At 49.9% G+C, this 57,022-nt stretch overlaps 12 protein-coding genes across 12 annotated transcripts; 5 read left to right on the top strand and 7 right to left on the bottom strand.

Moving 5' to 3' along the window:
- Positions 1 to 4,653: 4,653 nt before the first annotated feature.
- Positions 4,654 to 9,878, top strand: BROUX77_001160 (uncharacterized protein; the record flags this gene model as incomplete). The annotated part of the gene is made up of 2 exons (XM_073745559.1): positions 4,654 to 7,856; positions 7,916 to 9,878. 2 exons carry the CDS (start codon positions 4,654 to 4,656, stop codon positions 9,876 to 9,878), a joined length of 5,166 nt encoding a protein of 1,721 aa, XP_073609395.1.
- A 1,377-nt stretch (positions 9,879 to 11,255) lies between these two features.
- Positions 11,256 to 13,010, bottom strand: BROUX77_001159 (uncharacterized protein; the record flags this gene model as incomplete). The annotated part of the gene is made up of 1 exon (XM_073745557.1): positions 11,256 to 13,010. The coding sequence occupies one exon, from the start codon at positions 13,008 to 13,010 to the stop codon at positions 11,256 to 11,258; it is 1,755 nt and encodes a 584-aa protein (XP_073609394.1).
- Positions 13,011 to 14,031: 1,021 nt separating this feature from the next.
- On the top strand, positions 14,032 to 16,466 carry BROUX77_001158 (uncharacterized protein; the record flags this gene model as incomplete). Its single annotated transcript, XM_073745556.1, has 2 exons — positions 14,032 to 14,269; positions 14,341 to 16,466. 2 exons carry the CDS (start codon positions 14,032 to 14,034, stop codon positions 16,464 to 16,466), a joined length of 2,364 nt encoding a protein of 787 aa, XP_073609393.1.
- A 116-nt stretch (positions 16,467 to 16,582) lies between these two features.
- On the bottom strand, positions 16,583 to 19,377 carry BROUX77_001157 (uncharacterized protein; the record flags this gene model as incomplete). The annotated part of the gene is made up of 6 exons (XM_073745555.1): positions 16,583 to 17,470; positions 17,534 to 17,653; positions 17,736 to 18,983; positions 19,041 to 19,050; positions 19,133 to 19,145; positions 19,290 to 19,377. The coding sequence occupies 6 exons, from the start codon at positions 19,375 to 19,377 to the stop codon at positions 16,583 to 16,585; spliced, it is 2,367 nt and encodes a 788-aa protein (XP_073609392.1).
- A 3,640-nt stretch (positions 19,378 to 23,017) lies between these two features.
- BROUX77_001156 (uncharacterized protein) lies at positions 23,018 to 23,637 on the bottom strand (the record flags this gene model as incomplete). The annotated part of the gene is made up of 2 exons (XM_073745554.1): positions 23,018 to 23,528; positions 23,603 to 23,637. The coding sequence occupies 2 exons, from the start codon at positions 23,635 to 23,637 to the stop codon at positions 23,018 to 23,020; spliced, it is 546 nt and encodes a 181-aa protein (XP_073609391.1).
- Positions 23,638 to 24,892: 1,255 nt separating this feature from the next.
- On the bottom strand, positions 24,893 to 25,486 carry BROUX77_001155 (uncharacterized protein; the record flags this gene model as incomplete). Its single annotated transcript, XM_073745553.1, has 1 exon — positions 24,893 to 25,486. One exon carries the CDS (start codon positions 25,484 to 25,486, stop codon positions 24,893 to 24,895), a length of 594 nt encoding a protein of 197 aa, XP_073609390.1.
- A 368-nt stretch (positions 25,487 to 25,854) lies between these two features.
- Positions 25,855 to 26,631, bottom strand: BROUX77_001154 (uncharacterized protein; the record flags this gene model as incomplete). The annotated part of the gene is made up of 1 exon (XM_073745552.1): positions 25,855 to 26,631. One exon carries the CDS (start codon positions 26,629 to 26,631, stop codon positions 25,855 to 25,857), a length of 777 nt encoding a protein of 258 aa, XP_073609389.1.
- Positions 26,632 to 27,877: 1,246 nt separating this feature from the next.
- BROUX77_001153 (uncharacterized protein) lies at positions 27,878 to 30,281 on the top strand (the record flags this gene model as incomplete). Its single annotated transcript, XM_073745551.1, has 3 exons — positions 27,878 to 27,927; positions 27,990 to 28,025; positions 28,094 to 30,281. 3 exons carry the CDS (start codon positions 27,878 to 27,880, stop codon positions 30,279 to 30,281), a joined length of 2,274 nt encoding a protein of 757 aa, XP_073609388.1.
- A 5,700-nt stretch (positions 30,282 to 35,981) lies between these two features.
- BROUX77_001152 (uncharacterized protein) lies at positions 35,982 to 37,703 on the top strand (the record flags this gene model as incomplete). The annotated part of the gene is made up of 2 exons (XM_073745550.1): positions 35,982 to 36,849; positions 36,904 to 37,703. The coding sequence occupies 2 exons, from the start codon at positions 35,982 to 35,984 to the stop codon at positions 37,701 to 37,703; spliced, it is 1,668 nt and encodes a 555-aa protein (XP_073609387.1).
- A 628-nt stretch (positions 37,704 to 38,331) lies between these two features.
- Positions 38,332 to 40,667, bottom strand: BROUX77_001151 (uncharacterized protein; the record flags this gene model as incomplete). The annotated part of the gene is made up of 2 exons (XM_073745549.1): positions 38,332 to 40,391; positions 40,463 to 40,667. The coding sequence occupies 2 exons, from the start codon at positions 40,665 to 40,667 to the stop codon at positions 38,332 to 38,334; spliced, it is 2,265 nt and encodes a 754-aa protein (XP_073609386.1).
- A 2,361-nt stretch (positions 40,668 to 43,028) lies between these two features.
- BROUX77_001150 (uncharacterized protein) lies at positions 43,029 to 43,547 on the top strand (the record flags this gene model as incomplete). The annotated part of the gene is made up of 1 exon (XM_073745548.1): positions 43,029 to 43,547. The coding sequence occupies one exon, from the start codon at positions 43,029 to 43,031 to the stop codon at positions 43,545 to 43,547; it is 519 nt and encodes a 172-aa protein (XP_073609385.1).
- A 1,859-nt stretch (positions 43,548 to 45,406) lies between these two features.
- On the bottom strand, positions 45,407 to 46,616 carry BROUX77_001149 (uncharacterized protein; the record flags this gene model as incomplete). Its single annotated transcript, XM_073745546.1, has 2 exons — positions 45,407 to 45,644; positions 45,703 to 46,616. 2 exons carry the CDS (start codon positions 46,614 to 46,616, stop codon positions 45,407 to 45,409), a joined length of 1,152 nt encoding a protein of 383 aa, XP_073609384.1.
- Between the last annotated feature and the right edge of the window lie 10,406 nt (positions 46,617 to 57,022).

The following is a 57,022-nucleotide window of genomic DNA, read 5'->3' as shown; positions in this document are numbered from 1 at the left end:
TTATTATTTGTGAGAACCATGATTCTGACAGCCTAAGCTCTTCGGTTTAAGGACTTGGGACGACTTGAATATGCAGTGCGATCATGTAGCTAACTAACCAATCTGAGTTGGACTTCAGGTTCAACATTTAAAGCTTCGACTAAATACATTGTCAATAGAGCTACATTCGACAAACCGAGTAGAACAGGAAAAACTTGACCAAAACAAAGACTCGGATACACCCCCATCATGAAAAAGAAAGAGGATCAAGAAAAGAAAATGCAAAAAAAAGAGACCAAAGAATGGCCAAAGGAAGATGCACGTGCAGAGGGAAACGGGCTACATGCGCTGGCAAACAGGCTTCTGATTCGTCGGCTATTATTTGTGCCGTATTAAAAGGAGAGACGCCATGGGAAGAGAACAAGACGCAGAGGACATTGGATCAGTAGATGATCTGTTGGTCTGAATTCTGTCTCAGCGGGCTTTGCCCCAGCTAAAGCTGAGCCTATAGGCAAATTCTTCTTGGCCCTCGCCCTTCATCCTGGGATATGACGCGAGGGGGCTCACACTCACACCAGCGAGGCACTTGAAGGCGATAGCCGGGAAGTCCAGAGCAAAAGAGCTTCTAAAAGGGCTGGCATACATGCACATGATATCAGGGGGACCTGGGGCGATTTTGGACGTGGGTTTACGGAGCTGACTGGGCATGCTTGCGGGAGTAGATCAGACATTCAAGGCTTGATATGGCGTTGATTCGCAGCGTAGATTGATGCTGAGTTGAGATTTGTTGAGACCTGATGCCCAAACAGACGAAATCAAATAAACTGCAATACATAGCATTGATCACCCAGAGACAGGCTATGGGCCTTTGTTTCTCTCCAAGCTGACGGATCCTTCCGGAGCTTCTGGCCTGCGTGTGTGCGTCTGGGAGGGATGACAGAGAGATAGGAGTTTGACTATTTACAGTATGCATGGAGAGCGGGCTCGGGGCAGAAGTCTCTCACAGTACGGGCACTAGAGTGCTACATGCGGAGCTCTAGAGATGCATAGCTAACTAGGTATGATATTATATGCATGTGTCGTTACATGGTTAACTACATGTGGTTGTACTTGTGTACAATCACAAGAAGGGCATTGGACAAGACGACTGCCTTTATTCTCGAAACGTCTTGATTTAAGCCACCAAGCGAGAAACACGCATTCTTCAAAGGCAAATACTGGAACGCCAACAGTCCAGAGACACCAGCCCCTCGCCGTGTTTACTTTGGTGTTTCGTTTGGCAGTAACTAACTAACTAGTTAACTGTATACGTGTACAAGTATTCATTCTTCCCCAACAATACCCTCACATGAATGGTGCCTTGAACAGAGTGCTGAGGGGAGAGCAAGGCCGAACAAGACACCGAGTAGAGGAAGATGATCCGTGCTATTCATACAGATCTATTGAGCTGGAGGCGGGTTTGGGGGAAACATCGTGGCCCTGGCATGACCCTACAGTGAGGAGAGGGGGACCATCACATGAGCTTGAGGGAGGGCCCCGGTAGACTCTATTTCTTGTAGCCGACTGATTGTGAGGACAGGGCCTTGCCACATGGTGCACTGGTTCTCACACTAGAAGCTATAAATGCGTGTAAATATACTCAACGATACACTGGTCATTACTAAACAGATGTGTGTGTGTCCCTACGCACATGAGGCACGGAAACAAACACGCTCTGCGATTCCTGGGCGCGAATAATGACAGATTGACGCTATGAACAGCCCGAGACTTTAACTGTGTCTTGAGTTACATGTGATTTCGTTTTTGGAGATGCTGAGACAATAGCTGAGAGAAATAATCAAAAACAGCGCATCAGAAGCCGTCTGCAAAGTGAGGCCCAGCCTGTATATAGTTTGAACGATACGAAGGGTTGCGGACGGCGTGATCAGTCGAGCTGCTGCTGCTTGTGTGTGCGTATGGGAAATGATGCTATGTATTTACTTGCATGTTATAGTGCGGCCCGTAGCACACTCCGTGAGCCCGGCGCTGGTACATATGTACATTGCATTGTGGCACTCGGATGACGTCGTTGATGCGGTGTTTAGGCCAGCTGTAAAAGGTAATGTAGTATGTACACACAACAAAGAATAGCAGCCTGCTCACAGCCGTTAGTGCAGGGTCTGCGCTGTAATAGGCCTTGATGGTGGCCTCAAACGGCTGGAGCAGGGCTTAGCAGCCGGGTGTGACAGGGCTTTAGGGGCTAGCAGGGCTATGAGTGATTACCAGAGGGCTAAGTCTGGCCCAACAGGGCTTAACTCAGCAAGGTAGATAGGCATGTAAGACGTGCAGATATTAACTAGTTATAATAGGGCTTCAGCAAATACCGACGACCAGTCGTACAAAGTTGACTATACAGTGGAGCCTTCCTATTTCCCATCCCCTTAATGCATGTGTAGTATACCTCGTTCGTGAGCAACGGGCTTAACTTTGCGTCAGCCACAGGTAAAGACCGAGAGGCAGGGAAGCTTTGGTCAAGAGGGCGCTCTACCCCGCCATTCAGGTCGGCAGCGGATGTCTATGGGGAAAACAGTGGGCAATTCTGGGATTCCGCAAGACGTCGATAGACTGCCATCAGGGTCGGCTCTAGATTCACAGTGTACAGGAATAGGCGAGTATAAAACTATAACTAACTAGTTACATGTGGGCTGTTGGGTCTGTGCCCATGAGACTTGGAATATTACTACGTGCAGTGGCGGCCTGTTGTCAAAGAATGAGACGGATGCAACGAGTAACAGTGATGGCGTGTTTAACTTGTCCTAGATACAGTCCATTGTGTCTTGCGCATATCGACACATACCCGGGGCTATGCCGGGAAAGTCCCAGAGTCCCAGGAAGGAAGACCTATCCGAGGCGTGTTAGTATTAGCCCACTTAGCACAATGGTACGAGTGGCCAGGCAATACCACGCTGCCAAGAAACGTTTTGGCGTCGTGGTAATCTCGAAGTAAAAGGTGCAGTTGTATAATGGTGCTCCAAGTAGCATATAGTTGAATGTGCCGTTGCCAGTGGTGCGGAAGCATCACCTCGCACGAAAGCACATCATGCGTGTATGTGTTCCCATATCGCAAGAACGGCCGTGAGACATGTGTAGCATGGGATGGGTCCAAGCCAAACACAGGCACAGCAGCAGTTTGATGGCAGGGGGGGAGCCGATAGGACAGCCCACGGCAGATAAGTGAGCCACTTCGTGTCGATGAAAGGACGACGCCGGATGTGGAAGCCCGACTTTGGGCCGCCCAGCCAATGGGACACAGCCGAGGGTTTCGACTAGGTGGCTGATACCTGGGCCATTAGTATTGAATAGCGGGGGAAGTTAGCTACCAGGGACAGTAATCCCAAGGCCAGTACCACAAAATAACTACACGATAGCATGATAGGGCCTGGCGTCTAGCGCCTAGACCAGGGGCCCAGTAATCGTGGATGTATGTATGTATGTACATACACATGTATTCACATGTGTCCAGAGATGAGGATTTGTAGTGGGCAGGGCAGGACTCGTTGCCTATTGGCTGGTCGCCGGCCTTGTGCTAGTTGATGCATGTATGTACTTGCAGTTGCTTTTTTCATCAGGTGTCCACTTTTCGGCTGTCTTCTGGCCTTCCTCCTGCCTGCTTCACCGTTCTTTGTGCTTTGTGTGTAGTGAATGTGCTGTCAAAAAAGACATTGGGCTAGCAAGGTAGGTGCCATGTGCAAGTCCACAAAAACACACTTAGTTTTTCTCGCAGGGCCAGCTGGTGTTTATCTTTTTGTCCTCCTACATATTTTTTTCTCTCTTCAACTGACGCAACAAGGTCTCCTTATCCACTCTTCAGGGCTCTAGAAACTCACTGCACATTGCACCATCATCACTGACCCAACCCAGCCCACCATATAATCCGAGAACACTAACAGCAGCCTCGTGTTGTCTTGCCTGTTTCTCTTCCCTTCTCCCGCCTTCCACTCACCCACTCACTGTTAAACCGCCGTCCCTGTTTATCCCCACCGTGGCTGAATGAATGAGCAAGAATAGACAAGGAGCCTAGATGGATCTTGCACACACTCACATTCAAGACAAGACAAGACAAGACTCAAGATCACCACCCCCATCGCAGGCGCTCCCTAGATAATCTGGGGGTAATAGCAAATACGCAGAAACAAGCAACTGCCGCACTTGGACAGCCGTTGTTGTGTTGTGGGCCTAGGGAAATAGAGACAATTGAAGCAATTACCTCGTCGCGATACTAGATACTAGTGCTTATCGACGTTATCTCTTTCTGCCAGCTGATTCCTAACATTGTCTCGCTGTCCTCTACTGACTCCAGCGCACTTCATTATATTTCTGGCTGCAAAACCCTCGCATTGTTTTTTGCCTTTTTTATTTTATATCTGCCCAACAGAGCGGCTAATTCTGCTCTCAATTCCCTTCCATTATTGCTCCTCGTTTGCCGGATTTCCCCCTTCGTCCCCTCCCTTTGCTGTGGCTTTATTGACGCCCGTCCGCCACGATTTACACCAGAATCTCCATCTATAGCCTCAGATTTTCGGGAAACAAAGCTGAACTAGGGACTGTGCGCAACAGTGCAAAATACAGGACAAGAGAGATCAACCAATTGTATCCCGCCCTCAGCAACCAATAGACCAGCTGGTGCGCGTGTCCATGGAGAGAAAGTGTGAAGCCATCGTCAGTGATGATGCCGCCGCCCATGTTTCTCATAGATCAACATTGGAAAACAAGTCCCCGCATTGGTTAAATTTACTGCCTCACGCTCCCATCGTTGCACCGCTCGCCTTGGAGTCCTCCGCGCCAAATCCTGTAACGCCACTGTCTATGCCACAGAAGGACGAGCAAGATTTCAACAGCCTCCATCATCACAACCTGCCCCTCGCACAATCGCCGATACGCGTTGCAGACACTGGTGCCAAAGCTACAGAGACCCCAACCCCCGCCGACACCATGAACACAGACCTGCGCAGAGATAGCGCCAGGTCTGATGTGTCCGTCTTCACATCTGTGCCTGTGCCTGCGCCCACCATCTCATCGCTGACTCCCGCAGTCTCCTCGCCCGTGTCTGCATCTGTAAACCAGCCTACAACAACCCACCAGCGCCAAAAGCCCGACAGCCTTTCTTCAGCCCACGTTTTCTTGCCGGTCGTTGCTGACTCTACCTGTGGTCCTGGCTCTGGTCCTGGCTGTGGTCCTGGCGTCAATCCTGGCTTTAATCCTGGCTCTGGGACTGATACTAGCGACCCTGTCTCTACCAGTACAGGCCCTCTTTCTGGCCTTGATGCAACTACGTCTACTCCCGCGCAGCAATCTTCTGCCACTCCCTCCACCTTCTCGGCCTCATCCTCAACTTCGTCATCCATTGTTTCCTCCTTGCTCGCATCTTCTTCGTCCACGAAAAACCTGCTTTCCACCACCACCGTGGGATTATCCTCCCAACAGGCCCTGCCGTCCAGCCCACAACCGCCTGCCAAGGGCTCCTCATTCCTCTCGCTCTCCTCGACATTACTGTCTTTGGAAACAAAGCTGCCATCTTTGGCAAACCACCAGAACCTCGAAAACCAAGACGACTGCACGACGCCGACCCAGACCCAAAAATCTTTACACAACCCAGACCCTTCGATCCATCCCCAGAAACAACACCAACACGATATCCTAGGCTCTCTCCCATCATATTCCCCGACTCTTCTACCCTCTACAAGTACACACGTCCCCGTGGTCAGCAACCCCACCAATCACCACGTCGCAACTACATACACCACCGCCCAGAGCTCGACTGCTGTCCCTACCTCCTCTACCAGCGTAAATCCTCCTCTCAACGCTCAAGCCGTCTCTAGTAGTCACAGTACTGCCATTAAATCTGACTCTCCCCTGGCCATGACAATGCAGCGCCAGTCTGGTCCCTCCCTGCTTTCACAAGCCCTTGCTTCGGCTCGCAGTCTTCCAATTCCGTCGTCCCAGCAGAATTCCACCGCTGTCTCTTCTTCGTCCTCTACCGCTGTACACCATAGTTCACACCCCACCTCTTCTTTCTTCTCCTCGTCTAGCGCTGTCGGCCCTTCTATTACGAATATTACTTCCCCTCCCGACCTTGTCTCTGGTTCCAAAACACAACCTTCATCTTCTTTACCATTGCGCCCATCGGATACAATCCCGCCGTCCGAAACCATTCCAGCTTCTGCTACTTCTTCCATTGCATCCTCTGTATCGCAAAGTAATGCTTGTGCAGATCAAGCCGACGACGGGCTTCTGACTCCTCGTGCTTCTCCCCGGACAAAGCCTGTTGACTCTGCGCCAACTAAGATGATGACCTCTGCCGCTCCGATATCTAGCAAGGCAGTGCTATTTCGTTCTTCGACCGAGCCTACCGAATTATGCCGTATCACACCCAGCGTTCTAGATATATCAGAAGGCAACAGTCGTTCTGTTCACAGCGAGCCTCATCATACTGTAGGCTCCTTTGTTGACCAAAGCCACTTTCCGAGAGATTCTACTAAGGCTTTAGACTCACGCGCCGAATACAGCTCCCTTACTCCAGAGAACCATCAGCCAAACTCCGTATCAAGTTCGAACCATTCACATCAGTCAACGCAAGGTACATCCTGTTTGTCTCGTCACATCGATAGGATTGATACCGATATTTCAATGCCTCCACGGAGACGCATGACCGAGCAACAACACCCTCTTTCGAAACGTCCCGAAAAGATATGGTCAATTGGCAGTGAGGATGGATCCGGTCGCGATGGCCAGGTTGAAAAATATATTACCGATACGTTGAATGGTGGTGATAAGAATTCGCGAAGCCGCAAAGCTAGCCATCACATGCGTGTATTCCGTGAGGGCCTTCCCATCCCGGAATCAAAAAAGTCTGACCGGAGCAGGCACGGTCGAGAGCGGGAAAAGGATAAGGAACGGGAAAGGCTTGCGCCTATTTCAGGATCCCCCTCCGAGCGCCATGAAACTTCCATGCCCACAGATAGCTGCGACCAGATCGATGTTCTGTCGAAGACTCCCAAGAACGCTAGCGATATCGCTCCAACTACGCTTCTAGCATCTGGCCACAAACCCAATTATGCAAGAAAGGCAGCATCCGAATGTCTTGATAGCGAACCCAAGACTCCTCAACAGAAGCCTGAGCATGATAGTGACTTGACTGTGTTATCGCCCTTTAGTATAGTGGAATCATTAACAACCACTTCTAGTCCTAATGAACGCGAACGGCGGCCATCCAGCGATAGCATGGGAAACAGTTCCCAAGGTGAAGAGGGTGACGACTCTAGTGAAGAAAAGATTTCTTCGGCCCTCTTTGTACCTCATCACCAGATCGACAATTCTGTATCCGAAAAGGAAGCTGTCTGCAATACGACCATGGAAGACGAACCTACCCCCAACGCATCTGAAGATGAAAACTTCAACGAATGGTTGGTCAAAGCCGATGAAAATGGCCAGCCTCTTTCACCTTCGGATGAGAGAGGGGAGTGTGCGTCTGAGAAAGGTTGGCAACCTGGTTCTAATCCTGAGCAAAAGCAAAAGCGTGAGACTGTCTTGCAGGCACGCCTGCAAGAGCCTGTACCACTGGAACAGACTATTCCCAGGAGTTTCACCAACCAGCCACGGGATGTAGAGACAACCCCTCTCGTACCTGAGGAGCCCAAAGATCTTCTGGCACCTGCACCTGCGGAGCCTGTTCCCTGCCAAGCCATTGAGCTGATACCATACAAGCACCAAGTTGGTGGGCACACTACACTATGGCGTTTTTCAAAGCGCGCTGTTTGCAAGCAACTCAACAACCGTGAAAACGAGTTCTATGAAGAGGTTGAGCGGTATCATCGCGATCTTCTGGCGTTTCTTCCTAGGTAAGTCTATCTGCCATGTAACTACTTCTTTCCTTATGCAAATACTTATAGACATGTAGGTACATTGGCGTCCTCAACGTCACTTTCCAAAAGCAACCTCGTCGGAAATCTACTTACAAACGAGATGATGATGGCAAAAAGTCCGCCTCTGAATCCAAAGTTCCATCTACTTCGGCTCCTCGCATGATTAGCCAGTCTCTTTCTGGACCAACATCAATCCCCACCGTTACATTTGATGACAACCGTCATATCATTCCTCGCAGCTTTCTTCAACCCCCTCCATCGTCGCCTTTGATCCGAGAAATTATACGTTCTCGTAGCTGCTCTGCTGCTGCTGCTACTGTCACCAATGACAATTCATCAAGCAATGACAATCCTTCATCTAGAGCATCAGCGCCCCAATCACCACAATCGAGCGCAGTCCGTCCTAGGATGGAAGAACGGCCTAACAGCTGGGGTGCCACCTTGATCAATAAGCGCCTTCGCAATGAAGTCTTCAACGATGCTTTCTTGAAACAGCCTATTCCAGTTCAAAAGCACCGCAAACCTCATGAAAAATCCGTTCCCCGTCCTAAACCGAGCCATAAACATATGAACTCGGCTAGTGAACCTCTACTATCGACACCTGAGACTGTGCGGCCCATGCCAACCCCCGAAAGTCTTCCCTTGAAACCGAAGATGATCTCTGTGTTCAAGGCTACGCCTACTGTAGCCGGCCCGAGCCCCTCACATGAGCTTGCTGACTCCAGCATAGCAGATATCAAGGATGTTACAGGTACCAGCGCACCTGAGCCTGAGCGTTTGATCAGTCGTCTTAATGATGAACCGATATTGCCTAAGAGGAAGCGCCGGTACTCTGGAAGTGGTCTTCGTCGCAAGCCGGTGACTGTTAGCGATCCTCGTGGTAACCTACAATACTACGAAGAAGCCGACGAGGTAGACTATAAGAACGAACATGGCAATAATACCTCGGACAATGCTGAAGATGAGACATCGGCTGTTCCTTCTTCTCACGACTCTGGATCTGTCATGACAGATAACCCCCTTGACATTGACATGGAGCTAGAGGGTGAAGCTATTGTACCTGCCCTTGAACGCGCAGCCGAAGTAGAGGCCCTCCAGTCGAGCCCTCTCCATGTATCTCATCTCACACCTCAAGAAGCCGAGGCCCTCGTGGAAACTGGCAAAATTCCACGACCCATCAACCCCAAGGAGGCTCAGATTCACCCCGACTCTCGTGTTGACTACTTCCTTTTGATTGAGGACCTTACTGCCGGCATGAAACGGCCCTGTATCATGGATCTCAAAATGGGCACCCGTCAGTACGGTGTAGAAGCGACGCCAAAGAAGCAACAGTCTCAAAAGGGCAAGTGTGCCAAGACCACATCTCGTGAGCTTGGAGTTCGTGTCTGCGGTCTTCAAGTATGGGATGTTGGTACACAGAGCTACGTGTTTCAAGACAAGTACTATGGTCGGCAACTAAAAGCTGGTCAAGAATTTCAGGACGCGCTCATGCGTTTCTTATATGATGGTGTCGATTACCACAGCGTTCTGCGTCACATCCCAAAGATCCTGCAAAAGCTCGACCGACTGGAAAAGATTGTGCGTCGTATCAAGGGCTACCGCTTTTATGCATCTAGCCTTCTCATGTTCTATGATGGCGACACATCAGCCGAATCTCAGGACAATGAAACAGCATTTGAAGATTCAATGACAGACGCCACCGACGCAGAGGACATGCCTCGCCCACGCCGACGCAATCGAAGAGACATTGATTTCAAAATAGCTGACTTTGCTAACTCCGTCACGTCTGCCGACAGCAGCGACAAGCCGTGCCCCCCACAACATCCCAACGCGCCTGACATGGGCTTCATGAAAGGACTGGCCTCGCTCAAATTGTACTTTACACGCATACAAATGGATGTCCGAAGCAGGCTAGGCTTGGACCCGCATGGTATCAGCGGACGACGCATAGATTACAGCGAATGGGACAACATTGATGATGGCGAGTGCAGTGAATAAAAGCCCTCATATCCTACAGTGATATTACATCACGCTACCCTGTTTTCTTTCTTTTATTCGGTTTCTTTTTCGCCTCTTATGGCTCCCTAACGGCCTTGTTTTACTCTACAAAGTACACGCCCTGGGCCGACAGATAACTGCTTCTAAGCAGGCCATGTTTTTCCAACATACACCATCAATCGGCCTCAAAGTCTGGTTTCTATACCTGTGTGGATATACACCCTTGCTTTATTTCATTGCTTAGAGCTTCTCCCATGTCGCCCATAATGATCATTCCTATTACGCATATCTTCCATCGTTCACAGCCAGTCTCTCCATCAGCCTGATCTGATAAAGACTGTCGTCCACCAGTGAGGTCGACTCTCGTTAGTCTAGTTTCCATTTTCTCATTTATTCTGACGTCTCATGCTGCACCTAATATGTTCCCTTACGCTTCTTACCTTTTAATCGATTCCCTTCTCTCGGCTCTGCCTTTTCCTTTCAACCTCACGGATGGTAGAGTCACATCCTGTGTCTTTTTTTTGAGTTCTTTTCTCGCCATGGCTACTTTAGTCTGTTTTGTTGGTTGATTTGGTTGTTCACCGTGGTTTCTCTTCAGAGTTTCTCTTACTAGGCTTTACTTTGTCTTTTTTTGCTCATGTTCTTCTGTTCGTTTTCTTTGCTTTTGTTCTTTCAGAATAGCCTGTCATGGGAATAGATTGGAGGGGGTTTTAGATAGAGGGAAAAGGATGATAGTTGAACGCATAGTTGATTCTTTTCTTTAAAAAATCGTGCTGGTATCATGGCCTCTATTAGTCAATGTGCTCTATTTCGTGTTATAGAATGTTTTGTTTAGTGGTGCTTGGCGTTTCATCTGATAACTCTAACTACATTGCGAAGGCTAGCCCTTCATTACAGAATTGGTGAGTGCATGTATGCGATTAGCAAATTATTGGCACAAGAAAAGACATGGAATAAACAAAAAAAAGTCAAGGTATCGAAAAGGATACATGAGTTGGTCGAAAAAAAAGGATGCTGTTTAAAAGGAAAAAAAAAAGTAAAAACTCCAAAGATCGTGAAACCGCAGGAAAGCAAAAGTAGTACCAAAAACAAAAGCACACACAAGCCCGAACAAGAATCAACGCGCTTCCACCAAGAATGGATGGGAAAGAAAGACAAAAAAGAATGATGAAAACTCCACCCGGAAGTAAAATAAAGAATATCATAAGATGCGCAAAAGAAAAAAGAAAAAAGACTTCTGTCACAGCAGAGTTCTCCCGAAAGAAAAAGGCCAACAGGAAGAGAAAGAAAAGGGAAAACCCCGTGTCCCCGTCTCCGCAATCCCAAAAGATACTACATCAGCATGTTTCTAGCGAGTATCCGCAACCGTCAGCCTCATCAGTTGTACACAATGTGCGACAAAGCAGCAGGTTCCTTGCCCTTTGTCGAAGGCCTCTTGGCGGTATCGTCGCGCAGGCTCTGCGCGTCAACAAACGCCCTCTCCTCCTCCATCGGGCTAGCAAGCGGGCTGCTGACAGCCAAGCTGCCGCCGCCGCCAGTCGGGGCGCTGGTGACGCCGTCGGCAATGCTCTGTAGGTGCAGGCCGCCGCTGCGCATGCTGCGGAGACTTGCGGTTTCGCCGCGGGCTGTGCCGGGGACGGGGCCGAGGCCGGGGCTGGCGGATGCGTAGATGCTGTTGCGATCCGAGAGGGCGCCCGAGTGGCTGGTGGTGGGTGGGATGGAGACGGCAGGGCCGATGGGCGCGAAGCTGGTGGGCCCAATGGGGGTGCCGGAGGCGGTGGTGGCGCTGCCGGGAGCAGCCGACTCAAGGTTGGCGCTGAGGACGCTGAGGGGCAGGCTTTCGCGCGAGCCGCCCCATAGCGACGACGGAGCGAGCGCGCGTACACTGGCGTCGGTGTCAAAGGAGCGGCGGCGGCGGTGCTTGCTGGAGGATGCCAGTGTGAGGATCGACGCGTTGTCGGTCAGGAGATTGTTGGCGGTGGCGGTGGCATAGGTGGTGGGGTGGCCGGGAGTAGAGGGGGCTAGATGTGGCGGCAGAGCGCTGGCGGGCGAGGGATTTGGAAAGGGCTGGTTAAAGGTGATGGTGGTGTGATTCGTAGGCCCGGTATTCATGTGGTGCATTCCATGATGATTGGCTGTGGGGTGTGCGGCGGAGATGGCTAGCGACTGAATGGTGGTAAGCGTTGTTGCAAGAGAGCGTACACTGGGGGCTGGGGAAGAAAAGGTACTATCACCGCCGCTTCCGCGCATAGCACTGCTTCTATCGGTCGCCGCCCCGACAGTGAGCGAAGTTGTGGCTGTGATGGTCGAGCGGGCTGTTTCATGGTCGGTCATGACGGTTGCCGCAATTGAGCGCGAACCGCCGATTGTAGGAGGATGTCTGAGACTACCATTGCTGCTAATTATACTAGCATTAACGCTAGCAGTATCGCCGCAGCCACTACCACTACCATATCCTCCGCCGCTAGCGTTGGTGATTGTGCTTGTTCCGTGGCTCTGTGAGGGCAGCAGTAGGCCGCCATTGCTTGTGTCGATTTCAATAAATGAGGACTCGAGCGATGTGTTGCTACGCGCTGTTGAGGGGGCAACTGAGAAGAAGGAAGGGAGGCTGCTGTGTGGCCCTGTGCTCCTAGGACGATGGCGCATCAGCTCAACCAGCCGCGCCGACTGTGGATACGGGTTGTTGTTCTTGGACGGCTTCCGCATTTTCATGTGGTAGGCAAGCTTTGGTCGGGTGCGGGATGACGAGGCCGGGGCCGCAGCTGCGGGCGCTGTGGTGTGGCCGACATGCTGGTCGGACTGGATCACGGCAGCAGGCGAGGCGGATTCAGAGTCAGATCCGTTGCGTTGACGCAGGCGGTCCTGATGCGGCGTGGAAAGCCGATAGCGCGGTGAGCCCGAGGAGGAGGAGGCGTTCGGGGCGTCGCTCGGGTGGGCATCGTTGCAAGAAGCGCTGCTTGTGTCGCTAGTGTTGGCGTTGGCCGGTGAGGGCGACGAGGACAGGCTCAGGGTTTTATTGAAGTTGGTCAGTCTGCGCACCCATGTTGAGAAGGGCCGGCGGCGGCTGCCACCAGAGCGTTGTTGTTGCTGCTGTTGCTGCGAGTGTGGGGTGTGTATCCGAGAGTCTGCCATGGTCAAGAGCGGTGCGAAACACGCAGAGATATTGTTAGAGCCGGGACAAAGACAGAGTGCGGGGAGCCAAGGTTGGGCTGTGATGTGATGTGGTGGACAGGACTGGGGGAGGGCGGGCCTGTTGCAGCCAAGGAGATGGATGGATGGATGGCCATAATATAAGCAAGCATACCATGAGACTGGAGGGGCCCCTGTGTAGTCGCCATAGCCTTTGACAAGTACGGCGCTGCGACCGGGTCTGAGACTGTGACTGTGATGGGCAGCCTGTTCTGGTCTGTTCTGTTCTTCTGTGGTTGTCACTGGCTTGCTTTGAGCCTGCCGCCAAAACAATCAAGGCCAGGCGAGCGGCAACGGCGGTGGTGCAGCAAAGCAGCCGTCAGTCAAGGTTTGGCGGACAACGCCAGATCAAGGCGCGGATGGGATGGAATGGGATCGGCTGCGAAGTCGAAGTCGACGGTGGTGTTGATGTTGCACTATAGTGATGTGATAGTGATGGTGGTGGGTGCGAAATTCAAGCGCAGGCTGTGTGTGTACAGGTCGTGGTATTTGTAGTTATTTGGAGTGGTAAAGTAAATACGGCTGGGCCAGGCTTGCAATGACGTGAAGACAATAAATAGAATCCAAAAAAAAGCGTGACAGCGTCAATTAAAGAGCGAGAAAAAAAAAAGAGACAAAAGAAAGAGATGAAGAACCAGCTTTAATCCTGTATTTAATCGACGTTCATTTAATTGTGATACTACAGAGCCCGCTTTCCTCTGATCAGCCCCAAACAAGCGCTTTATTAATAAATTCATCGGCACTAGGGTTAGATGATTTCGGCTCGCCGATCATGCCACCAGCTGCTGTCAGCTGTCATCATCAGCCTGTGCCGCGTCCACGTCCGCGACCTCCCTCGCACCTCCCGTCTTTCCGGTTCTCAAGCTCGCTGTCCACATTCCAGGTCCATCTTTCCCCGGCCTGTCTGCAATCCCTAGCGACAGATGCTGAAACAGATGGGGACTGTTTAGTGGCAAATCAACCCATGGCGTCTACCATTCGCCCAATACCTGCAGCTGCCGCCGCTCAGATTGCCTCCTCCGCCCAGCTCACCTCTCTGAATGAAGTCGTTGTCGGCCTGGTGCAAAATGCCTTAGATGCAGGGGCATCGCGTCTGCGCATATCTCTTGACTACACGCTGGGTAACTGTGCCGTCGAAGACGATGGCTACGGTATCATGGCTGTCGAGTTTACGGCTGCCGGAGGCCTGGGCAAGCCGCACCGTAGGTTGCATATACCTGCACTGCCGAGACTTCGCTAAGATGCTGACTAAGCCTTTCTTTTGACCTGCTAGACACCTCCAAGTTAGACAAGCAGGACTGTCATGGCCACAAGGGCAATTTTCTGACGTCTCTAGCTGCGCTGGCTCTTGTTACCATCGCGTCTCGCCACAAGGACCAGGTCTCGCAAAACTCTCTTGTGCTGCACAAGGGTCAGACTCTCTCCAGGAACACGCCTTCAGGCCCAACAGAGAGAAGTCTCGAGTTCCAACATGGCACGCGCGTCAAAGTGGAGGACCTCTTTGGTGTCATGCCTGTCCGTGTGCGCCAAAGAGCCACGGTGGATTTGGAGAGGCAGTGGTCGGCTCTGACTTGGAACATTATCGCTCTGCTTGTATGTTGGCCCAAAGGTATCTCAGTGATGATGACTCATATGCAGCCTAGCACCTGTACAGCATTATTCTCATCTAAGCAGAAGAAGTTGCGACTCAGGCCAGTTGACGAGCGTATACTTGCAGTGCGCACTCCCAAGCTATTTGCCCAAGTGAATCTGGCTGATGATATCAAATGGGAGCCAGTCTCCGCTTCAGCAGGAGGGATCACTGTAAAAGGTTGCATCTCCCATACTGCAGCACGTTCTAAAAAGGCCCAACTTATCAGTCTAGGTGTAGTGCCGGTTCTCAACAGCGCCGGAACTAGCTTACTGTATGAGAAGGTCAACAATGTTTTTATAGACGCTGCATTTGCACAAAGCGACGAGGATACCGAGACTGTCAAGTTCGCTGTTAGGACAGACGGCGGTAAGCGACCACGAAAAGGGCTTGAGAAATGGCCCATGTTTTATTTCCGGATCCTTTTTCCGGGGCAAAATAACATCGACAAGGTGCTAGACACACCACATGTCATTGCTCTCTTAGCAGACCTGCTCAGCGCCATCTGTAAAGAGTTCCTGGAGAAAACCAGCATAAAGTCAACAGATGATAGGCCAAAACTCCAGCCTATGATGAACCGACCATCGTCAGTACAGTTAATTACACGGCCATCAAGTGTAGCCTCTCGCTCATCATTGTCTCGTCCACGATCAGCCTTTGACACCTGGAGCCGTATGAAGGTCGGCCAGACGCAGCGCCCCAAGATCCAGGCAAATGCCTTTCCGAAGCTACCCCTCATAAACAATTCGGGCAACCTTACCCGGCCTCCCTTCGAGATTGAACCTCCAGCCAAAAGAGTCAAGGTAGACATGACAAAGCTTGCTTCCCAATGGAAAAATCCTGTTTTTGAGACATCAACCTCCTCTATTCCCCGCCTGGCTGGAGTGTCCTCGGCCTCGGCACACAACTGCACCCGCCATATTGATGATGTATCATTCGACACTGCATCCATGACAGTGAAGAGTCAGATATCCAAGGACTCTTTGCAGCGAACCCGTGTTCTCAGCCAAGTTGACGAGAAGTTCATATTGGTATCGATACCAAAAGACTCGAGCGGCAGTCTCCTTGTCATTGTCGACCAACACGCAGCCGACGAGCGAGCGCGCCTCGAAGAACTAATGGCCAGCTACTTCCCTTCGTCTCCGCCCAATGCACCAGCCCACACAGAAGCCGTCGAAAGCGCTTTGTATTTTGAAGTCTCAGCCCAGGAAGGCGATCTGCTTATCCAGTACCAAGCCCACTTCCGCAACTGGGGCATCCATTACACCCATTCTACCACTAAAACTCGCACTCCAGATCTTGGTTCTACTCCCAAAGTACTTGCACGTATTGCTATTACATCTCTTCCGCCTAGCATCCACGCACGCTGCATCCAAGACCCCGCGCTCCTCATCACCCTGCTGCGCGCTGAAATATGGGCTCAAACAGACTCCCCTGGCTCCTCAAAGCCGGTGCCGCGCGGCGGCGCCGGCCCGCACGGCTTTGTCGCGCGCTTCCGCACGTGTCCCGTCGGTATCCTTGACCTGCTCAACTCGCGCGCCTGTCGCAGTGCCGTCATGTTCAACGACCCTCTATCGCACACCCAATGCTGCTCTCTGCTGGATAGACTGGCGCGTTGCGCGTTTCCCTTCCAATGTGCTCATGGACGGCCGGCGATGGTGCCGCTGGTAGATTTGGCTGTGCCGAATTTGATGTGGGGTATGGATGGCAAGACACAGAGAGATGAGACACGTATTTCATGGAAAGAGTATATTGGCGATTGTGAGTGAGTGAGTGAGCGAGTGCTGTGTTCCGCGATTATTGTACATATTACTTAGAGTTCGCTTTGATACCCAACATGATATACCCCCTTTGGTTCTCGTCCGCTCCAGCGTAGCGTAGCATCTTAGCCAAAAACTACCTTAATCCCCAGGTCTTCGCTGACAGTCCTCCATAAATCCTCCTCAAACTTGTTTTTTGGGACATCCAACACCAGCTCATCCTTGGTCTCGCGCCCAACTGCAGTGCTACTTTCCTCCAAGGCATCAGCCCTCTTCCAAACTTCCTGGACAATGGTCCATGCATGTTGAATATTGACCATTCCCTGACGTCGATCTACAGCGAGGAATGCGCGGCGGGCTAGATCGCGATCTGCCGTGTTTGCTGCTTCGCATGCTGCGACAAATAGAGGCCAGAGGAGCGCGCTCATCGGCCCGGCGTTTTGCACGGTGCGCATGCAGTGCACCAGGGCCGCGTGTGTGTGGCGTTGGACGAGCGGGTGGTCGCGGGCGCAGCCATAGATGCTTCTGTATAGAAAAACCGAGGCGCCGTGGCGGTATGCCAGGGCATTGTTGAGAATAGAGCGCACGCGGCCCTGTGCGGGGTGAAGTGCCGTGGCGGAGTCTGTCGCAGAGATAGCGGAGGCTGGTGCCAAGGACGAAACTTCGGGCGAAAAATCGGCCATGGAACAACCGCCGGGAAGTTCGGGCTGCCATTCCTCTAGTGCGGTTTCAATAGCTGCTGAGCCGGTCTCAAATTCGGCCTTGAGAATGGGAATGGAAGACGTGTTTCCTGCGTTTGTGGCAGCTGCAAGATTGCGTTTAAGACCTTGAAGGGCCGAGAGACGGTGGATGATGGGCCATAGAGTGGTAAACATTCCCAGCAGAGAATCGATGCTGTTTCCTGAGGGGGTCGGAGTCAAGTTCAAGAAATTAGGGGTCGTGTCCACATAGGAATGACTGAGCGGAGCACGACCGAGAGAAAGCGCAGAAATTACATCATAGAATTTAAAGGCCTGGGGATGTTAGAGACTTGGGGAAAAAATGAAACGGAGAGCGGAGATAAAGTTGTTACTTACCCGTTCTAGGAACTGGTCCGTCGCATTTGGGAAAACGGGTGACTGGTGGTGAGTTGTCATTACAGTCAAAGCTCCACGTAAATGGTCGTCGACAATGCTTGAGCGGCCTTTCTGGACCAACTATTTCAAGGAAGTTAGCATCAAGTAAAGATAGTAAGAAAGGGGTGGGGGGGGGGGGGGGGGGGGTCTAGCAGATACTTACAGCTTCATAGTAGATTAGCAACATGATGGATGCTAGTAGTTCGTTTCTATTTGCCTTTTCACTTTGTGCTATCAACTTGGCCAGGCCGGTGATAACCTGGCGATGGAAGAAGTCCGATGTTTCGCTGAACTCCACACCTCTATGTTCTAGGTGTGCACTGGCTAGCGCATATACAGCATTGGTTACCACAATGCTATTGTGACATAGAGGCAGCACCAGTTGTTGGAAGGGATTGCCGCTGTCTTCTTTGAAGACCAGAAGATGTGAGAGGACGTTGCAAAAGTGATCTATCAAAGCGCGACGGTTACGAAGATCCGAGAACTCAAAGAAGTTTGGTAGGTTGAAGTCGAAGTGTATCTGTGGCTGTGGCTGTAGTTGCTGGTATTGCTGTTGAAGTTGCGAGTCGTAATGTGGCACCGAGAAGGATATTTCGGGGGTTAATGAGGTAGTGGACGAAACGGACCCACGCTGCTCGCGCTCATCGCTTTGTGAGAAGTGGCTGTGAGAGTGGACATGAGAATCAGTCGGCACCAGAGCAAGATCCTGTTCTATGCCAGATGTCAAGCCGGCCCCGACTAGCACATCGTCTGTACTGCTGCTGCTGCCGGTGCTACGAGAGTCGAGGGTTGCATCGTCTGGGCTATCAATCATGGGCAGATCGAAATCCAAGCCAAGAGATTCTATGCCCGGGAAATCAAGAGAATCTAGCGGAGAAAATGACATGATTGCCGCGTTGAAGATGTTGGGTGAAATAAGCGGCATATCCGCCTGTTCAGGATCAAGCTGCTCAATATCCTCATCGTCAAGTTCAGTGTCTACGGCAATCTCCACCCGCTGGGAAAGCCGTGATACTGCAGTAATTTCTGGCGACCATTTTGACGGCGAGCGTGGGGGGTTTAGGTTCGGGGTCGGGATCGGGGTTGGGTCGGCAGCTGGAGCCGGATTTCGGGCCAGTTTTGGTGAGACAGGAGGTTGTGACAAGGCGCTTGGCCGGCACACAACCGGCCGCTCGATAGCAGTGGATGACCTTCGGTGATGGGCCTGACTTGTGGATTGGCGGCGTTTGGAGGATGTGGCGGCCGGGGCTGGGGCCGAATCGGGTGGGCTTGAGGAGCAGACAGGGTCGGTGGTGTTGGAGATTTCGTCGCGGCGGCGGCGCTGGCGAGGCCTGATGGGCTCATACACGCAGTCTTGGCCCTTTTCGAGACAGCGCGCGCACTGTGGCCGCACTTCGTCGCACTTCTTCTTCTGGCCGAGTGTTAGTCTTGGGTGGCTGCGGGGGCGTTTTCAGTCCATCATATGTACCTTGTCCTTGCTGGAAAAAGAGTTAGCGATCGTGATAATGGCGCAAAGCGGAATAGCCTGAGGGGCATGGGAAAAAAAGAAATGGTACTTACCAGTAAACGCAGCCTGTCAAACGCAAATAAATCAAACAAGTAACTGGTTAGCTTTTCTCGCCCTTTCCACGTTGAGCTATCGGCCTTTGCTTCCATTGCAACTGCCGTGTGAAGAAGTGCGGGCTGGGCTCGGTGTTCTTAGTCAGCCTGAACTCACCAGATCGCGATCTCTTTTTGGGGATCTTTGCGGGTGCCAGTCGAGTATACAGAAGCATATTGGCGGGTGGCTTGGGAGAGAAAAGCATTAGGCGAGAAGTGGGCGGTTAGGATACAGCTAAGTGTGCAAGTAGAAAGCTCCTTTTGTGTGCTCTGGTGGCTCAGGAAGTCGTGCCCCTATGGAATGGTGATGTGCAGAGAAAAGCAAGACTCTTTTAGAACAGAGGAAAACAGTTGAAAACGGGGGTCCGACACGGCCTTATGTACTGCAGTCTGCTGGCGTCCCCCCCATGGACCGACCGGCTTATTCTATTATGCCTGAATTTATTTCCTGTTTCTGAAAAGCGCCCTTCCCATGTGATCCCCAAACCGGGTCAGACCTAGACCGGCAGGTCACGATGTCTCATGTAGTATGTACTGACTGTACCGTTTGGCGGGGCGCCTCCCCCTTTCCTGGCCCCATCCCAGATCACAGTGGTCAACGGGTTCTTTTGTTGCCTCTTTCTTGCTGGGCTCCAGGCGCTATTTACGGCGGTCGACTTCTTGGAGGTGGCCGGGCCCTTGTAAGCAGGAGCGGGTACATGGATGGGAGCAAACCCAAGCCGTAGCTGACTGGTTATGCAAGGAAAGCCATGGACATGTGCAAGTATAACTAGTTAACTGGTAAAACTATCTAGCTAGGTATCCTCATTTGTGCTTGGATACAGCTGAGACCGCGGCTCAGGGTGTTCATGCCTCCTGCTCTCTTATTTTGCCCTCGACCCTGTTCTCCTCTTCAACTCGTCCAGCCGGCCTGCCTGTCAAGTCGGGCCAAGAAAGTGGAGGACGGGCTAAGCTTTCGCGATTTGGGGGAAACCGCCAAGGATGCACATGGATGTGTGGAGACCAAGACAAGATGAGGGGGAGCCAACCGTTGCCTTTGGCTGTTTGGAAGTTGGAGAAGCCCAGGACCCGCCCTGGACGCCATTTTCAAAACGCAGCCCGCGCCGCCGACTTTTGGCTGCTGTGCTGGCTGGCTGACCGGCGATATCGATTCCGGGCCGAAGACACCAACCAGCACGCCTGCGGTAACAAATCCAATGTGAAGAAAGCATTGGCCAGCATCTCAGCACCAAAGCTTCCAAATCTGCCGATCTCAGCACGGGCAGAAAACCACAGCGTGCCCACATATGCAAATGCTACCAGGCCAGGCCTGTAGACTGCTGGCATTCAATATCCTACTAACTATAACCAGCGCTGGCTGCGATATTAACTGCACATCTTGAGCCAACTTCTCCAGAAACAGCTTCTCCGCTCCATTCCTTCCCCTCCCCCTGTCGACTTCCCCGGATTTTCAGCCCGCCGTCGAGGATCCTTGTCCCAGCACCACCAACACACACGGACCTCAACAAATTTACGTGCAAGATTCGCTGCCAAATTGCACGCAAATGCATATTGAACGAGAGGCGACTGAATGCTGCAGAAAGACACCAACAGTACATCAGCAAAGTGGTGTTGGCCTGTACTAAATGTGAAAAACCCCTGATAACACTTAGACTTCTCATGTCACCATCTCCCTGCGCCGCATCTACACAATGACAGCGCACTGCTTCCTAACGTGCGGGCCTAACGTGCGTTGTCAATCACATGATACATGACATTGGTGCACACGAGCCTGGCCTCCTCCTGCCTCTTCCTCCATTTCCAACTCGCTCTGGCTGCCTCTGTCTCGTTTGAGAGCGTCTAACCTTCTCAGTCTATTCTTTTCTTCTTCTGGAAACCCCTCCCCCCCGGGTGCTGATGTTGCTCGGGCCTTCACTCGGTCGTTTGTTGTCTGAATTGGTAGCCAACTCCGCACACAGCACAGCCATGCCCTGTCGAGTAAACTAGCTTTTGCACTAACTACTGCTCTCTTGTGTTCCATGATGATGATGCCTTAGCCTTTGGGGCCAGGTTGGCCGTCCCATGACAACGGGTACATGCCTTAGCTACAGTAACTTCTCAGTGTCCCTGGTGTTGGCTTGACCTTCGACCCAGTATCGTTGTCGAGAAAGGTGACATCACATGTCTACTTGTACTCTTGTATGCACTTCTAGTATACAGCGTGCATGGAGGCTCACCACAGCTACTCCAAACTGAAAACTGAGAACAAGAATTACTCCTGATTTTCTACTCCGTTGCCCTATTAGACCGTCTCATCATATAACAACTAACTAGTCATAGTCATCCTGTCTTAATATGAACAACTATGCATACAAATATCACAGTCTCCAACACGGATGGCCCCAAATACAGTTCTAGCCATCTACTTCTTCCTTATCCCAACCTCGATTAGCCAACCATATACAAATACAAGTACAAGTACAATTCTACCCTTCTTCCTACCACCTCCAGTCCATCTGACATCAAAACTATCGTTTCTCTGTCCCTCAAACTCTATTTCAATGAAACCCTAAACCCGTACATGCTCGTAAGTGAAGATAAGCGCACCAATCACAGGCTCCAGAGGCCATCCTGGTCACCAGTGTCCGTGTTCATGCTTCTCCATGATTTATGCCGTCGACTCCATCTCCAAGCATACGAGCAAACAGAAGACCCCATACAGACTGATTGTCTGTCAAAAACAAATGTCTAATTTGACGACAACCAACTCTTCAAATTTGGAGTTTGCTGGATAGGGCGCGCAAGAAACTTCCTACTATTGTCCATTGTCAAGGTTGCATGCAGCAAAACCCAATTCATATATCACATGTAACTAGCTAGCAAGGAGTCAGGCTTTTTCACTTGGATAGTTATCTATTTAGCTACTTCTAGACTATCATGAAGGGTGAGTCTTGAAATCCAGGCAAGTCTGAACTTTCATAGTGGCTTTATCCTGAGGCCCCGTCTCCAACTTTCTCAACAACTTGTCTTCGAAGAAAGTAGAATAGGAGATATGTCTCATCCCTTGTCTTTCCTTACTGCAGCCATAGTGACATCCCGGCCAGTGTCAAAATATATAGTGGTTATGAATGAATGTTCAATGTGAAAATAATCTAGGAGAAATAGGACACGGACACAATATGAAAAGCGTACTTTACAACGTGCACCTGTATAACAGAATTTGTTTCGGGTAAAGGGTAGATATACGGCATCCCTTGCTCACACCCAAAGGAGTCACAAAGTACAATAAACCCTAATTGTGACTATATATAGCCCTACTGTCAGCTCTATCATTCAAGAACTACTTGTTAGTCAGCGACCAATGCTTTGGTAAGAAAGGACCTGCGGGCCGTGAAAATCACTTTTGTTTTATTGTTAGTTACATTAGGAAGCGCGTTGCTTTTTCTTAGGCCTGACGAAATCTTTTGCTTATGTGCCTTACTACTACACGTGGAAATTGGGTTCTTCATCCTTCCACTAACCATAAGGATTACAAGAGATCATGAGCGGCATTTGTGTAACGGGCGGATCATTAATGCTACTGGATGCATTAATGTTACATATGTACATACATACATTACATCTCTGTCTAGCACCCGTCGTACACCTTGTCATCTCTCAGTTCTCCTGACGCTAAAGAGAATGATGCCTTTGAAGAAAGCTCAAGATATCCGGGCATTTCAGAGCCCATTGTTCTAGATGTGTGCAATTTATCAACTAACTACCATGAAGTTGAAGAAAATAATCAGATATCAGAGGAAACAAAAGTAACATATGATATCCGGCGAGGGTTAGACAACGGGCTAGAATGGAATTATCCATATATGGTCATCGTGCCCCGAAATTCGGATTAGCTCCCGGAAAGTTATTCCCACTCTCTTCAGTACGCCCGGGATATCCCCAAAAGCTCTTCTCAACGCCTACAGGGTTTGTTCCTGGGAAGTTGTTCCCATACTCGACTTCCTGCTTATGTTCCTTTTCGCTTTGATGATCATGCTTTCCAAAATCGTCAACTGCAGCAACCGCCTGTGCCTCACTGTCCGGTAACGGAGCATATCTGAACTCCTCACTCAAGTTTTGCTCTGACCACTGGCGTGGATTAGCCCCAGGGAAGTTGTTTTGCTCAAGAGTGGAGTTAAGACCTGGGAAGTTGTTGCGCTCATTGCTAGGGCCGGACGTGGGTTGTGGGTTAGTTCCGGAGAAGTTGTTGGTTTCATTATCAGCAGCATTGGTACCGGGGAAATTATTCCCCATCTCGGATTCATTGTCGAAGTTCACGGGGTTCCGATGCTTGTCGTGATAAAAGGTCTTTGAAATCAACCCAGAAATCTTGGTGCCTCTATGACGAGAAAGATGTGTTAGCCAACAATGAAAGAAAGCTTGTGAAGTGGTATCATATCACGCTGTACCTACAGCATGTTGCTGGAATGACAAAAGTCATGAAACATGTCAAGTGAAGTGGTATGTCGGGGATGAAGAACACAAACAAGAGTGCTTTTGTCTATGGGATTGAACAGTTGTATGAGGTGTGAAGAGATAGAGACGTAACCTGAAATATGGCTCGGGCAGCAGATTGATATGTCTATATAATCAGAAACGACTGTTTAGTTCCGCCACCACACGGTGCTTTGCTATAGAGGATAGCACACTGGTTTATATATCTCCCTTCTCTGAGTCCTCGTTCTCTCGGTCTTATGCACGGCATTTGCCAAAATCTGCAAGCCCCTATACTTTGGTATACGACACGAGAAAAGGGCTGGCACCTCAGTCGTGGCTTACGCTCGTCTGGCGTCGAGCGTGGTCTAGTGAGAGTCCGAATTCCTGTGTCACCGACGCAAGTCCGAAGTATGAGCGAGAGTCCGGGAATAAAATAACATTGGTCGCGGGAAAAGATACAGGGCAATTGTGTAATGTGATATAAAAATGGGGTCTTTTAGCTGCTTAATTCCTGACAAATGTCTTAGTCGTGGTCCCTCTGCTCTTCTCTCGGAGTCACATAGGCCAAGGAGATGCTCGGCTTTGGTGGTTCGGGATACCGAGTCTAGGCCTTTTGTGGCCGCACAAGCCAGTGAAAAGATTGAATGTCTGTATGATAGGCCCCACAGGCTTCATAAAAATGCATTGCGAAATAAGTCATCTCCGGTGTCTTTCCAAACTTTAGAGACTGCTATTGTCGCTGTCGTATGCTATGCGCGTTACAATCGTCAGTAGAGGTAAGTTGGAGCAAACAGAAATCCTTCCCGAAGTTTCGCCAAAAGCACTGATATTGCTGATTAGGGTTAGTAGCTACCACACATGTATGTAGGGTTATAGTGTTCCCCCTTGCCCATACGTTTTCATGGCCTCATTGTCTCATTCGAGCGAGCGACTGGTGGTAGCTAATTTTTAGTTATAGCATCTCGATTATTCTTACGGCTAACTCTGATATAACGAGACTCCGTGACCTCGAAATTTCCACCTCTCAACAACCTCTCTCATCGGAAAAACCACATCATACTGAACGGAAGCCTTTTCCCCATGTACCTGAATCACACCCATGTCTATCCTGCATCCCAAAGCTTGTCCTTGAGCTCACGCTGTTAATTATCCATAATTCCATAGATTATCATTGCTTCAATTGAGCAAAGATTAGCAGCAAGTTATGGCCGACAAAATCGTGGGGTTCCCGATTGACACACTGCCGTGGTCTTCGACTACATCCAGTCAAAAAGGCCCAAGTCCCATACAGGATGTATATGGCTGTTCCACCTTCACACAGGACCCAAACGGAATCAGCCTATGCGGGTTTACCACAGGACCTGCTGTTGGAAGACAAAATTTGCCGTTTGAAAAGACGATGCGCGCTACTGCTTTTGTTTCCGACCCAACAAGCGCAAGATTGTTGATGAAACCCCCATGCGCATATATTCTGCTCATGCTGACAATGTTGAAGGGCAACCCCTCGACATAAACCGCATTGTTCAGGTGGCAGGCCACTGGCTCCCCTTCAGGAGAGACCAGTTGCACCGTAACGTCGCCCGCAACGTATCCTTCGCTGGCTGCCTGTGTCCGTACGCCGCCCGTGTCACCGTAGCCGACGGTTACGTGAACCGGCCGGATGGTAGTGTGCTTCAGCCACTTGATGTCATTGACCGCATGAACGTTTGATTGCGAGCACAACACCCATTCGTCATGGCCCTCTCGGGGATCGTTGTAGCTTGTCATGTGAGGCGAGTACGGGATTACATTTCCCCACTGGCGACGTTCAGTAAGGCGCTTGAGATCGTTGGACGTGAGGTTGATGCTGGTGATTGACATGGTGCTTTGCAGCTAGAACATGGGTAAATTAGCATGTGTTCAGTATGGGAAAAAAAGGTACGAACTGTATCTAACGAAATATTGTCACATACTGAGAGGGACGAAAAAGGTACATGTGCTGGTAGTGAATGGCCATTTGGTCTGATTTCTTGAGGATGTGGAAATAGAAGAGACGAAAAGAAAATCGCCTGTCACGTCTCATAGTCTTTTCCTTTTGATAATCACTCATACGTTGCGGACAGCTTAACTAACTATTAATGAAAAATCACGAACTATCTATTACTATTAGACCAGCATCAGACACGTATCAAAACATGATGACAATTCTACACATCACTACTACAACGTCACATCAAACCCTTCTCCTCTTAGGGCAACCAACAGGTATGGTTGGGATTCAATCCCGGCCGCACCATGACGCATAGTTGTCGCATGTGCGGCGCAACTAGAATGCGGTTGATCCCATCGTGGGTAAGGACATACCCAACATTCCCCGGGTGGCGTGAGGTCATGTGAAATATACCCTCAATTATATTATGTGGCGATGTCGCGTCGTACTTGACTTTGCGTAAAAAGTACATTTTGGTCCCATGATCTCTCATGTCTAGTGATGAGAGAATGGCGTCGCCCACCCAAACCTGTCTACCATTCTCATCATACCATGTCACGATGGTTTCCGGGATGAGCCATTTGGGACTGTTTACCACGTGGTGTCGAAATACAGGCTGTAAACTTATCGCCCAGTCGTCAGCACTTAGGGGCCAGGAGCCCTTGAAAAGCGCCAGCGCTGCCTCCATGGTCATGTTTGAAGGCCATGAATCATCGTCTTCGGGCCCCAGCTCAAAGAAGAAAGGTTGTGGGTTCCGCGTGACAGGCCACGCTATCCCATCATCATAGGTATTCTCCACCGCATATTGCTCTTCTCTTGAGTAAGTTTGGGGGTAGTAGCCGTCTTTGCCATATGCCGCCCCGCTGTCAATGCTGGCAGGGCTAGATCGAGGGCTCTGGCTGTGTGATTGTTCTCGTAACGGTCCAGGGTCCGAAGCCGGATGAGTAGCAACTTCGATTTCTCCCGTGCGAGCACCATAACGAACTTGTTGGTCGTCTTGGGCATGATTTGTTGTGAGGATGTTGTGTGTGTTCATTTCAAACGAATCGGAGGGTGGTTGATTAGAAGCTCCAGTAGCCGAAGCGAGCACCCCAGCATCGCAGTGATGGTGGGTAGAAGAAGAGAACCTCTGATTTCTTACAGAGGGTGGCTTCATTTTATTCTTTCTTCGCCTTGTGCGACAGACAATTCCTTGCTACTACTTGGCAGCAGACAATAGGCTCAGTCTTCCAGGTGGCTGACTCCGCTCTTTAATTGCATGGTCAATACTGCGTTCAAACTAAACCACTTGACAAAATAGAGCCTTGGGGCTGACACAAGACTTTGTGATCCTATTCTGCAGCCAGTTTGAGCTTCTTCATCTTTTCTAGCATTATAATATTCATACATAAACAGCTATACATCTAGTGAAATGCGGATATCTAGAACGTTGTCTTGGGTCTTTGGCAGGTGTCTGTGGTACACAGTACATATAACACGGTCTTGGTGCCGAATTAAACCTTTTTTGCTATACATTCTTCCCACATAAAGTAGACTATTAGCGCTGTGTGTACCTTGCAGTAAACGTATCTGCATCTTGAAGCTTGCCATGTGTCTCAAATAGGTGTGTTCTTTCTAGAGCTCGTATCCAAGAACCTGGCAGATGATGCGTTTTGAACAGCCCGTTCACTGCCTTGGCTTGGTCTTCGAAGTGACGAATGACTAAGAGTATAGTGACATTCATTCACTAGCAAACTATTGGTTATAGTTGTTCACCGATACTTGACAGTAGAGTCAATCATGTGTGAAAGAACTCACAGCCGTCATGCTTTGTGTTACATAGAAAATCACCAACATTTGATAACCCTAGTCGGCCACAAAGCCCTCCTATCTTGTGCTTGATACGAAGTATGCACCATGACAGCGGCCTCTCACCTTCCAACCAAAGAGAAGACTTGCTGCACGTCGAATCGGTCGTTTCTCTTCCAAAGAAACTAACATAAATGATCTTTTCAGTCATTTCTCCTGAGGCTATCATGAAGCTAGCGCAGGAGTAGGTCCCACCTACTCAAGCACGTACCATTTGCCAGCAAGCATCATGATAAGATAATGATAACGATAAGCTTTTGAGACCCGAATTTTTTTTTCTTCCTTCAACGTTATCGATCACAGGCGCAACGAAACACTCCAAGTTCAGGCTAGCAAAACATAACCCCCCATCACATTATACATTGTGTAGTCGGGTCAGCAATTTTTTCATTCTCTATTTGATAGTCCTTCACAATCGGCATACATTCTTTAGCATGGTGCTCAAGAAACAAGCAGCTGCTTTGGAAAAGCACGAGGCGGACTTGTAGGGCATCCATCAGCCTCTGCCACTCTACTTATTTAAACATCTTCTAACCTTTTGAATAGTGCGACTTTACAATGGAAGATTCGCCGCGATCCTAAGTAAGTGCGCATGACCGTTACATGACATAGAGCTGTCAGCCTAACGTTACTCTTCTCCTTCTCTACAGGTCCTACAAGGAGGACTTCCTCAAGCAATGGGAACAGTACGAAGCCCAGCGTGAGATCTTTCTCATCTCACCTTCCACCGCTACTCCCGACTCAATCCAGAGCTTCCACGACACTATTGATCTAATCGCCCACGTCGCCGACTGCTATCCCCAAGACACCGCTTCTTTCGCCGATGACCTCAAGACCATGCTTCTGCAGCACCACAAGCTGCTACACCCTGAGCTGCGCGAAAAGGCTGTCGGTAGCCTTGTCTTGCTGCGTCGCAAGGAGCAGCTTGACTCATCAAGCCTTCTCACGACTCTTTTCCCCATCCTAGTCGAATCTCCTAGCAAGACTCTTCGTAGCTTCTTGTTTAACAAGATTATTAGCGAGCTGCGCAACTCCAACTCCAAGTCCACCAATCATCCTCTCAACCGGACTGTTCAGGCTGTCATGTACAACCTTATCATGGCTGACCGGTCGTCCCCCAAGGCTCTCTGGGCTGTCAAGATTACCCGCGAATTGTGGAAGAGACAGATTTGGGTTGATGCCAAGCCTGTGGATGTCATGAAGGAGGCCTGCTTGTCTACCAACGAGAAGGTTGTCGCTGGCGCTGTGAGATTCTTCCTCGGTGGCGATAAGGAGCGTGAGGCTATGGAAGATGAAGACAGTGATGCTGAGACCATTGATCTCAAGAAGTTGCAACATCAAATGGGTATCAACAAGAAGTCCAAGAAAAAGTCCAAGCAGTATGACAAGGCCGTGGGCAATATGAGGAGACAAGAGGCGAAGAAGAATAAGCCCCATCCCCTCAACTTCTCGGCTCTACACCTGCTACACGACCCCCAGGGCTTTGCTGAAGTTCTTTTTGATAAACATCTACAGAGCTCCAAGGCCAAGCTATCCCTCGACACGAAGATTTTGGTTCTTCAACTAGTTACCCGTCTGGTCGGTCTGCACGAGCTTACCATCATCTCCCTCTACTCATGGTTCATCAAGTATCTCACTCCCCGGCAACAACAAGTCACCTCGTTCCTGGCCTGCTTAGCGCAAGGTGTGCACCAATTTGTGCCGCCTGATGCCGTGGAGCCTCTAGTTCAGAAAATTGCCAACGAGTTTGTGTCTGAGGCATCCGCGGCGGAGGTTGCTGCTGCAGGTCTTAATGCCATCCGTGAGATTTGCGTTAGACAGCCGCTAGCCATGAGCGACACACTCCTTCAAGATTTGGTCCAGTACCGCCGGAGTAAGGATAAGGGTACCATGATGGCTGCCAAGGGTCTGCTCTCACTGTTCCGTGAGGTGGATGCAGAGTTGCTTGCCAAGAAGGACCGTGGCAAGAACGCCACTATGGGGATTCGCAGTGGTGAAATCAAAAAGCGAAAGTTCGGTGAACAGGAAACCGGTGGCATAGAAGGCCTTGAACTTCTGGAGCAATGGAAGGAAGAAGAAAAGGAAAGAAAGCTGGCGGCCAAGGAGGCGAAGAAGCAAGCTGAAGAGGACGAAGAGGATGTCGATGGCGAGAAGAGAGAAAAGCGCATCAAGATTGATGATTCCGATGATGAGGACGGAGATGGCTACAACTCTGACGACTGGGAGGTGGAGTCCAACAACAGTGACGACTCTGGAGGTTGGATCAACGTCGAGCACTCGGACGACGAAGATGAGCCAGCTGCGAAGAAAGCCAAGACCAGTGCTAAAGACGGCGAAAACGTGGATGAGGATGATGAGAGTGAAAACGACCAGCCGAAGCCCCTGTCTAAACTGGCTACAACAACTATCCTCACACCTGCCGATCTGGCCAAGCTCCAGGAGCTACGTCTCCAAGCACAAATGGACAAGGCCATGGGCCACAACAACCAGAAGCGCAAGGATGCTCAGGACCGCCATCGTGACGAAGGCCTGACTGCTGATCAGATCGAAGCTCCGGCCAAGCTGAGAAAGTCGACCAAGGAGGAGCGTCAGGCAATGGCTGCTGAGGGCAAGCCTAACCGTGAGGAGCACAAGTCGACCAAGGCCATCCGCAAGTCTAAGAAGGAAGCACAGGGCAAGAGTACTACCAACAAGGACAAGGCCCGCAAGAAGAACTTCCTGATGACGCTGGGCAAGGCCAAGTCAAAGCAAAAGCGCAGTTTGGTAGAGGCTAAGAAGGTTCTTACTGGCCATATCCAGAGAAGCAAACGTGGTGGCAGACGTGCCAACGGCTCATAGAAGGGTTATATATAAACAGGTACCTATTTCTATATTACGAGAAAAAAAAATACACGCCAGGAAGTTTTGGTTTAGATCACATTCATGAATGTTTATCCACCCCAGTGCTCCACTACAAACACATAAACAAAAATACCAGACTTGAAGGCTTGTCTACATCTCTCCCACTGATATCTGAAAGTGGACCCCAAGTCACTTGAGCATAATTATAATCAGTTCATGCTCCAGGCTCACGAGAATGTTGTCGTTATAGTCCATATTTGTGTGGTCATGTAACACAGTTACTGCCTAATCGATGTTGTATTCCTGTGTAACTTGATGACTGTTGAGTTCTGACAATATCTTTTCATCACGCAAATTTCCACGAACATAATTCAAGATTCCCAGTTTCATGCGCAAGTTGTTTCGGGTATGCCAGGTAGAAATCTCGAGTATAGAGAAACTAGTGTTTGTTCACTTGTTTAATCAAGTAATTCAACCTTTGCCGCCACTCAAGAATCGAGTCTATTTTCTTTTTCAAAACAGGATGTCATGTGAGCGGTTGCGGTAAGAGTGAGCGGCAATTATTCTTCCGAGATTCGACAAGTGAACAAGCATAAAACCATAGTGCCTCTACACAATTTGGTCTCTACCAAGTCGAAAAAGAAAAGCAAGGGGTTAACCTCAAGGTTTTCTCACGTACTTGTACGCAACTACTCATACTTTTATACTATCAGCGCTTCATCATGAGTGTATCTATCCATAGATCTTCGCTACAGAGCCCAATGCATAGTCATTTCCGAATTTTAATTGCAGCACTTCATAATAAACTAGTACGCACAAATATACAAGTACAAGTAGCTGTGTTGATGATCGACGTGAGCATGATATCAACAAAACTATCATTCTTCAGATAACTACAAGTAACAACTTCCAAGAAATGCATACAAAGCCCCATTCCACATGTCAAGATCACAGCAAGAGGGTCACTTCCTAGGCCGGTTCAAGTGAATTGAAGGCAATAAAGGGAGTCGCCGCATGCTGGGGAACCTGAAACGATGATGTAAGTGAACCAAGCCAAGTCAAGTCACGGCTCTCCCTTTCCCAGCATTTGGAACCCGCTATGGTGGTTCTAGAAACGCGAGAGACAGGGGACTTCGGCCAGTGGCAGAACATAGGATTCCATATTGCAACTCTGAGGAGGTGGATACTACGTATGGACAAGTAGACAAGTACAAGTATGCTCTGGAACTCCTAGTGCGCCACGATACTTGTGAGCTAAACACTTGTACACGCTGATCTATGGTATCTCTAAACGGGCTCGATGACCCCTTTACGCAGGAGTATTCATTGCTAAACGTGACAGAGGGCTTCAGCTAGTGGTATGTTTTGTTTACACGCAAGCCTGCCAACATCAAATCGAGCTAGAGGAGAATGCGGACCAGTATTCATGCTTTGTGGGTGGAGGCATTATGAAACAATAAAGCGGCTACTTTGCTACGCAATCAAGGTTTGTACTGAAGCATAGAACTAATCACGCCCATTCCCATTTCACAGGAGTTGCTGGTTGAACCACCCACTTCATTGGTCAACCAGGCATAACGTCGTCAAAGATCTCGAACTCAAACTTGAGGGAGGGTTTACGTTGGTATAGGACTCCTGTCCTGACGTAGAGCACAACGTAACTATACATGTTCATGCCGTCACTGCACGCCCATGTAGTAATGCATAGAGATCTGCTTTGACATGATGGTCTCCAACAATGAGGCTCATAGCAAGAAACTAAAAGTTGATGGGCTGTTAGACGCCCAGTAGCAGTTGTCCATACTTGTGCTTGCACCTTTCGGCTATATTCCGAAAGTGGAAATGTTGTGAAGAATCCTAGAGCAAGTTATTGTGTGTATGTGAAGACGCGCGTCCTTTCGGAGAGCAGGTCAAATCTGGCCTTCTGGGCTAGGCTGACCATTTCTGTTAGTGGTGGAAGCTCCTAAAGATCAAGCATTTTGACGCTGATGGCAGCCCATGAATTAGGTCTAGGTTTTTTTGTTTCCAGTGGCTGTGTGCGTGTTTTTCCCTGCATGAGACGGTGATTTGGATCTTGTCCTGGACCATCTGGGTTTCCAGGTATTATGTGACATCGATGTGAAGACGGGTTGTTTATTGTCTAAGAACTCTGCCAATTCAAAACGGCAACGGTACTGGGAAAGGTAGTCTTGGAAGATTCTCTGACAAGGCAGATTCTGTGGGATGCCTTGCAGCGCAATGAGAAAGGAATGGCTTTTAGGGAGACTACTCACGATACAATCATAAACTGATCCGGTTTTGGTGTTCTCTAGGGTTTAACCCTTTGTGTCAACCAGTTGAAAAGACTTTGTTCCATGTTGACCACCAAGTGGCTGCTGCGAGTATTTTTCAACCACGCCCAAGACTACCGAGCCTTATCTCCATTGGAGACCTAGATCTGACATAACCGAACACACCAAGTGCTTGGCAGCAAATCTCAACATCCATCGCAGCTCACTAGCTTTGTATTTCTACTCGTACGTGTATCACAATGATAAGCGCGAGTGGTAAGGTAACTCTCCAGAACAAACAGCTAAGTTTCTGAACTCCAAGCCAAGAGGTTGTACATGCAATATGAAGGAGCAGCAAAAACAGAGTCTCTGTGTTCAGGAAGTCCATGCTCAAGATTCAGGATAGAATGCCTCTGAAACCCACTAATACGCCCAATATTTGCACGTACATACATATGTATGTATATAGTGCTTTCAATAGGTTATTAGCCCTACAATGCAGGGCCATGAACCCTTATGAGCTCACAACGAATACTTTCTGGCGAGACATAATATCACGAAAAAGTTACTCTCTCCCTCGTCTCATGCAAGCCAATATACCTAGTCAAGAACCAGAGCTATTATTGGAAACAAGGATCGTACTCAATGTGGCTTATCCTGCCCTGGTGTTCACCTGCCGGAGATTTATACTTGTCTTTGCGTGTCTGTCGAAACTTTGTCACGCATAACCTCCCCGATTCGTGTGAAGAACCCGAGAAATGCATAACTAAGTAGAAAAGCCCCCCCCTCATTGAACATGACCTTATTCGCCTATTGTTGTCTTTCAAATTTGTGTCCGCTCTTTCGCCCTCTCGTGTTCGGCCGGGATTTCTGAGATTGTCAAGACTAAGCCCAAGACGAAAGCTTAGCACGCTTGGGCCCGAGTTTACGATGCCAGCTTATGCCATGCATGCTTCACGAAGGCCCTTCACGAGGGATTGTCAAGTTTCTATGGCCTCTCTAGTTGGGTTAGTCACTGCTGCTTGTCTATTTCTTTTCCTCAGGGCGACTTACTACAAGTGGCTTGCACTTGTTAATGAGTGACTAAGCGGATTGAGACTTTTGGTAGTTCCAGCACACGATCCCAAGCAGCACTGTTCCTACCATGTTCAACTAAACATAGTTACCATGGACATCAACCGGCTCCAGCGGGCCTGATCTAGGCCGTTCTGATCCCGACTAGACTGGTGCAGGATGAGGGAGGGAACTTGCAGCATCCAGCAAGGGGGTCAGAATAAAGGAAATGCCGAACAGCAGCGGACCGTGGGTATTGAGAGGTTTCGTATGTTGACAGGCTAATGGGATCAGGGAAAACAGAAAACGCCATGTACACAAGCACACAGGTACACATGTAAAATAATGAAGGGATGATGATAGGAAGCTATCAGGCCGATGACGGAAGATCGCTGCCCTTGACTGTTGGGGTTGGCGGTTGTTTGCTTTCATGTTTTGTAAGGATGCTCAAGGCTGTCTGTCTGTGGCAGTGCTGATAGAAGACCCCCTATAGCATGGACCTCGTCATAGTGGGCGGACATGATGGTTTCCGCCTGTGTCAAAGGATATTCACCCGGACATACATAATCCCTACTTGCTGGCCTTGAGGAGGGTGGATTATGGCACGGGCTGCTACTCTGAGCGGACAAAGAGTCAAGATTCGTGTCATTGAACGAAATGTCGAGTCTATATATGTACTTGTATGTATGGCTGGCATGTGTATCTGGGTATAATACGGACATTGCCATGACGGGTCAAGCCTGTACCGTACCTTCGGAATGATGACCTCACAGGAGACATGTGTTCCGTTATTCTTTTTGCCAGGCTCAAGCCGGCGGGGCCTTGATCTCGTGAGCGAATCTGTCAGTGTTCGCATTCTGTCCTGTGTGTTATAAGAAGGGCCCGGCTTGAGCTGAGCTGAGCTTCTGAGTAACCGGTAGCTTGTAGCTCGTAGCTCGCAGCAAAAGCCGCTTGAACCTCGGGAATGTGACGGGTATTTCCCAGCACGGGGCACCTTTGACCTTGGGCCTTTGACTGTGGAGGCTCTAGGCTCTAGGACCTTGGGGGGTTGCTGAGGCACGGATTCCCAGCATCCAACACAGAGGAACGACTGGCCCAAGGATCTTGAAGACAAGTCTTTCCGGTCAGACTAAAGCTCCTCTTCTCTCGTCTTTCCTGCTCGGGCTTTGGTTCGGCGAGAAGGATGCTCAGAGAGACGGTCCGTAGTGCACGACTTGTGCTTGTGATTGTACCAGTAGCACAACTAGAGTCCGCAATGGGACAAGCGGAAGTGCTGGGACATATGCACAAGGCTTACCAGCACAGGTGCTGCCAAAGAATGTAGATGGTGGCTTTGAAATTGTGTGTGTGTGCATATGTGCTGTGGCCTGGTTTGCACAGAAGGCCTCTGGGGATGTTATCAGATGGAGTTTTTTTTTGGTGGTTTTCAGAGACAAGACAAACCCCCAATACTGCGCTTGGGCGCCAAATCGAAAGAGAGCCTGGGGACAAAGCCACAGCCAAATGAGGAATACACCCTGTGTATTCTGCTTGTTTGCTACGAGCCAACGGACATGACTTCCACTTTAGAGCAGAAACCACGTGCCAAAAGCTGCCGGCTAATCACCGGCTGCAAAAAGTGCGCCTGAGCCCACTGGACTCTGGGGTCAAAGGCTCGTGGCTCGTACCAAGCAGGCGGGTGCCTTTTTGCTCTTTTGGGACTGCCCATAGCTTGCGGCCTGGCTCGTTGTATCGGCTTACGCGGCCTTTTCCCCTTTCCTTCCATAAAGGCTACCCCCGGTCGTAGTGCCATGTCCCACATCCTAGCGAGTAGCCCGATCCCCCATTTCCAAGCCTCCCTGCATAGACATATGTATACTCCCATAGATCCGTCTATGGGCGGGTACTTGTGCTTGTAGAGGTACAAGCCCCAGGAGCAGGGCATTCACCCGGAACCGCCACTAGAGGCGATCCAAGCCAATGGCGAGGGCAGAGGAAGAAGGGGCTGATATGATACTCCATACTTCAAACCCAGTCGCCCCTGAAGGGCTGCCCGCATTTTTCCTCTACTTCCTCGCTCAACTCTCCTTCGCACTCACTCTCACCCACTATCCGCTCTCCATTTCTTGAATATCAACACTGTCTTTCTACTTATTTGCTCCCATCCCGCCCCCATAATATTTGCTTCGTCTCTCCTCTGCCTTCTCCAGCGTCCGCCATCCGTATCAACCATCATCATTACACCACCCGAGTCAACGCTGGATACAAGGACTACTTCCATTCCACTCTACCGTCGCTTCAGACTCGTCTTCCACGAGCTTCGTTTCTCGGCCCAGCCGCCGCCATCGATTCTACACCTCTCGACCAACCTGAACCCACCGCCGCCCGCCTCAAAATGTCAGGCCGGTCCATCGACCCCGTGGACACCATGCTCAACATGAACGAGTTTGAAAACGTCTCGCACTACTCGCCCTCGGCTCTTTCGCCCTCGGGCTCTCAGAAGGGTGCTTTCATCGCCCGCCCTTCCAGCCAGGCTACTACGCCCATCATGCCTCAGATGGCTTCTCAAATGTCCGGCCCCAGCCACCAGTACGATCTCTACAAGCAGCAGACCGGTATTGTCCCTGGTGCTCTCGCCAGCACCCTGGCCTCTGTCAACGTCAACCCCGGCATGTCCGGCTTCACTGGCTCCATGAATATGGATTACCTGGGCGGCATGCCTACCGATCCTCTGTTCAACTTCAACACTGCTCCTAGCCAGGCCTTGAACCCTAGCGAGCTGGGAATGGACTTCCAGTCTCAAACAAACGAATTCTTCTTTGACAACGCCTTGGCCCCCTCTGTCGCGGACTCTGCCAGCATTGCCTCGCAGCCCATTGTTCCTTCACAGTCCGGCAACATTCGCTACTACCCTGGCATGCACAAGCAGGCTGCTCTCATGAAGGAGCAGCAGCAGCGCCAGCGCCAGCAGCAACAGGCTGCTGCTGCCACTCGCCCCCGCTCCAAGAGCAACCAGCCTTCAGATCCTATTGTTGAACAGAAGATCACGCAACTGCTGAACTCGATGCGGGCCAAAACCACCACTACTGATGTTGATGACCAGTCTTCGTCCCTGAATCTTCCCAAGATGAAGAAGGAGGAGGAAGATATGGATGAGGATGAGCGTCTTCTGGCTTCCGAGGAGGGCAAGAAACTCAGCAGCAAGGAACGTCGCCAGCTCCGCAACAAGGTTTCTGCTCGTGCTTTCCGTTCGCGTAGAAAGGGTAAGACTTACACACCCGATCCTCATAAGAATTACTTGCTAACCAGGTCTCTAGAATACATCTCTCACCTCGAGGCCGAAATCTCGAGCAAGGTTTCTGAAAACGGAGACCTGCGTGCCGAAAACCGTTCTCTCATGGAGGAGAACAAGCGCCTGAGCGATCTTACCCGCATGCTCCTGTCTTCTCCTTCCTTCTCCAACTTCCTTGACAATCTTAGTGCCAACGCTATGGCTTCCGAGGTCCAATCCCAAATGGCTGGTCAGGAAATGAAGCAGGAGCATGTTGCTCAGCAGCAGCCTCCCAAGGATGTTAGCCAGTATGCCCCTTCTGTGCACAGCCAGCAACTCACCATGATCCCCGAGCAAAATGTCGATTTCACCATGAACCCCTACGAGGGCTCTGAGCCTTCCTTGTACAACGCCCAGCCCCAGGTTTACGCTCTCACTGAGCTTCCTGAGATGCCTGCTTCGTTCACTGAGACACTGAGTGGCAAGCAATCTAACTTTGTTGGCTCTGTTGAAGAGTCTGACAACAACAAGATTGAAATCCCCAGCATCGAGAGTGTCGCGGAAAAGACCATGGCTCCCGAGTCTCCTATCACTCGCCGCGTGGATGCTGAGTTCGAATCCAACCCCGATTTCACACTTTTCAACTCATCAGAGGATGAGGTCACTCAAGACCGTGACATCGATATCTTCTGCGGTGTTGAACCTGAGAAGATGCTCGCTCGCTTCGAACTGGTTGATGCTGAGGAGGAGGAGCGCAATGCCATCATCGCCATGGCCCGTGTCGAGCGTCTCAATGATATTCTGGATGCCAGAATGGAGGCTATTGCTCACATGATGTCAGACTAGACACGTTGTCTATTGTCATAGACTTGGTTTAACACAGCTATTAGCTGGACTAATCGCTGTCTGTGCAGAACCTGATGTCACCTGTTTCATTCTCTTTCAACGGCACATATTTTCATCCCTCGGCTCTTTCTCCTTTCTCATGTCTCCTTTGTCTTTGCTTCTTGCATCTCACGTTTCTACTCTCGGGCAAATTAGCGTTGGCGTTCAGGGGATTATCTTTGCTGTCCCATATTTTTCACTCCTTGTTGGGAATCGGAAGAGAATCCCAAACCTTGGGTCCTCTCTTTTGAAACTCATTCGTCACGATTCTCTATCGTCAGTCATGCGTCGATGTGTCTTTGCTTATTCTCTATTTCTTCTTGTTTTGAGAAGTTTGTTTGCTCTGCTTCTTTCTCTCATGTCTATATTGGGTTTATAGTTTGCCCGGATCACATCGTATTGTTTGTCACATCATGTCTGCCTCTTGGCAATTAGGGGTCCCTGATCCAGCCCCTAGCTTGTTTTAGTTTTTTATGTATAGAATTTGATATCTGATGGCATATCTTCATATGCTCAGGCAAGAAAATACCAAAAAAATCGAGAAAAGTCGTTGAGAAAAGCTTATCACTCCTGCATCATGATACGAATTCTAATTGGTGGATGGCAGAACAACAGACAAATTGCCTGACCACCCGTTAGACTTCTTACTCTGGCGGTATTTCCGGAGTTCCAGGACTACATCTACCATGGCCCGAGCATCTTTCTCCTGCGTCTCGCTCAGCGACGTCAGTCGCGCCTCTGGCAACGCCGCAGCCTCCCAAGCATCGTGGAAGATGAGTGCGCCGTCCGGGACGCCAGCACGGATCTGCACGGACGATGCAGGGCCAGGGATCTTCTGCAGAGCGGGGTTCATGACAGCGTGGGTGTAGGCATGCACGGCGGGGGATACCTGGGCGGCGTCCATGGGATCTGACGGTGCTCTGCCGGCCCAGACCTTGGTAGTGTAGCTCTTGTCGAGCCACTGCGATGAAAAAGTGATGTAGCGGTCGTGTTGCGACTGCGGCTCGGGGGACTTCATGGTCCGGGGCCGATGGGGAGTCGCGCCTAAACGGAGGGCACGTGTAGCTTCACGGGCAGCCTGCTTAGCCGCTTCGTGGCTTAATTTTGAGGGCGCAGGGGCGGGCGTTGCTGTGGAAGGGGAAGCCGAGGGTTGGGATGACTGTGATGGGAAGAAGGTGAAGTCCTTGGTAGTGTCTATGAGGCCCTGAATGTCGAGGTCTAGAGACAAGCCGTGCTCTGACATGTCAGAGAGAGGATCTGTCTCAAACTCGAGGCGGAGGGATCGGAGACCGCGAACCATAGGGGGAGCCCGACGAGTACTTGATTCTGTATGGTATTTGATCGCCCTTTCCTGCGTGGCAAGGAGGTCCAAAAAGTCAATCAGCGCCTTTACTAGGGACCCGGTAGAGCGGCGAGGGACGGAGGTCAGGGTCAGCGATGTCAACCGTGTGTTCATATCGGGCTTGTATTGGCCCTGGGGATACATGAGCTGTACTTGAGGTAGAAGGACCTGTTCAGCAAGATACAAAGCAGCATATCCAGAGTGATCGGCGGATACAAGAGACGGAATCTGTGTCACTAGAGAATGATGAATGGTGAGACGTCGCAGATTAGACGAGTACACCGGCCGTACAAGTTGCGCAGCTCCAAAGACGCCGTACAAGCTTGAATTTGACTTCCATGCCCCGATTGATTTTCCAGTCGCGTAGACTTTGGTGCCTGAACAAGATAGCACCTCGAGAAAGCCCCGAGATGTGCGTAGCAGCTTTTCCAGCCCCAGAGATGTGATGTTGTTTTGCGAAAGGTTGAGGTGTGTCAGTACTTGTGGGGGAGAGCGGGTGTCTCCCTCGGGCTTTGAGAGAACATCATTGAGAAACTCGAGGCTGTCGTCCAAGGGCTCACTTATGCCGTTGTTGCGGACGACTGTATTTTCACTGTCCTCGGAAACATATGAGGGAGAATCGACAAAGTACCGAGCTTCATGGTTGAAGGTACAGCTATCGCGTGACTCGTGAATTACCTCGAACGGCCCAAAGTTGACATGTCCTCTCAAAGAGGGGTTGACCAGCCGCCCCTCGCTAAAGAAATGAGCATTTGACCGGATAGCAAGGTCAAGGAAAAGGAAGTCCATCATTTGTATGATGGCATCGTCGCTGATGTTGTTATGGGAAAGATCCAGACTCCAAACTTTGCGGTACATGGATAAAGCCGAAACCACAGTAACAGCGTCTATATCAGCGACCCGGCTCTTGCGTAGCTTGAAGATGCGGACACCCTCTATGCCTGGAAGATTAAGTTTTTTGCCTGGAGCAGATGACATTTCAAAGTAGGCCAGACTTGATGGATCAAGTTGAGCAAACATATTGGCCGAGACCTCGAAGCCTGGGTCTTGCAGGCTGAGTAGCCTGAGTCGTGGTACAGTCGGGAGCACGACATTCAAGTCAAATCTGGTGTCTGGACCAACAATAACAGAATTGAGGTTTGGCATCCACAGTATCAACGACGCCAGAGTTAAAGAGACGTCGTCACTGGCCGACAAAGCAACATCCCGTGTTGCGAAGTCTCGGAGGTCTAGGACTGATATTGTCTCCCGAAGACTCGCGGTGAAGGTCGGCAGTTTCTTCGCTAGATCTTGCAGCCATTGTATATCTATAGAGCCTATCTCAGATTCGGTTCTTTGAAGGAATTCTGTCTTAGCAGATGGATGAGTGTCAACGAACCCTGGTATGGATCACGGCCCAGACGGCGAACGGATCTTAATGGATCTCGCCAAAGGACCGGGAGGAAGATACGGCGGAGTCTTTTGGATACCTGCACTAACACGGGCACCAAAGTGAACGGTATTTCGGGGCATATAAGAGCAAACGGATCGACCCTTGTGACCGCGTAGGTGTAAGATGGCGGTAGGCCTTCATTTCCGGCCATGATGGGCGAAGTTATGTGCTTTGAGGTGATAATACTGTATTTTTGTTTAGAGTGTACACGTTGTTATATGGTACCCAGCATCAGTTTCGCACAATAAGATGGAGTTGGACTTCTAGTATCCTTAGATTGACTGCGATATCTTGTGGTGCAGATGAACGCGTACATCAGTTCGCATGACGTATATATCGTTGCCATGAAGACCCCACATTGAGTGCATTAAGCCGCACGTGACCATAACCAAGAATCTAAACCCTATGGGCGGTTCGGGTTGTACAGGCTTGTCGCCGTCTCAACTTGCCTTAGACTGTAGTCTCCCAGCTCGAAAGAAACTGTAGACGCCAATTCAACATCTTACTGCAGTGATAACCATTTCCTAGCGCAAGATACACTAAGACCAAATACACGGAGATTGCGATATTGAAAAGGAAAGAAAGAAAAGTGGAAAAACAGAACATAAAATACAAAATCAAACCACATAAAACGTCATTTCAACTGGCTAGTTATCGCTATCGGTCGTTTTCTCTCGCCCTCTTCAACCTCTTAAGGAGCTGCTTGTATCCTTTGGTTGTGGGAGAAGCTCTTTGTCAACTCTCCCCACCAGCTGGAGCTTATCTGTGATCGAGTTACACGTCTATGGGTCCAACGAAACCTTTTCCTGTCCACATCTCAGACAGTCGTGTACAGCCCCGGTGTGTTGGACCCTCTGGTGGTACATGAGAAAGTCGCCGTGTCTAGAAACTGCTGCCATCACTGTACCAATGTCGAGTCGGTTGTATCCCCTGTAGTCCTTGGATCTCTAGGGTTCGACTGCTACGACTCTCCTCCTCTTTCTTGGGGCTTCATCGCCGGTGCTCCGCCCAGTTGGCTCTTCTGTGGGAGTTTCCCGAGAGGGACCACGGGTTCAGGGGCATCTAGCCGAGTATGAAGCCGGGAGTGTTGTTCTCATGAACAACACGTGGTCATGACTTCTCTTCATCTTATTGGAGCCCAGCGCAATCGATACTATCTCCACGTTCATGCCCTCCTGTATCAACCACGATAGAACCAGGGGCGCACATCCAAAAGCTTCCATCGCGGCCGTTCGCATGTTCTCTTGGGTTATGGCACTGGAAGTAATCTTCCCGTCGCTTCTGAGCTCTCTGATGGTTCGCTTGATCCAGTTGGTCCGAACGAATTTCTACGCGCGGGGTTCTTCTACTGTAACTGCGCCGAGAGCCTTCTTGCTGAAGCCCGCTTTCAGCAGTCTCTTTCCCTTTGGGACTCTCTCATTGAGGCGTCTAGTTATAGCACTCGGGCTAAGTTCCCTAAACGGGGAACCCGCTCTTTGCGGGCGTGTCTTTTCCCAGATTACCCAGGGTCTCCTTTGCGGTCGACGTTGTGCTGTTGCCGCGAGCTTTATTGGATGTCGAGAATACACGGACTGGTCCCGCGGTCATGGTCAACTCCTCCACCTCTCTCACGCCACTACTTCAGGATATTCGTCAGCGCCTCCTCCAACTTTTTTCTCTTCTCAACCCTATTCTTTATTAAGGCATCTTTGAAGGCTCTAGTGGCCGCTCAATCCACTTTGATCGCGATTCCGCCTGCGATTTCGGCCAGTTGACCAGGTGGTCCGCCACGGTATTTTTGGGTGCCGCCTCCGGGCGTGATGCCTGCCCCTACAAATCTGCAGCGTTGCTTGGGTCCGTTATTCCTCGTACATCCTTGGTCTGTTTGGATTGAAGGAGACGTTTGATGTCGATTTTTGGGGATTCCTGGACGAGAAAAAGTATCTTGATGTTGGGGTGGCCAACAAGGGTTGATTAGGGTTGTATACGTGACGTTTTTGTTTATAAAGCCCGATAGCAGCGCAGATCGCCAACAAGCCATGCGCAGTGGTTAACCACTGTCGATACTCACCATGGTGTAGTTGGTTATCACGTTCGACTGTAACTTGAAAGAATTGCGATCGAAAGGTCACCGGATCGACTCCGGTTGGTGAGAACATCCTTTTTGAGGACCACCTCTCTTTTTGGTGCCCTCCACTAATGTGGAGTCATTGTCGGCTTTTCGGTGGGGTTGGTTGGCGCTGACAACCGGGCTGGCAGTTTGTGGACGAGGTGTAGACGGGTTAATAAAGACTTTCATCTTTTTGGTCTGGGGCGCGAAGCCCGGCACCTCCGAAGAGCTTCTCCGGAGGGCCCAAACGATTTGCGCCAACTGGATTGGCCAAAGCCCTGACCACCCAGGTTCTAGACCGTGGCCAGGTGGTGCCCCGCTGTGGAAGTGATTTGGGTCCTGGAGCACTCCGATGTCTGGGGCAACGAGCTCGCGGACCGACAAGCCAAGATGGGCGCCGAGAGGGCCTACACGCCCGTAGGGATGTCCCTTTCCTGGGCCCGCAGCCATTTCCGCGCCCGCATCACCACCGAGTTTCGCACCTGGTGGTCGAATGAAGGTTGTGCCAACAGACCGCACCTGAGCCGACCTCTCGAGGCTCCTAAGAAGGCCTGGAAAAGCCTTCTTGACGACACTGAGCGCAAGCTCGCCCGCGCTGTCCTGACAGCACTTTCTGGTCACGGAGACTACGCAGACTACCACCGCCGTTTCAATCACTTGAAAGCGGTGCTAACCTGCCCCCTCTGCGACGCTGAGACCACCCCGGAGCACATTTGGACCTGCCCCCGCAACCCTCAACGGATGGCCAAGGGCTTCTTCCAGAAGCTCATAGCCACCAAGAGTGGAGCCATCTGGCTGGCATCTAAAGCGGCCAAGAGTCCTCCGGTGCTTCTAGCACACCGCCGTGCGGTAACGGGAACGGACCCGCAGGAAGGGGACTCCCCAGTTCGCCCTCCGCCCGACCCTCCACCGCCTGGTCCGACCCTGCCCGGGGCAGCTTAGCCTCTGGGGCCCAATCTTTTTTCGCGCAACCGCGCTGCCAACCCTCTGGCGTGAATACGCCGCCAACCCCCCTTTTTTTTTCTTATTTTGCACAAATCTTTTTATCACTACATCGGCGGTGAGGCCAGGACTTGGGTCCTGTTTGGGGCCACGCGGACGAAGGACAGCCTCTGCGCTGGGCAGGTGGGAGACCTCCTGTCATTATACTTTGGATTGTGGGGTTTCTGTATGCATGGTTTTAGGTTTTGGTTTTTGCTTCTGTTATGTATTTTTCCTGGTACTAGAAATAGTCCCCTGTCGTATGTCGAGAATACCTCGCGAGTAGACAGGTAAATAAAGAATCAACCAACCAAAGACTTTCATCATTTGTGGACGAGGCGACAAGTCATGATGGCCATAATGCGTATATCGTTTCTTTTTCTCGCGAGTAGACAGGTAAATAAAGACTTTGAAATCAAATAATGCGTATATCGAGAATTCCTCGCGAGTAGGCTGAGTAGATAGGTGGAATAAAGAGTATCAAATCACGTAGACGACTAAACAATGAGTTCTACACTCATACTATGTTCAAGACCCTCCGAGCCGACTGTTGCTGTGCCCGCCTCACACTGGGCCGTGTGATGCTCTTCATGTAGCTTAGTCACGTTGAATGAGGTTAAGCTAAGTCAAGTCGAACCTACTTTTGCAAATGGCAATCCTTGCAATACATTCCATGTGCCTGAACTAGTGACATCACTAACTGACACATAAAGTCAAGCGTTTACGCATACCTGTGTAGTCCTTTCCTTGTAACCTGGGTGCATGAAATACCCACAATCCAGTTCAAGTTCAGCCTTTACATATACTGCGTTTTCTTTTTTGCTTTGCACATGTCTCATTTGATACGTCCGGGGTTGGAGACTAACCTGCAGCATTCTCGTCTACAATGTCAATAAGGATGAGAAACATGCAGACAAAGATGACAACTTAGCTTCAATACTGCACACCGCTAGAGTTTTTAGAGATAGTGGAATGCGTGGATGATGTATCTAGTGGGTAAGGTGGCCTCTGTGAAATGCCACCATGATCAACGGTTTCATTCTTCTTGATGTGATGTAACAATGCAACGCAAATTGAAATTCAGGCCGAAGGTTTATGATGCTTCGAGCGGGGAGAATACTATTTGGTTAGGAACGATAACTAACGCGTGACACGAAAACAACAAGGTTACACATGACCCTTGGTCCGCCAACAAGGGAAAAGTGGAACCAACATGGGGACATTCTCTTGGTAAAGAGAGCAAGAAACATTGTACAATTATGGTAGCATTATATGGTGGCAAAGAATTGTTGAGTAGATGTACTAAGATAACCCAAAAAAAGCAAAATCCCAAGTTTGAACGCCGTTTGTTTGATTTCCCCCATCATGTTTAGTGTGGGAAGATGAAACTTGAAAATGTGCCTGACCAAGACAAGAAATGGATCTTGAAAAACTATTCTCAAGAAGACAAAAAAAAGAAAATAACCTGAAAGAAACTGTATGAACCGAGAAAAAAAACCGAAATAAATCAAGAAAGAAACCCCCAGATGGTGGACAGATTTAAACCAAAACAAAAAAAGAGTAATAAAATGAAATAATGAGTAAGAAAGCACCAGAAACATGAATTGCTGCGACTGTAATTGGCAAAAACCAAAAACGCGAAGAGCGGATTTTCTGTCGCCGCAGGAGTAACTGGAAGCCAGGTCAAGAGCGTGACTCCAGGAGATGTTGATGTGTTGAGCTCCGCGCCTTTACATGTAGTTAGAAGAATGATAGGAACTGGAAACGAAAGAAATAATGTAACAGGAAGTGGCAAGTAGAAAGGAAAAAAGAGATCTAGCTCAAGCCTGTTCAAGAGACTTGTTCTTGCCAGATCCCCGTCTCTTCTTCATCCCAGACTCAATTTCGCTGAGAAGCGCGAGCGCCTGAGGGTGGTAGCCAATGCGACTTTGAGGGCTCTTCTGTTCAACAGTGTGGAGACGAATGTGTTGGCGGTAGTTATCGAAGCGAGATTCGAGGAAGCGACGCTCATTGGGGCAGAAGGGGCAGGTCTTGAAGCGGGGATTAGCTTGATGAGCACTGTCAAGGAATGATTGTTAGTGAATTGGTCAAGAATCTGAGAAGTCGGAATACTTACGTGGCATGGTGGCGCTTCAGATGCTCGGCACGCTTGAAGTTCTTGCCGCAAGAAGGTTCCTGGCAGACGTGTCGGCCGCGTTTTACCTGGGAGACCTCAATACCACTGTTGCGCAACGCAGAGCCAGTCTCGTGCATGTGATGGGAAACAAGACAGTTGTCCTGGATGTTGTGAAGAGCACCAGTCGTGCTTTGAGCACCTCCCATGTACATGGGGCGCGGTGCACCGCCCCAGACGCCAGGCGGAGAGGGAGATGAGTTGAGGATGGCTGTCACTGAGGTCTGTGATACTGGAGTTGCGCGGGCTTGCATCAGAGACAAGCCACCATAGTGACCGGCAGAAGCAGTAGGGGACACAGGTGTTAGCTGTCCTCCTGATGACATGCTGGAGATTGAGCCGCTCTTTTCCATGGAAGTGCTACCGTAAGACAGAGGAGGCATGAGTCCATCCATCAGGCCAACTACACCCATATCGTTAGAGTGGTGAGGCATTGAAGCCATTGAGTATGGCCGCGCGCCGTACGCATTCATGCCCATTTCGAGCTGATGCTGGGGGTACTGATGCGCCGTGGGCTGCATAGAGAGCATAGTCTGGCGGTTAGACTGCATCATGCTATCATGAGTGAGATAGCGCGAGTCGTGGTAACGCGGCTCGGTGCTGTACATGGCCATTTCATGGTGGTGAGACTTCATGTGGTCTTCAGCCACAGGTAGCGGCGAGGGGGGCATGCTGAAGCTCATACTGCCGTTGTGATGTTGTTGGGCGTAGGAGGTATCAATATGAATAGATTCGAGTGGATTGACACGGTCAGAAGGAGGAGTGAAGGGCTGATAAGACGAGGGAGAGGAGGTATAGCTGGGTGAGGTCGAAGAGACCTGGGTGTAGCTGTCTTCGAAAGCTGACCGGGAGTCCATTGTGAAAGAAGAAGGGAAGGGAAGCAAATAAAAGAGAAGCAAAGAAGCAGTTGCGAGGAGACGAAGGGAAGGCGGTGGTAGTAATGAAGAATGTGGGAGGCTGTCTGTTTATGTTTCCCTAGCAAGGGGAGGGCGGAAGGCGTTATGTATAAGGTGTTTGAGGGACAGTACAGTACCCTAGAGAAACAGAGAGGTAGATTGAGTTGCAAAAGAGAGTGAGGAACTTTGAGACACGACAGAGGGGATTGCAAGACGTGTTGTTATGGAGGAGAGAAGCACAAACAAAACGCGGAAGAGAGGAATGGGGAGCTTTAAGCTAAGAATTCAACACAATAGCCGTGCTGCGAAGTGACTGAGTTGAAGGTGGAGAGTGAGTGTGTGTAAGTGGATAGAGTAGATTAGTAGTAGCAAGTTGATGCGCAAGCTACAGAATGGCTGGTGCACACCGCAATGTACAATAAAACAAGTAAATCGAAAGAAGGAATGTCGGCTGCGGAGTGTCGACAGGCTGAGGAATTGCGAGGCGAAAGAATGAATGAGAGTGAGATGATACCCGAGTAGTCCTGCGTGCCAGTGAGTGTGATGCAGGAATCAAAGGTTGAAGGCAAACAAAAGAAGAGGGAACTGCTCGACAGATATAGGAAACTCAAGCAGCTGCAAGAGACATGCACGAGCAAGGCCAGAGTGATGCAGGTGAAGCTAGATGGGGAGGGGGTGTATGATTGATCGCTGAAGCGGTGGGGGAGGGGTCGTAGAGGAGTGAGAGAGATGGTACAGTCGTGGAGGGTGTGTCAACACGGGACCAAGGGGGTGAGTGACCTGCAAAATGGTCTAGCTCTGGGAAGTACACAAATGTAGACAGGCTGTGCCGTGATATTCAGCAGAATCACCACCAAGGCAGAGACAGAGAGTCGATAAAAAGGCCGTAAAGAGTAAAAAAGGAACTATTCCACCAGAGGCTCCCAGGAAGTAAACCTAAAGAAATAGAATAAAATCAAGTCTTCAGACAACGAGAAGACTAACGGATCCTATAGCAAAAACAGGCAACAGGTGCAACTCCTTACTCCAGGCTCACAAGTCAAATTGTGACTTTAGGGAGATGTAGACGATAAAAACAAATCAAAAGAGCGGCGCGTCAGGCCGATGGAGCCAACTGAGACTCCTCGAGAAGATATACAGGAGTCGTGATCGGGTTCTCCTCGTAGGAGGTGTCTAGCACAATGACCGCGAGAGCTGTGGCTTCGGGGAGTAGCTGTGGAGGCCTTGATGTGTCTATAGGCGTGGATCTCGCCAGATGGCGTGCAGGCAGAAGAAGAAAACACAAAGACACGCCGTTAATCCCGAAGCAGGGTGCTGGTGATGGCAGCAGGTAGCAACTGTGAGAGGCCCAAGGGAGGCCAGCACAAGACAAGCAATCTAAGAAGAAGGCCAGAGATCAAGAGCCACAAGTCGTCAAGTAGAAGAGACTTGAGTGTATGCAAAGGGTTGGGGACTTTGTAGCCTGAGCGTGTCCAGTGATGCAATGTGATGTGAAAGATCCGATGAGAGAAGCCCAGGGTCTACCGAGCTGGTACCGAGTTTCAATGTCAAGTTGAAAGCTATGGGCAATGAAGGTGGAGGGGCAAAAAGTGACCAGCCAAGAAAGGGAGAGAGGGGCTCTAAAGGTTGATAATGATACACGGCCAGGGAGGCGTTGAAGTAGTGTGCGGTAGACGAAGACAAGAGACAAAGACCTTATATCAAATAAGGGATAAGAATACACAAGGTACAAGACTTGCTCAAGGCAAGATGATCAAGATGCAGAAAAATCGAAAAAAACCGGGAGATGTATGAAGAGTGCAGAGAAAGTCAGAATAGTGGGAGTCCAGCAAGCGACCCCGTACTGTTATATAACCTACTTTTGCCCAACTATGTGGGTGGGAGCTGACCTCTGCCGCAGTATGTCGTTCTGCAGTATTACATCTAACCAAGGAGCCTGGCTTGGCTTGTATGTGGATGCGCATTACACAAAGAAACGGCTCCAGGCCATCCCCAAGAGGGGCACCCACAGACTAGTCGAGTACCTGACTAGCCAGCCAACTGTTCGATGGGGGCCAAGCCCTGGTTGTGTTTTCGCCTCGGCCATACTCGCAACAATCCTATCCAAGTAGACTATTTCTTTTTTTCTCTGTCGTCAGAGGAAAAAAGAAACGCCAAGTGACAAGGGGCAGAGAGGGTCTCTACTTGTACATACACACAGTGGAAGTTGAGAATTGAGAGTTGACAAGTTACACTGCTAGTCTGGTCTGTGTGTATCCTTGCCGGGGCAATTCTCTTCTCTTCCTGGTACTATCTCGCACGCACGTACTCTAGCATTGAACGGTTAGATCTGTCGCTTGTTTTTCCTCTGTTGCCACTGGCGCTGGCTACAGATATTCTGTGTTGTGCATCCCCGAAACTCCAACCCAGTCAACCAAGAAAAGCAATATGGCTTCTCGAATCTGAAATGTGATTGAGGTTTTGCGGAACGGGGGTGAGTATGAGGCAAGGAACAGTCGGTCGAAAAGAGTGATTTGGTTTAATCAGTAAAATGAGAAAAAGAAAAAGAAATCACTGATCATAGTGTACAGGATAGGCCGACTACCTCTGTACATACATAAAAACAAGAAATAGAAGGCCACCATCGGCGATAAGTCTGTAGCCAACTAACGAGGACAAGGAGGAACAAAGAAACTTGGCGAAAACGGGTTGCAGGGTTAAAAAAAAGAACAGACTTCTCGCCAGGGGGGCGTCAGACAAAACCCACACACCACTACTACGAGTCACGACGCCCCATCTTTCACGACACTCTAGCCTAGTTTGGTTATTGCAGGTCTAGCATGCCGGCTTCTCGCCTTGCCGTCCTAGATCTCAAGATATAGTAGACGATGGACAGAGGGTCGATGTCCAAAGTAATTTACTCTTCCCAACCACCCTTTGTTCTCTATGTCTTGGGGATTTTTTGAGGACTCACAAGCTAGATAGTAGGCTAGACCCCAAACTAACTCCCATTATTGTTCTTCTTTTGCCTCTCGCCATCAACTGGAGGCACCTAGCGGCCATTTGGAAACAAAGGCACACAGGCCATCGTTGTGGCAGACATGCCATCTCCAGTCATTGTATATATGTAAATACATAACTACATATATATTGGTAATCAGGTTCACGGTGTCCAGACACTTGGAACGCTTTCGATGGACGGGACGGTAACAAGATGATCAAACACAGCACCTAAACTCAGTCACATCTCGATTCTTCAAAGGTTGTTTTTGCCTGCAACAAGTCCCCAGAAGCGCCCAGATTTCTTCTCCTCGGGTCTTTGCGAAGCCAGAGGTCCCTCTCTGTTACTTCCCGTCCACGCCCTCTCTCCCAAATGACAAAAAAAGGATGCGCCCTTGAAAAGTTGCTCCCTTGTAGACACCAGCCAAGATCATGACCTGATTCCAGGCCCAGCCCTCAACCTAGCCTACAGGCGAACTCCCCATCAGCTCACAGCCATCCTTTCTGGAGAGTGCCAGTGCCACGATACGTTGACTCTCTGTTTAATCGTGGAGAGCTTCGATATTAGCTTTGATGTGCCTCCATGAAGATGTATCGCCGACATAAGAAAAACAACTACTAAGACAATAACTAGGCTTCGGGGGGAGAACCAGAGCTGTATCGAGCAACTAGGCTCGAGATAGGACACAAGGAAGCAAGTTGTGGCCCGTTCAGGACAAAGAATCACAATACAGTCCATTAATCTGCATTGACGTTTCATTACCAAAGTCTTTTAGCAGTGTCTTAAGCTACCCGCAAAATGAACTTTGGCAATAAAAACATCAGCTGGTGATGGCACTGAACGTGATACACCAGATGGGGGATGGCCAGGCCGGTACATGTGAGCACAGAAGTGCTAAAGTGGCCATGTCAAGACCAAGGGGGGAATCTCTTTATATTGAAGACCCCTAGATGATGTTATTGTCCTATTCAGTCTCAGTCATCTCGTCCTGTATTGGCTGACTGTAAACTGGGACATCCATTTCTGGGATTCAGTGACGTGTTGATTGGGAAGAGCCGTGCCGCTGGTCATGGGGAAGGGTAGTGTCAAACTATCACTGTCGGGATCACTACAAAAAGGCCAAGTTACCTAGTTAGCATACGCGAGGAGGATCAAGTATAGCCCAGCGTACATAATGGGAGATAGAAGCCGCACTAAGCAAGTCCAAGTGAAAGTTCGTCTTTTCTGGCATAGCGGTAGTTTACACGCCATGACAGGTAGTGCTGTAAAACGCGTAGGGTTAGCTAGGGTCATACCAGCCACCCTGAAAATAGTTACCGGGCTCGGGCTTGAGACTCGACCTGGGCTCGACTCAACGTTTCTTCAAGGTCTCAATGAGGCAACTGTTTAACAATTGAAGACGACTGGTCCTTCCTAGAATCGCCAACTGATATATCATCTGAGTCTCACGCTCGCCTCCTCACCACTGCACAAATGGAGTACGCGGACAACTTCCATTGTCCGAAGGTAAGTTCGAAAACGCTCTGGTTTTGAATGATTTCTTTTTCCTTTCCTTCCTTTCCATAAGCAAAGAAGAAATGAATGGATATTGAGATGCAGCATGCAAGCAACAAGCATGAGGGCTTAGCGAAAAGGAAGACTTGGAACTCAAGTAGCGTGGATTTTGCTGTGGCTAAAGAGCTGCGTAAAGTATGTACGTACATGTGAAGGAAACCAAAAAGAAACCAACAACACAAACCCAGCAACAGGATCGCAATTTTGCAACATGTGGAATTTTCTTTCTCCTCCTCTACCTTCGCTTCATGTGTGTACTTCAAGCGCGGCGATGATGACAATCAAGCCCGGAGTACGAGGAGCGACCGTCAATGACGGTAGAAAGCCCATGGCCAGTCGAGAACCCACTTGATAAGAGGTCAGAAATAGAAAGAAAAGCAGACATGGCAGCAGATCAGTTCCAGAGCCTTCCCTGAGACGCCCCAAAATACGACCCAGGACTTGTGGTGCACATCATGAGCGGCGCAAGGTCTGTTGCAAGTACAAGAAAATCAAAATCACCACGTTCACCACATTCACCATGTCGCTACCCATGGCCAACAGCAACATGTAATCTTTGGTGTGTGGTTGTATGCATGTGTAGTAAAGCCAAAGCCACAAGCAAAGAAAGCAAAACCTACCCTTGATCTCGGAGGATTCCTCTTGCGGGCCGAGTTGACAGGTACCTTTCTCTCTTCAATCCTGCTATCACGTTTTCCAGGCATGCCCACATGTTATACCTGTACAGAATATGGCAAAAGTAGAGTGCACAAGACGCCATGTTTTCTCCGTCTTCCCCCATGACAAGGGGACTAGGCCCCGTTCGTTTTGTTGACCAATAGCCATCAGCATGCAACGATGATGGGCTAAACATTCTTTCAGCAGGCCTTCCTTGATTCTCACGATGGATGGATGCTTCGGAGCGAGGAAAATAAACGAACCGTGGAAACAGACGGTTTGTGCCGCGGGTAAGTGGGAAGGCCTAGATCTAGCCTGTGGGCGGGAGTGGAGTTGCATATGTACAAGTCAAAGCAGTAGAGCTGAAAATACATGGGAAATCGATGCATCACATTACCACGCGATCCATGTATCCTTGTACATCCTAACCTACCCTGCAAAAACTCTCCGTGTGCAAAAAAATAACACCCACCCACTGTCGAGAAAATTGACTGCTGTATTCTGTCAGATTTACTCTATCTAGGGCCAAACGAGTCCAAGCTCCCAGAGTGATCAGTCTACTTATATAGTTACTTCATGCATGTTTGTTGGTTACCATCAACCAGGTAAAGTGGGAATGGTCAGCACACGAGGTGAGAGGAGACTAACACAACACAGCAACTGATTGTCCTGTCATGACAGATCAGGGTCAACATGAATATCCCAAGTCATGTTCGAGTAGACAGCAGATGCTGTTTCGACGTACATATGATACAAAATGGGCGAACAATGAGCCGGGAAGGACATCCTACCTCTGACAAGAAAAAGAAACAAAAATAATTACGAGTTGGCACTAACAAGTCCCCGCCACTCGACTGGTTGCAACTGAACAAGTTGTCTGGTAGCATGCGTGCGGGAGGGGAAAAAAAGAGAGAGATCTTCCTTCTCATGACTTGCTACTGACCACCTCGTGTATCTACAGAAAGAAGAAGAGGCTTGATGCAACAGCGGCTTAGAATGCGCTTCACCCTGACCCGCACATTGCTCTTGGCTTGCCTCTGGCTTACCAGGGTTTCTGCGCCCACGTTCAAGAGTATATGTAGTCATGTATGTACATAGTTACAAGTAGTTGGCAGAGAGTGACTTCGAATGCTCGGCCATGAAGTCTAATCCCGTACCCAGCTCCTGGGTTGCCTACACCACAAGACAAAGTCCTAGTCTTTATTATTGTTTGGAGATAACCACTTCACGTCACAATGGGCTAGTAGTCAAGGGCAGCAGCCATGATGAAGCCAAGATGACCACGCTACAATTCCGACCTCGAGAGCGCCTCTGATTCGATGGCGATAGAGCATGGCGTTTGGCTAGCTCAGACATGTCATAGCTTTGGTTTGTTCTCCAAAAACCCTGCCGTCTGTGGAAACACACATCCCATGTGTCAGGCTCTAGCCCCTCCAAAGTTCTTACATCTATCAAAATGTCAGCTGCGCGTGAGCGCTCTCAGATGACAGTCTGGAAAGTCTATTCCACCAGCGCCAGAAACATCAAGGGCACAGATAGTAGTAGCACTACTGCTAGCAATGATAGCAGGGAACATGGTCGTTACCAGCAGCGTGAGGGGGGGGTGGGGGCTACGTTCATGATGGGTTGTGGTTGGTGATGGTGAAGGTTGTTTGGTGAGGTGTCCCGGTTGGCTGACTATGACGAGATGCTCCCTTGAGAGCGGCAGCGTGTGAGTGAATAAGTATAGAGCTACCAAATCATGCCCGCTCGCCTGATCATGCCCATGGGCCAATCTGCCCGGTGCAGATCGTGAGACCTCCCTGGAGCTTTATCGTCCTATTAGTCTTGCCCTTTTTCGGTGGCCGTCTTGATGGATGTGCGCGACAAGCCTTGGCTGGGAAGATACTTGGGCATGGATCAACATGACATATAACTGTACTTCGGGCCAAGTGAACTGAACTTCCTGGATTATCCTCGCCGTGCTTATCGATCGCCCTAGATCCGCACATAGGAAACGGGCGTTAGCCTACGGTGCCAAAATAACCGACGGGTTTAATGCGGGAGATAATGACAAAGACAAGGAAAAGAGCACAGACTGGCTTCGCGCTTGTGGCCATTGACAGGTGTTGGTTCATGATGCTATGTGGGTGGTAGTTGAGTAGTTCGTTAGGGATTTGATTTCCTATAGCTAGCCCTAATATAACTAACCGACTACACGTGTAAGCAGCGACTTCTTGATTTAGTATCCTTAGTTACTTGTCGGATAGCCCTCTGTGCACTATTGAATAACACAACAGTTAGTTGCTTAGTTGCAGGATAACAAGGATTGCGTTTCAAGTTATTCATCTCTCGCGGGGCTTCAAGACCGAGTTTCCGGGGGAAGGGCGTGTTTTCTCTCGCAGCCACGGGCTTCGGAGGCCATGGCACATGTGCACAGGAGCCGAGCCGCCTAACGGGTCTCCCAGCACGGACTGACTACCTGTGACTATTTACTCGTGCAAAGGCCCAGGTTTACGCGTGAATGTTCCGACCAGTCAAGTTGCTCCTGGCTCGTAGCCTGCGAGCCAGGGTAGATATGCTAGCCTATAACAGGCCTGTTCGTCACTTTGAAACATGATACGTCGTGCGCATACTTTGTGTGCAGCGAGCCGTGCAAAAGGATTGCAGGTTACAGAGTCAGAAATTGAGAGCCTGGACAATTAGCTTGAGAAAAAAGAATTGTGCAAACTAGCTAGCGAATCCAATGACGAGCCACCGCAGGCTTTGCGCCCTGTTTGTTGTTGTTGGGCGGGGCTGGCGTCAAGACCGGTCTATTTCAAAACCCACCAAAGGCTAGAGACGGACCCCAGCCAAGATTGAGCTGAGGTTTGAAGAGAGTGTGAGTGAGGCTGGGAATGCTCCCATCCTTGGCTGTCTCTCTCACTAGAAGTATGTATGTACATACAGACTTATGTCCCATGAGTCCGCCACCCTCTACAACAGGGATCCTATGAGTTTGGTGGCCAGCTAGCTACTTGTATATTTGCGTAAGTAGATGCCCGGGGCTGCACCGGCATTGCGTGCAAGTGTTCTGCACTTATAGTCGCATGCATGGGCCCGGATAGGTACAACAGTGTTTGCGTATGCCCATCCGGCTGTCAACTCTTATGCAGCCGTCCCCTCGCAGACGAGCAACATCAGACGATGAACAGTAGGCAACCAAGGCGCGAGATGAGTTTGCTAAGACGGGCTTTCTGGACTTACACTCATGCGGCAAGACAGTCTGCAAAATCTAGTCGTCAAACCCCCCTTTCTGCAGTTGAAACCCAGGTGGCGGATGGGTCGGTGCCAGAGGAAGTCCTCCATAAGCTCTAGACATGTAATTATCTAGTGAAGAAACGCGGGCTGCTCGTCGCCGCTGCTGGTCTTGATCTGCTAGAACCAAGACCTCATTCAGAGGGCGAGGGGCAAAGGGTGGCCAGTGATTCACGGCACTTAGTCTTGCCTGCGCCCTTGATCTGTGGTGCACGTAGTAGTGTGTGATGCCGGCGGACTTCTGCCGGTGCCCTTACGGCGTCGCTTTTTTGTAGCGAGGTACATCAGGGCAAGACACAAGGCCTATGGGGACCTAAGAGGTTTTTGGAGATCAAATCATGGTAGGGGATATGCATTGTCTGTACTTTCCGTGTAGTTGGTTTGAGATGGTCGATACATAGAATCTAGTTGTTTGAAAACATCTAGGGCCGTGAAGTGCGTATGCACCACCATCCTTGAGCTATGTCTCCCCAGCTAACATCGGATGGGGACACAAACTCAACGCCCACCCTGCTACCGTACAGTACAAAAACATGCCTCGTACACTCAAGACAAACACAGTTGGACAGCTTCATTGTTGGTAGGCCAAATCACTAAACAGTACATAGACACTACACACATACACCTCGACCATTTCGCCTCTACAAGGGTTCCCTTTCCTTGGTAAACCCCCCCCCCCCCCCCAACCCATGCCCATGTCAAGGGCTAGCATAGCCAGGCCGTGTAAAAAAAAAGTCCACAAAACTTTAGACCACCATCTTTCGCGATCACGTATTCTGTTTAGTGAGACATTATATTCTGTTGACTGGAAGGTCTTGATGAGTTTCTGAGCTACAGAGTACAAAGCTTCAGGTACAAATGTAGCAGGCGTCTCGATTCCGAAGCTCCGAAAGGTACATGTCTCAGACAGCCGTATCCCTTCAATATGAGGGGGACTAGTAGGAGAGCAAGTAGCCAGAGAGCAGAGGATGAAAAGGAAGAGGGGACCAAGGGAAGTCTATTGCAATAATATGTCTATAGCGCGCTGTTTCGTTGCCGTGTTATACACACTTGTGTGCTTGTGCTTGGATGTTCCTGCGTTTCCACAGCCTAGGAACACAAATCTGTCTTTGATCGAAGACAGACCAGCGCAAGCATACCTTTCAAAGTGAATATAACGGGCTAACTATAGGGTTTCTGGGCTCACCTATTTTGCATATGTCGTTGTTGTTGAACCAAGCATTTGCTTATGTAACTAACATGACTAACCTCGTCGGCCGCGGACGGACGGAAAAGAATGCCAAGCTGGAGTCAGTAACCAACTAGTTGGCTAGTAAATAACCTGTTATTTTTTTTCTTGGTGAACATTGAAGCAACGCGCAGCTACAGGCAGGGTCCGCAGGTTCCCTTTCGTATTCAGACACAGCAATCTGCCATCTTGCACGCTGGTGCTCACTGTCGACGATTCCTGCGTCCGTCCGTCTATCTGGACGGCTCTGTATGTATGTACATACATATGTGTGGCTTGTTCACGAAACAGGATCTGCCACTTCGAAAATATCACCAATCCTTTTTGTTCTCGCATGTCAGCAAGTCCGCTTTTTTCCTCACTTTTTTTTTTTTACATTTGCTTTTTGGTTGGAGCAGGCGAAGCACAAGCAGGAGAAACATGGGCTTCGCGTGCAGGCATGTTTGTGCGAGTATATGCAGACAACGCATCGTGTAAGCAAGCAGTGGTGAACTCGTGATATTTCCTTTTGGTGTTTATATCACTTTCCATGTTTTTCTTGCGTGCCGTCTGCATGTTGGCCTCCGTCCATTGTCTTGTTTGCTGCTGTGGCTTGCTTGGGTTCCTTGTCCCCAGCGCCCGTCTATCTACACACCCTCCCCTGGTCTCCCCTTGTCACTTGATCTCAATGTA

Source organism: Berkeleyomyces rouxiae, assembly GCF_048999995.1.
Source record: "Berkeleyomyces rouxiae strain 22BRR77 chromosome Unknown BrBRR77_ptg000001l, whole genome shotgun sequence".
NCBI classification, from domain to species: Eukaryota; Fungi; Ascomycota; class Sordariomycetes; order Microascales; family Ceratocystidaceae; genus Berkeleyomyces; species Berkeleyomyces rouxiae.
The sequence above is the reverse complement of the archived record's forward strand: the minus strand, read 5'-3'. Positions and strand labels throughout refer to the sequence as shown.